The sequence below is a fragment of the Pholis gunnellus genome (genome assembly GCF_910591455.1).
Source record: "Pholis gunnellus genome assembly, chromosome: 8".
Lineage (NCBI taxonomy): Eukaryota > Metazoa > Chordata > Actinopteri > Perciformes > Pholidae > Pholis > Pholis gunnellus.
Window position 1 is genome coordinate 19,786,534 of NC_136534.1, and position 69,164 is coordinate 19,855,697.

The following is a 69,164-nucleotide window of genomic DNA, read 5'->3' on the forward strand; positions in this document are numbered from 1 at the left end:
AACACTGATCGAGAAATTCAGATTCAGATTATTTCACCCAGCAGTGTAGCCCACTTAATGAAAAGGCTAATAGTAAGCACAGTTAGTGTATCTATGTGTGCATACGTCTGTGTGCCTGTATGTCTGCCTGTCCCGTGGGATCCTGCAGGGCCTCCGCACAAACAGCCCTTATCTCCTGCGATCGAGTCTGATGCTCCAAAGCTGCTCCCATCAGCCACAAACTCATTAATTACTCTTTAGTATCAAACTGTAATTAGAGACACCAATCAGGCCCCCGTTCTGCTTCCCCTTTCCCACCAAACCCCCCCCCCCCCACCTCCCTATTAACACTCCACACTGCACTCTGTGTGCTAGCGAGCTAAGCTAGTTGCCGCACAGTATAGCCCAATGCTGAGATGAGCTCCCCCATGTGTGAGATTAGGCAGCGTGCGGTAAGATAGGAGCAGGAGAGGAGGGAGGGATGGGTGAGGCAGGCAGGCTGGATGTGTGTCGGGAGGAAATAAAGGAGGAATAGAAGAGGGGAAGACAGAGGTAGTGAGGTGAGGGCGGGGAGAAATACAAGAGGGAGGTGAGGCGATGTCAGTGCTCACGAGGAGCATTAATTTGACATTAATTGTGTCATCTCAGCTTTAGGTCACCCCCCTCCCCTTCCCTTCCCTCTACACACACCTCTCCTCTTCTCCCACTCCTGATGAGTGGATCATTGGCGGATGAGAAGAGAAATGATCTGATTAGATCTGTCTTGTCTGTCTGCACTGGAAGAGGGTGAAATGGGGACAAGAGGGAAGAGGTGGAGGAGGGTGGGGGTTTAGAGTCATTAAGGACAGTGATTGGTTTAATAACGCGCGAAGGAGAGCGATAGAGGATAGGCGGATTTCCTGGTAGGTCGTCTTCTTTTAATCAGGAAAAACTCAGTAGCCCTGGACACCCAAGGGACATTTGACTTGATTATATAATCTGTTTTATTTTGGGGGTTTGGATAAATTTAGAGAGAATATTATTTATTTTTTTAGGGCTTTGAGTCAAAATGTACAGCTTCCCTAGTATTTATTTTTGCCTGTTTAACTGTTTTTTTGTGATTAAACTTAGCTTAGTCTTCTGCAGCTAGCTAAAGACATTTACAATGAAAGTTGAAGAAAGAAGAGGTGGCCTTTGGAGTTTTTAGTGGCAGCAATTGTGAAACTGTGAAGATTGCATTAGTAGCAAATTCAATGACGGTGATTCCATAAACAAGAGTCAGACCAAAGTTAATGTAAAACTGAAATAGATATATAATACAGTAACAAGGAAACTGGATTAAAGAAACAAAGTATCACTGGTGAAAGAACAACTTTAAGTGCTCAATTAATTGAGTAAATAGAGTTCACTAGATTAAAGGCAAAAAGAGTAAAATACATAAGAGTTAGCCCTACAGTTAGGTTCAACAGGTTAGTCTACTTAAACTGTACCAACACATGAGCTCCAGAAAGTTAGTTAGTATTGTGGCTGGCTTGATGAGCAGCTGATTATAGAAAGAATGAATTCTACTAAATCGCAAATCATCAATCATAAAACACCACTTAACTGTTGAACACCTCTTGCGACTGATTTCTGTGTATCGATCACTGAACAGACCCACAGCCCATCCATACCCCACAACACCCCTGCAGAGCTGATAGGCTGACAGAGCTGATTCATTGTCATGTTCAGGGACAGTCCAGCAAGGTGGAGACTTGGGTCTTGCCTTCTGGTTTAATGTAGATTCACAGCTGTCTAGGCCACGGAGACTTGGACAAGCTGTGTCCACAATATATTTTTCTACACTCCTTCTGCGTTGCGTCAGTCTGCATCCTGGTTGGATTGAAACCAAACTACAGTTGATAGACTTCTTATACAAGCCTTGGAGCTACAACTACAAAGCATGCTGAAACAGATCTCAATGCACTGCCAAATCCAAAACAGGAAAGTCACAAGATTCTGTTTTCGAAAGATTAGATCTCGTTTCCCATTTGAGAAAAAATATTGTTATCAAGCACCATATGCACCACATTATTACCTCCACCAAGGAGGTTATGTTTTCAGTTTGTTTGTTAATCTGTCTATCAGCAGCATTATGGAAATAAATGCTGATGACGATTTTCAGGAGCTTTGATGGAAGGGTGTAGCATGGGCCATGGAAGAACCCACTAGATTTTGGAGTGGATCCAAATCTCAGGTCGGATACACAAATTTATTTTTCATTTGAATTAACTTTGCAAGATAGGAATATAGGGCATTGGGCCATAGTGGAGGTCTACGCTCTCGAGTTCTAGTTCGACTTGCGTCATGATAATTGGCTTTAGAAAGCTATTGAATCCATTTTCAGCCAGAGCTGACAAAGAAATAGTTGAGTGCATGATTGATGCACTGATACATCCCAAAACATCTATTATGAGAAAACTAGATGACTAGATGAGCCTCACTACCAAAAAGACGCAGAACTGAAACTCCTATCCCTCCCAAAAAGATTGACAGGTATTTTAATACAAGTTCTTACACTAGACAACGACTGAATCCAAGTTATTAATGTTTGCTGATGCTGTTAAGGTTTGTTTACATCAATGTGAGGAAAATCCAAGGTGTGTGAGGTGATAAAAAGACCTCTCTGTGGTGTAGTTTATATAGCCTTAAAGTTAAATTGTGCAATCTTTCATGATTTGTCTGAGTAACTGGAATAAATTATTTTAAAAATACATCCTAATATAGGATATTTTATCCGTCCGTGAGGCCAATTTTAACATGCTGTCGTCTTACTAATGTGTGTCTCTGTGCACCAGTCCCACAGCGTTTAACTCTGCTTTCTGGCCTTTCTGACAACCTCTTCTAACACTACGCCTGTGCCTCGCCTCAACCCCAAGGAGATTGTTTTCCTTTTTAACACGTCTTCTCTGACTACATTCTTGATGCTATCGCTGCTTTTGAGAGCAACAATGCAAAAAATATTACAATCACACAACGTAATATAACGATTAGGACAAATCTAAATCTCTAAATGATAATCTCTAATTTTCTGAAACGACTGATGCAGTAATTCTTCTCGAGAGAACAGATATTTTTTCATTCTAGTTGAACCCTCAATGGATCATCCCCTCGTTAAGAAAGCCCTTGGTCCTGTGAACGTCTCTTAAGTGCTTTTACAGTACTTAAGGTTCAGGCCAAATGATACATTTCGGTATAATCATAGGGATACAGAGCACAAAAACTGCTCTAGGCCTTAGTTAACCAGCAGATACAAGCACAATGCTACATTTTCATTCTTTTAAATCTCACTGTCCTTCAATAGTCCTCCTTCTTGAGTTAAACCTGGGGCAGATCATGATGCTGCTACAACTTGTTGGTGTTGGCTTTTAAAATACAACTTTTAATCCCCAAATTCAGCAGCTTCGCAACCCTTATCTGGTGGACTTTTGGTGTTCTCTCTGAGCTCTTTTACCATATGGAGGCCAACACCACAACATGTTACAGTAAAATAAATATGCAGCCTGATTACACCAACTTTTGTGCCTTTGGACTGGTTAGTCTATTCTTGAACTGAAAAAAAGATTAGTTCGGAAAGCATTACATCAAACCCCACGCTCCCATATTGGTGAATTAATCATACCCATGAACAATTAAACTTTGGAGTTTTTCACTTCGCAGCGTGGCCGGAAAATGAGAACTGCTGAATCCTCATAAGCAGTCAAGGACATCAGCGCTCTGGAGCCTTGCCTGGGTGGGTCTGTCTGTTAGCAGTTAGCCGTGTCCCCAGCCAGCCTTTAGCTCCAAGGGCGGTCTCTCGAACAATACCACTGGGCCAAGTAAGGAAAGACCTGATCCCAGATGTTTGACTGGATGAATAATGACACTATAACACAGCTTCTCTCTCTCTGATAATGAGGAACAGAAGAGCAGACCCTCCCCGAGGCTCAGCACCTGGACTGGACAGCCTTCCTGCCTACCTCATCCTCTATCTCCCTCAGGAGACGGGCAGGGAGGAGTGAGACTTTGGTCGTGCGCCAGGCTCTCAGTCTCAGTTACACTCAATCACACTGGTCTAATTGTGAAATTATAAAAAACATCTTAAATTAAAGCTACTGGACAAAGTTTGTGCTCATCCGAGTCCTAAAAATGTTGAAAAGAAATCTTTATAAATGTGTGTTTTTGTGTCAGGCATCTTTAGCTTTAAATATATGCCTCCTGGCTTCCTCCCTTCACACCTATATCATTCCCTTTCCCTCTACTTCTCACTCTTTTCCCTGTAGGGAGGCTTTGCCAAGTGGAGTCAATTAAAACTGCACATCTAAGTGAGAAATGCCTGTTTGAGTGTGCGTGTTGGTGCATATGGTTTCGTAACTGCGCTGTGTGCTTCTTTGTGTACTTGTGTGAATTTGTGGCATTTTCAAATGTATGCGTGTGAATGTGCATGTGTGTCTGTGTGTGTGCAAATGTGTAGAGGCGGGGGCTCCCCTGGGGCCTGGCAGTATGGCGCTGAATACGCCTCCTATGAAAACGCCTCCAATGGGACCGGGACAGCTGTGGCCAACCTATATCGCTTCATGGGCCATAACAAGCCTTATAACACACATGCACACACAGACGCACGCGCACACACCTATTACTCCAATCCTGCCAACTCTGTCTGGCTGTCTGTCTGTCCTCATTTTGTCTGTCTGACAGGAACTCTCGCTCTTTCTCTCTAACACATACACACACAAAATGAAAAATTCACACTATTTCTCTTTCTTTCTCATGCAGTCTCAAGCGCAAGTGATGGTTCCCAACATGTGTGAAGGTGCTTCCCCCCCATATTTCATTCATACATCCCACTCTTTCGCCTCCCACGCTGCGATTTGGTGTCCTGGTCAAACACAATAGTCAAGAGGGGTTGTCTACAAAATGAAGAAATAAATTAACAAGTAATGCACATGTATTCATGTTCACTCATGAGAGTTGACAAGCACAAGTACGCTCAGGAGAATCCATTTAAGACTGTGAATTGTAAGGAAAGGGTCTTTTTTTGTGTTACCATGAACAAAAACAAATCCATCTTCATGGTCAGATTCACAAAATTGCAACGACAAAGACTTTCTTTTAATTTCATTTATTTAACAGTCACCGGATGATGAGATACATTCTCTTAAAAAAGAAATAGACAACAAAACTGATATTATTTCGAGATTTTAAAAACTATTATACAATATTCTTAATATATAGATTTTGTACAAAATAAAAGTCAGTAAAAGGGGCAAAGGTAGAGTGACATCTTAGAAAACAGAGAAAAGAAGGGGATAGGAGTTGACTCAAACAACTACCACATTTAGGAGTGACAAAGACCAATCTCTTTCATAAATAAATATAGGAAAATTAGACATCATATATAGCTCTCTTTCCAATAGCAGGGCATTGCTAAATGTCTGTAGCATAGGTTATAACATAACTGCTTTGTGAGGCCCATTTGTTTAGAAAATTCCACGCATTTTCCTCACGGAGATTATCTGGAACCAGCGCGACTAAAAGCCCTGAAATAAAGGTATTTACTCCAATAATGGGTCTGATAGTCTGTGCTGTGCTTGACCTTTGGCTGTAAAAATCACCCCCACCCTACTGTCAACCCCCCCATCTTTTCCTTTGTGTGCCGTACTTGGTGCAGACCAAGCGCAAGGAGTCTCCTTAAGGGAACTGGAGAATAGGGGTCTTTTTTTTCCTCCCTCAAGGCCAGTGAGAAGCTTCAGAATCCCACACTCACAAACACAGAGACAATTGAGGAGAGCACGTGTGGGAGGGGTGCACGGTATTGGAACATAGGAAGGTCATACTGCACTACCAACATCATTTCAATCCTTACACTATGGATATTTCAGCGCTGTCCTCGTTGGTCCTTAGAATTTCAACAATACAACAACAACTACAAGACAACAGAATAAACACACAAAAAGTGGACGTGGATGGTTGTGGGGCATTACAACCCTGTTTGACATACTCATGCCACTCGGATTAGCTGATTGTTTTCTCCTCAATTACCTTCCATTGCACCTATTTGAGTATTTGAAGCTCAGGGTATTAGGACTGAAAACATGGGAACAGGGGAATACAAAATACAGACATTGGGGATGATTTACAATACGAATACACTACCTGTTTTCAGACACACACACCCAAAGAGTACGGAAACTGAGGCTTATGATTGATCCCACTGCAACAACAGACTTTTGTTCTCTCCTTGTCTCCATTTTTTCCTTTTTGTACCCTCTGTGAGCAGGCAAGCGGACAGTGACATTGGCCCTTCTCAGAGCAGGACAGCAGGCAGAGTGACTTGGCGTTAATCACAGTTTTGTCTTGCTTTCTTGGCACATTAAGTTGGAGAGGCGAGCGGCCGCCCGGGCGGCCGGGGTGAGAGATGGGAGGACAACGTGTTAGATTCTCAATAATGACGCATCGCTGCTGCATCACTTTGGAGATTAAAAGCAAGATGCTGAATTTCAATCAAGCCACGTTAATGGCTCGGTGTGAGGAATGGTCACTTTGTCGCCACTGGCAGGCAGGGAGAGAGGAAGAGAGAGAGAGGGAACTGGCACGAGGAGCGCAGGTGAGATAAGGTGATACAACATTTTAATCCACCAAATTGCATGCTAGCCAGTAATGATAAAATCTATTTAACGGTGTAGTGACAATATTCTCTAACCGAAGGCAAAAGGGCAGTGACAAAACGTTACATCCAAGAGAAAAGTCAAAGCCCCAAGGACTAAATGCATGTAGCTGTAAAAAACAGGACTGCCGGTGTGAGATAATTAACTGGATCTGATGAGCATGTGAATGTCATTATCATTAAAATGATGAACAGATCTCTATTTAAATATACTGTATGCTATGAAACCTGTGTCAAATCAGGGTTAAAATCAATTGTATTTATTCTATTTTTAAATTCGTGAGTTACGGCAGCTTATGAGAAAAGGAGTCCGAATTTAATTCAATGCCAAGACGTGAGACTTTATCAACGGAGCCTGTGATTTCCTCATTTGGTGCCGTCAAATTCTGTAGCCACCTTACAAAACATGCCAAGCTCTGCCTGAGCTGCTCTGTGAACGCGTTGCACTGCGAGATGTGACCCACTTGCAATAAAGTGCATTGAGAGTTCAGTTCTCATGGTAGATGAGAAGCGATGATGGGCAAGCACAGCTGAGAGATTGTCATCACAGTATAGCTGATATGAAGAAAAACCTAATGTGACGTGAACTACATCTCTCGGGGAGGGGGGGGGGGGGCAAAAGAGGAAAGGGTGACAGAAGAATTGTCAAGACAACAAAGCGGGACGGGAGTGTTGGTCCTAAAGTATCTGTGTCAAGTCAAGAATGTCACAGTTGAGCACAGTGCTTCATGGGTAGGGTAGTTCTTTTAGTTCAGAGGGTAGGATGTGTTGTCCCAGACTTCAGCCAGGCACCCAGCTCTGGTTGCTATGAGCTTGCTGTGGACCAGTCAGACCGCTCATTCCCATCCCCATGCCCATGGTCACACCCATGCCCATACCCATGCCGATGCCCACCCCCTGGGCTAGGGAGCAGTCAAAGTTAAAGTCCATCTCCTCCCCAGAGTCCATAATGTCATGGAGGAGGATGGACTCCACATCGCAGTCCAAGCTACCGTGGAACATGTCAATGTCCAGGTCAGCTGGTAGTCTCTCATGAGGGTGAATTTGGTGATAGCCATGGTAGTTGCTACCAATGCTACCATTCCCCATCCCCTGGCCATGGTGGTATGGTCCGTTTGTCATGCCTTGGTGTTGTGGATCGGGGAAGTGGTTGTGACGGGGGTGTGGAGCGGTGGCCACATGGCAAGAGTCCTGCGGCATGCCGAGCATACCTGCTGGGTTTGGGGGCAAGGTGGTGGAGGCGGGGAGGTGGGCATGTGACGGGGGGCTGTACAGGTAGGGAGCTTTGTGGTTGTAGGTCTGCAGCTGATTGCCGTTGCCACATGGGATGAGGGCCACAGCCCGGGGCGGTGTGTGGTTATGGCTCTGGCTGAGGGTGTGACCGTTGTGAGCGAGGCTGTGAGGTGAGTTGTGGTTGTGGTTGGTGACATTGTTGTGATTATGACTACTTGTATGGCTGTGAGTTCTGTTATGGCTGTGAGCTGAGCTGTGACTATGAGGTCCATTGTGACTGTGGCCATTAAGGTGGCCAGGGTGGTGGCTGTGATGGTTGGAGCCTACTCCGTTACTAGCTTGCCCCATCATAGGATGGCTTTCCCTCTCCTGTCCCAGCATCATGTCCTTGGAACAGTATTGCTGCCTAACTGGACCGCTTGTAAGCAGACTCTGCAGGGCATTGGTGCTCGAGTACGCCCGCATGGTTCCAGAGAAACTTGCTGGCTTGTTCTCCTGAATGGTCTGCATGGGTGAGTGGTGGCGCAGCATCCCCATGCCTGTTGCACCATAGACGCCTGCACCATAGGGACTCTGTCCCTTCACTCCAGAGCTGTAGTGGTAGACAGGGGTTTGGTGCTTATGTCTGCCAACAGCTGGATGCTGCTGGTGTTGCTGCTGCGGTGGGTGATGGTGATGATAACTATCCTCTATCAGCTGCTCATCCAGGCTGATAGCACCAGTCAGGTTAGCCAGCTGAGGCAGCTGCTCAAGGGGAGGACAGAGAGTCCCTGCCCCCCTGGAAGGAGAGTGGGCACTGGTCGGTGAGGGGTAGAGGTGGGGGGAGGTGGAACAGGACAGGCCACCTTCCTCTGGTTCCTCTGGCTCTCCCTCTGCAAGGATGGGGGACAGACGGCCACTAAGTGTGGAGGCTGATGAACTAGCCCTGGAATGGAGGTCTGTCCAAGCATCAAACTCTCCTTCTGTCCCAGATGCCCCTCCAGCTCCTGGGAGGCCTTTCTGTGGTGGGCTGCTTTGGTCGGGGGAACCCTGGAGCCCAACCACAACAGACCCTGCTCCTATCCCAGGACGGCCAACCCTCTTGCCTCTGACGCGGCCTTTGCTTTTTAGGTATTTGGTGCTGTTGTCCATGGAGACTGCTCGCCGGCGGGGGGACTTGCCCATCTTCCCTCCATCTGGGTTCAGCATCCACCAAGAACTCTTCCCTGTTCCCTCATTCTGCACCCTGATAAAGCGTGTGTGGAGGGATAGGTTGTGTCGGATGGAGTTCTGCAGAGAGATCAGAGAGACACACGGTGAGTGAGAGATCAAATTAAATTGTAATACATACATCACATCACTTCTAATTTGTACACAAACTGCTTTTCTAAGAAGACTGTAAATTAGAGAAATTTGCATAAGATTCATATAAAATGTTCCAAAAGAAAATGAGAATATTACATCAAACGTAAAAATCAACAATGCAGACAAACCTACCCATAAATCATTCAGTCTATACATGATCAGCCATAAAGAAACTGTGCCAAATTATAACATTGCTTCCACGTCTATTATTAGATATACAAAACACACAGAAGTAGAGGCACAACAGTCTGTGCAATCAGTGTCAACTGAATTCAAACAAATTTAGAGCACATTCAAAAACCCAAACATGTTCGAAGGACAGATACAGCTGGCACAGAGCACGACACTGTCAGCCTCGACCAACCTGAAACGACCTGAGACTCAGTCTCGAGACACTTTCCTTATGTACGTCAATCCTCCCACTTTCACTTCCATCAATCCATCTGTCCTCCTCTACTTCTGCTTTCAGCCGGGCTGATGTAAGCTGCTGTGGTTGGGCGTACTGTATGTTTGAAGTCGGTGCCAGTCTGGCTTTGCGCCAGCCCTGTCTCTTTCGCTCTCGTAGCTTGAATGGGAGGATGTATTGGAAGATTGAGCCGGGAGCAAGGGAGGCTAATGGATGTATCCCACCCTCCGACATCTACCTTCACTGCCTATCTCCCTCTCCCTCCCTTGTTCTGTCTTTATCACGCGCCCTCTCTCTCTTGTCACGGAGTGCTACATATTTTGTATTTTTCTTATTTCACACACACTTCTTTGCACACAACAGTCAATTTCCACTTCTCCTTTCAATCTCTGTGCCTTCAATTATACAGTGTGTCACCAATTACTTTCCCATTATCTTCTACACGGGCATGTACAGTCACTGACTCAGTAATTCATAGGATATAGGTTTTTTTTTAATCCTCATTTTACTATCATTTATCTCACGGGTTTGTGAATGCTGAAGGTTCCTGGTGTGCAACAGAGTCTGTCGTTGCTGTTCTGCTCTTTGTTGTGCGTGAGGCATTTTGACGTTGACGCAGGAGAATATCAAATCAAAAGCACCTCCTGTGGTTGAGGAATATACTGGGACAATAGATTGTTTCAGATTGAGGGGTACTCACACTTCCCCCATCTCCATTATGTTGTGGATTATTTGTATTCACACTGAATTGCACTGCAGGGAAACAAATAAATCAAATTGCGGCAGAGAACACATAAATGGGAGACGAACAGAATTCAGGTGATCTGTGAATGCCTCCTTGGGTTATCTCGCTGTGACACCCCTGGCATTGGGTAACCATGGCAACCGGGTAAACGTGCAACGGCAGAACTATATCATGTTGTGGTTAGAGTCTAGAGAGTGAGGGAGGGAGAGTGGGGGATGGGGGAAAGGATGCAAGAGGAGGCGGTTGTTTGATGCTGCTGCTCCAACACTAAACAGTCTTTCATCTCAGCAGTGCAGGTCCGCAGGGGATGCCCGCTCCCTGCTTCTGACGGCTTCTCTACGTGCCGCGCCAACTCCCCGTCTCACCCTGGCTGGATCATCCACCTATCATAGCACTCCAAATCATCCACATCAAGTCCCGCGCATTGCCTGAATTAAAACATATGTAAGCTTTCATGGCATTCCACCACGGCCGGTTGCAAATGGGGCATCTTTCAGAGAGCTGAACCACTTCATGCGGCAACTCTGTGTGACCTGTCAAATCGCAATTTATCCCCGTATGAGGGAAGAGCAGCCCCATTGAACTTGGAGGGATTTGTCATCATCCCAAACCCTCTTTATCTGATGAATCCACCTGCTAGAGAGATTTGAGAGATTTCGGACGGTGGCCAGCAATGGCATCATCATCATCATCATCACTGGCTGCTGGCTTCCTGTCGTGTAGTTTTCCACCACATGTTTTTCTCCGTCATCCTGTTTAGAATCTAAGAATAGCTCAGGTTGCAGGTGGTTCCACTGTGGGTGTGGTGCTGTCCGCCTGCTGTTCCCTGAGTCTGAGTCAGGGGCAATTTGGCCAGCCTATGGCCCTCACGCCCCCGAAACAAGCAGTCACTGCTAATCCCCCTCCATCCCCGAGTAATCCCAGACAATCCTGGGCTAATCCCAAGTTGATTCAGGGGCACTCCCAGCTGGGTGTCTCACACAGAGCCATGCCAGGTCACCACGAACACAGCAGGCAGCCCGGATATGCTATGATCCAATAGTAATACAGCATAAGGGAAGTTTGAGATGTGGGAAATAGGGACACTATAAACCCCTTATAGGATGTAGTGTTAAACTATTTCTGATGTTTGTGCATTTTACTACATTTTTGAGGCAGTGCAGCGATGTTGACCGCATTTTTGATGCCGCCATTGATTCAACTACCTTTACTCTGTGCTCTGTCCTTGAGGGTTGGCTTTGCCACATTTCTACCCCTACGGGTTGTATAGAATAAAATTGAAAACTTTATTATGTATTAAATATTCATAAAATGGAAATTCTCTTTCAGCCCCCCGGCTTGCTGGGGCAGATGGATGAAGCCCACAGAAACATACAATGACAGTGAGGAACACACACATCACACGCCTGGGTCCGGGAAGCTGCTTCCTATTCAAATCATACCCCTTTAATACAATGGGCCTAGTGGAGAGGGCTCTAAATAATGAATGAACCCGTGGCTGGGCTTATGCAGAGAGATGCACTGCCTGGTCCCATAATACTGAAAAGAACAGACAGTCATAAGTAGTGGCGTGACCTCTTTGTTTTGTTATCAGGGACATCTATCCTCATCCTCAGCCTACAAACACAACTCAATCAGGCTGAAAGGGGTTAATTTGGACATAAAGTAAAAGAGGATAAGGGTAAGAGTTTATGGACCAATCAAAGCAAATTAAGGTGAACAAGGTTCTATTGGATGCGGGGAAACAATCAGCTTGGGTTCAACACTCATTAAGACCTAAAAATCCTAATAGCTGATTTAGATATTTAGACAATAGGTAGCAAGCCGCAGAACAGCCCTCTTTGTCCTCAGATTAAAAGCTTTGGTTCTTTTTGAGCAAATCTGACATGTTAACACCAATTTCCAGAACACAGGTATGCAGTTAGAGGTTTTTTTAACTGGCTCAAGGAAGGAGATATAGAAATTGTCTTGTGTGAATCTGGTCAGACAGATGATTGCTAAATATTTGTTGATGAGCAGAAAGTTTCTTGAATTCATCCATCATATCTTGAAGAACCATTCATTTGGCTCTTGGAAAACTGAAAATACTGATCAATTGTTCTCCTGTTCTCTCTCCCTTCTTCAATGCAAGCTGGCTTTGATTCAGAGACTGGAGAGGCCCATTTAGTGTTGGGAATCAATAAAGTTTTATGGCTATCAGTGCTGAGGCTTAGCACACATCGAGTTCTGACTAACTATTCAATCCACCTGCATTATGAGGCCAATATCGGTGCTCAATATGCCATATGCCCACTGTTCACACAACAATGTCTAACTGCCACAGGCTTGTCAGTTAAGTGACTGTGCCCACTTGTGCAAATTGGCTTGGCGCCCAACGCATCCCTCTGTTGCCTCTCCCAAGAGATCAGTCAGGCGTTAGCATCGAGTATCTGAGTATGGGGGCAGGCGATGTTATGTTGGGCGAAATGGTTCATCTGGGTTAACCCAAATGACTGGCATTGGGCGCAGCTGTGCCGGGGGGTACAGCAGGAGTTGGAGGGGCCTGGGGGTAGAGGGTGGGAATACCGAGGTACCACAAGGGGCCCCTCCGCGTCACACAAAGGGATGCCCTCAAAATGCCCCCCCACTCGCCCCATCCCCCTCCATCGGAGCCCACTCAGGGGTTTTCCCGCTTACACACCAACACACATGCTCACACACAGAGGGGCGAGGAAACGGGTCAAACGGTTTATAGGACCCATCTTGTGGCGAATGTGCACTCATTCAAACAGAACTGAGTGACGAACTAAGGACTGTGAGTGGGGTCTGGGAACCAGCAAAAAGAAACCACTCACCCGATTCAAACAACCTTAAGGGTGAAGCAGCGTGGTGCGCTTGCCCAGCTAAGAACACAGCAGCTGTTCTTGTAGTGGCACCGAGCAAAGCCGTTTGCCACACTCGACTGGTATTACCAAACCATTTCATGCAGAATGGAGCCATTATGTATTGTCAAAGGGTATCCCTCTATGGTGCACATTCATTTGATAAGCCTGAATCAAGGGGGAGTTACAGAAGCACTAACTGTGTTTATTGTGATGCTGTTTTTGCCTGTGCAGAAGGCAGGAGGGATCAGGGGGAGGGGAGGTTTCAACACAAGCAGTTTTGTTCAGCACAGGAATGAGTTTTGTCAGCTAAGCCTGTCTCCAGGCTATTGGTGGAAATTAGCGCCGGCTAAATATTCGCTTTCCATGATTGATGTCACGGCTCGCGTTGTCCCTTTGAAGGGAAATAAAGAATTTAGAGCCATGTGGATTAATAGGGACAGGGTTGGGGGAATTTTATGTGTCTGAGGGGGACTTGAAGAGGGACTGAAGGGCCTAATGGCTGCACAGATATGGCACAATGCAGCTGAGACGATATGGTGTATCAGGGAGTGAGAGAAGACAAGTGAGACTATGACAGTGAGTACAAGAAAGAAAATTGGAAATAGTTTGTATGTGCGTATGTCTGTAAGAGAGAGAGAGAGCGTGTGCGAGAGAAAAAGAGAGAGATGGAGCTATTTGCCTGAGAAGCCCAGAGTCAGATGATTAAAATCCCTTTAGGAGGCTTCTTTAAGAGAGACAGATGGGCAGACAGGCCTGTTTTTGGAATGCAATCAAATTGAAAAGATTAAACAGGAGTCTCTTTTATTAGGAGGTGAGAAACAGTTACTTCTCTGCCACATGCCATCATCGCCTCCACAGCAGTGGTCACGACTACATTGGCATGCGAGGCACATTGCAGCCCTTGTTGGGGAAGAAATAAACATGGGATTAGGAAATGCATATCTCAGTGTATCACTGCGGTGTCCCTGAGGATTGGCAGCATTTTTTAATTTCTTGAATAAATACGATTTACAGGAACGAGTCGAAAACTTTCTTCTAGAATTATTATAGAAAAAGCTAATGGGAGTCAGAGTAACTCAAGGATTTTTCATCAATAGCTGTCCTATTAAATACAGAATTTTCACTTAATCCTAACGCCAAATCTGAACAGGTACAATTCGAATGTGCATTCCCTCGGCTGCCACTGTACTTGAAAAGACTGCGTTTGCACAGTAGAGTGATTCAAGCACTGTGAAAGGTGCTCGGTATTCGACCCTATTATTCCACAACACTGCAGGAGTGCCATTTATAAAAAGGCTTAAAATGGAAAGCAAGTGTGTGGTAGTGTCTGGTAGCCTCAGATCAGGAAGTGGCTGTGGAGAGGGGTGTAATGGAGTTGGTAGGGGATTCCTGCCTGACTGTGCACTAATTGCATCCAATCGCTGGCGAACCATCAGCCGTGCCCTGCCTGGCGCCAAGGGAAGGGTTGGCATCGGGGTGGCAGGGTGTGGGATAGAGAAGGGCTGCCGCAGCTTTGCTGGGTAAAAATAGACGCGGACAGATTAGTAGAGCATCTGAGACCCGGACAGGGGATCGGAAAATCCGCTTGCCTGATGCCAGGGACAGCTGAGTGTTTCCGGTGGGCGCAAAGGGGACACAATCTGGGCACCATGTCTGACGCCCACGCACAAAACGGGGGAGCCTCAGAGTGGGTGTGAGCACATGAAGGAGCACGTGCCATAGGGTAGCATGGGTGTGGTTTTTCCACAGGGACCTGCAAGGTAGGCAGACCTTGCACCCTCCCACTGAGGATTCACACAACAGGTGTTTGGGATGGGCCACCTGTGGGGCTGGCCGCCTGCTCGCACTTCACACCTCGACTAGGGAGCAAACTAACATTTTCCACTGGGCTTGCCATGCTTTTGTTAAAGACCAACACGTTTCTGGAGAGGCTTTTACAGCTCTTTTTACAAGATCTGCATGATATGCGTGCGTGCAAGTGTGCACAAGTCAATCTGCATTTATGTAAGCGCCTGTGTGTCTATATTTGTGCATCAGTCTGTTTAATAGCCAACAGGCACAGTGTGGATTTGATTATACTGAAACCTCCGTTTGCTATATACAAAAAAAAACTGTGGGCCAATGACGGCATCGATGCAGACCCAGGCTTTTTTCACAATCGGCCTCCACATAATCTCATTCATAACAATGAGAATCTCATTTCCCACATTCTAAAGGTCAGTGCACACCTCTGATCGCACTTTAATAAACATCATTCTCAGCGTTTAATTTAATTTCAGCAGAGCAGGAAACTCATAGGCAGCCATGCAAAATTCATTGGATCGTCCCTTTAATTGCTTCACTTTCACAGTACAGAGAAGAATGACCGCAATCACGGTGAAGGAAAAAAAATTATGCACAAATACACAGAAACAAAGGCACACATCTGCAACACACACACACACACACACACACACACACACACACACACACTGAGACAGAGAAGAGATAAGTGGAGTCAGTCAAGTGCCAGTTTTGGTTAAATTTTAATAAAATAAGCTTCACAATTTCTTTTGAACCAGCACCATGTAGTGGCTCCAAATCTCTTTGTCATCACACATTTTACCTCTCACCTAAATTGGCAAACTGTACCAAACAACCACACATACATGCTCAGACACACACACACACACACACAGTCAGTCACTCCGTCACACACGTACATTGCACACACATGCCAACATGACACAAAGCCTGGCACACCGGGCACACTCATTACCGCAATGCCAAGCTACCAGTTGCTAAGGAGACCTGTGGGAGAGGGAGGGTTCCTTGTTGTTGCCATAGCAGCCGGCTTGCTCCCTGCCAACTCTCTCCCTCGGGGGAGAAACAAGGCAAGAGGTGGGGGGTGAAGTGGGTAGAGGTAGGGGGCAGCGGTTTAATAGGGCTACGAGGTGCAGGGGAACTTCATTAGCCATCAGTGTGTGCCGCACCAACCACTGCTTCCCATGAATGCCTACCCACATGCAACACTTCAGCCTGCAGACTCCCACTTACTCACGCACAGCCCATAGACTCCCACTTATTCACACACCTTTACGGAGAAGATGGAAATGGCATGCTTGGAATGAAAAGCAGGGAGTTGGAGGATGGGGGGGGGGTGGAGTGCATCTGTCGGGGGAGGGGTAAAAAGGCCAGAGGTGGGTGAAGAACAAAAAGAGGTTGGGGGAACAAAGGACATGGGTCTTGAATGTGGGGGCCCGCTTGAAAGAGCGGTACACTCTTTGGTAGTTAAAAGCTGTATGAAAGCAGTCTTTAACTGTGCCTCCTCCTAACCAACCTTGACCTTCAGTTACAGCCACTATTCTTTAAACCACAGAATAGACCCGTTCAGCCAAACATACAGCTCATTGTTCATATGCTTTTTCTGTATACAATGCAACTGCACGACAAAGCACACAAGTACAACCATTCCTCCATATAGCACGTAAGGTTATTTAAGAACACACTGCAAGTTGTTTTACCAGTTGTGATCACAAATTTCTCTAATGCCACGTTAATTGTTTTTCACTAAATTTGCATTTCCTGATTGTTTTCTAAAAGTTTGCGATGCACATTGAAATTTAGGGCCATAGGTGTAAAATTAATACGAATTACAGAGCCGGGGAACAGGGGTTATATTCCGGAATTTTAAAAAATGTTTGTAGAGAAAAAACCCAGATAGGTTGGAGTGGAAAATTTACAAGAATCTTTTTTTTTTAAACTGCAATGGCCCTAATACACCATTGTAGATTTTTCAATGCATGAATACAAACATCAGATACACCGCCTAGTATCAGCAGAGTAACGCGCCGCTCAGCCACCTCTGACTCTGTGATCTTTTATTGTGTGTTTCCATGTAGCCAAACACACACTTTTAGTTTCGTAGTGACTTGATTGTGAATGATGGCTATAAACGCTTGCTGTTAACGAAGCTGTCGAAAACACTAATGTAAAATTGACAATTTATCAAGCTTCTGCAAACACAGCACAGGCGCCTCCTCTTCGCCTACAAATGTGTGATTAGAAGTTATATTATTGTGATTAAATCCTCAATGTGTGTAACTGGTTTTACAATTCAATTGTTTTCTATCATCTTAATGCGGCAGCCCAGAAATACCATTAGCCTTGGTTAATAGGTGGCATTTATCAGTATGCCTCACAGTTTTCAGATTTATCCAGTTGGAAGGAAAAGCTTCATCTTCAGGTGTATCTCACTTTGATTTGGGTGGCAGGAAGAACCAGACAAACAAATAAGAAAAAGAAATGAGGATGACATCAAGGAGAAGAAGGATTTCATCGAGCGCATCACTCAAGACTATCGTTTCAAACTTTTTTTTGAAATATGACTGTGTCAAAAGTTTTACTCCACAGTGCTATTTGGAGATCATTTATATGTACTGCAGTCAGAATAGCTAAAAACGTAAAAATGCTTAGATTTATTCCTTTAATGACATGACAACAACATGCATGGGAATGAATAAGAATATATAATTAAGCTCTGTCCATATTACAGAACCAGCATTTAAAACTTTCTTTTTTTTGAAACAGGATGCTTGTGAAATCAAGGAGAAGAGAGCTCGACTCCTGTCGGGTCAAAGTGAGTTCTGTATTCAGGAGCAGAGCTTCAAGTATTGACTGCCTGATAACCCATGATGCTCCTGGTTGCCTTAAATTCTGATACTTTCAAGTACCAGCGTACAATATGAACGAGGGAGAGTATCGATTTGGTCTGAATAGACTCCGATATACAGTAAAGAACACCACCCACCTAAACCTCTCCCACCCCGACCCAAGCTTGAACAACTTAATGTGAGCTCATAAAGAGAGAAAAGGAAGGACAGCTAGAGAAAGACACCCCTGTCCAACTGAGAGGAAAGAGGAGATGAGGGGGACAAGAGAAGAAGGATTTACCCCTCCTACCTCCCACCCTCCTTCCTTTTCCCTCCTCTCTCCGTTTCCTGAAACAAAAAGAGCCCAATTAAGTCAGTTTGAGTTAGGGTCTTGTGTGTGTGTGTGTGTGTGTGTGTGTGTGGGCAAAAATGTGTATCCAAATCATGAGTGTGTGTGCAATAAATGGAAATAGGGGGGCAACGTACTGTAAGTTGCAGAGACTGTCTGGGGTTTGTGGGGGAGAAAAGGGATGGGTGAAGCTCGCTCGCTCTCTCTCTCTCTCCCGCTCTCTCCCGCTCTCTCTCTCGCTCTCTCTCTCTCTCTCTCTCTCTCTCTCGCTCTCTCTAGCCTAAGAGGGCCAAACTTGCTCTCAGCTCCTCGACGGGAGATGCTGAAATATTAATCGCCACGCTCCAGCCGCAGACTAGTGAACACAATTGCTTCAAACTCCCACCCTAATGAGTGTGTTCATGAATGGCTAATGTGCACAGATGGGGGGCTGATGACTGGATAGATCGCAATGGGGAGGTGAGGGAGAGGAGGAATGGAGGGAATGGTGGTGGGGGGGGGGGCATGCCCTGACCTTTTAAGAGCCTACTGAAAACTTAATTAAGACTGGCCCGGCGCTACTCTTCCTTTCTTTTACGCCCTCTCCCACGCACACACACTGGCTCATACTCGCATGCCTGCACACGCACACATACAAAAAATCTCTACGATCCCTCACTCTCATCCTCTCTCCTCCTTGTGCATGCCGATTGTTTACCCCCTTTGCCCTTTGCACACACCCCGCTGAGCTGATGCACACTAGATTTCTGTGTATAAGACTTCAAAATGACTCACGCTGGCTTTTTATGAATATGTCAATGTCTTGGTCATGTTAACGCACACACACACAGATCCTGGGATAAACAAAAAAACACGAGCCTACATTAAAACTGCAGAGGCAGGTATGTCGCTCCTCGCCCCCTACGTGGATACATCTGAGAAAGAGGATGGAACAAATCCACAGGGCTCGGAAGAGCAAGGTGAAGAGCTCTTTTACCTGAAATGCCTCCACAGAGAAGTTAGAGTTACATGTCACTGATGGGTTGAACTGAATCTTAACCAGCTTGCATCGCAGGGCGTGTAAAGGCCAAAGTGCCCTCTCAACTGGAGCTTGTTCTCCGGGAATGTTAATGCTTCACATGCATCTTTTATAGTTGAATCTGACCTGCTCGTTCACCCCTGGGATACATTTTGCCTCAGCATCCTCCTCATAGACTACTCTCCTCATCGTCATTTCAAGTCCTGACGTCAAGACACAATTTGATAACATGTGGAGAGCAACAGAAATGCGGGTTAGCGTGTCTTCCCAGGACTCTCCATTACCATAGAGGCCACCTACGGATTAGAGAGCATCCAGCGTGCAGACGCATATACAGACACACAACGATATGCATACACTCACAGCATCTAATTAGAGTGAGATGCTGTGACCTAAATCCTTACCTCTCCTCGGCAGTCAGGATATTTTACTTAATTTGATGATCAGAAAGGTGTCCTTCTAGCCACTGCTGTAGTCAGGCATCACAGCAGTATTTCAGTTTTAAAAGTTAACCATGTCAATCTTTTGATTGTAGTAGTAGAGTCCTACTAAATAACAATTTCTTACCGACAAATGCCACCTCAATAGGATGCTCTCATACATCGGGGCCTCAGCCACAGACTGTGACTTAAAAACTTGCAGCACCACAAGCTGCTTTCCCTCCCCTTCTCCCCCGTTTCCTGCCTTGACTGCCAACACACTCTAGGCATGATGGAGGGAAACCAGTGGAGGTTCTGAGAGGGGTATTAACCTTTTAAAAGGGACTGCACTGGCAATGCTCACTGTGCTTTAAGAGGCTGAGTTCAAGATTTCACTCTGGTGTCAACAGGATACTTCAGTGCATTTATCACCCTTTGTCTAATTCCATCACATAAATTGCAAAATTATGTAGATTACATTTGCAGTATGTCGAGTGACTAATCTGCAACTTTGATGCCGTATCTGCAGAAACAACATGAAAAAGATCTATGTAGCCGACTATTTCTATGCAAACCATTGTGCATCTATAATAACTTCAAAATCGATTACCTTTTGTGTATTGTCTTCTCATTTTTTGTTGGCTTTTCTAAATTCATTTGTCATCAAGCCCACAGGCCAAAAGACAGACTGGTGGGATCATTATTGAACTCGCTGTACCCTGTGATTACCTCGATGGCCCACCTCAATCAATCACATACAAATTCCTGTAGACAGATGCAGCTGGACGGAAGCATATTTACAGTAAGTGTGTGACCGTGAGCAGGGTGATGGTCATATACCCCCACACACACACACACACACACACACATACATCTGTCAGCAGCTTTGCAAGAGCTGATACATGTATGTGAGAAAGTGCTACACCTTTGTATGTCTGTGTCTGTGTGTGTGTGTGTGTGTGTGTGTGTGTGTGTGTGTGTGTGTGTGTGTGTGTGTGTGTGTGTGTGTGTGTGTGTGTGTGTGTGTGTGTCACAGCACTCCTGTAAGGGGGGTGCAGCGTTTCCGCCTGAGTGCGACTGTCAGCGGGCATCACTCAGCCTGGCAGTGTGGCAGGACGCGAGGATCATTAGTGGACGCGGAGGGAGCGAGAGAGGGAGCAGAATGGAGGAGAGCAAAGGAGAAAAGGGGAGAGAGGGGCAGTGACTGTGTGAGTCGGGCATCACGTCTTAATATCCGTCTTGAGAGCATTACACACACAGCAGTGCACTTTCCTCTCAGTCACGCAATCGCCCCACCGCAAAGACCCCATCGTGGCCTCCTCCTCTGTCATTTTCTCCCCTCTGTCACCCTCCCTCCCTCCCTCCCTCCCTCCTTCCCTCCATCCATCTTACCCCCTTTCACCCTGCATCTCTGATTGACCCTCTCTGTCCCTCCCCATATCTCTCAAGCCGGGCCCTCACTTAAGCACGGTGCGTTGCAGCTTTTCATTTCCCCAGCTCCAGATTTATCCATCGTACTCCCCTTCTCCGCTCGCATCCTTCCATTTCAGCCCATTGCTCCCATTTTCGCCCACTCTGCATCGCACAGATGCTCCTCTCCTTGCAGTAAGCATCATTGCAAGTTGACCTACTCTTAACCGCAAGGTGAAACAACTGTTCTACACATGTGAGACATGGAGCTCTTTTCACATCTTTTGCCTTCCTTCCAAACTCCGTCTCAGCACTTCATCCCCTGCATGTTGTTCTTCAGCTTATTCATATGTACATTTACCCATCAATCCATCCATTTATCTGTGACTGTGTCAGTATGCTTCATGTCCATGCTTGTGCACCACTCGGCCATCAGCCTCTCTCTATTGTTCCCTTCACCAACTCCTTCTATTTAGTCAGAGTGATTGATCCCTCTGAGATCCTTCTATCCCTCAAGGGCTGTGACCTGCGCTGCTTAATACCCGAATCAACATGCCTGACATTTCACAAATGGAACAGCTTTGACAAAGCTAGCTTTGTTAGCACAAGTGCTAATTCTCCCGTAATTTGCTTACTCAGTAGGGTTCCAGGTTCAAGGATCCATCTGTTGGCTGTACGGTCGTAGCATGTATCACACACCGATTAGGTCCACTGCGTAATATATTTGTCCCAGTGAAACATTTAAGAGCTCGGTTTTGGCACCTGCCGAGAGTGTAGTTTAGTATTATAGCCCTGCTGATGACAACAGTACAGTCTGGCCAGATGCCAGCTCTGTTAAAAGATTTTTGGTTGGCGTGGAGTCAGAAATGAAACTAGCATGTGTCCATTTGCACACGTGACCGTCCCCGTGCAACAGAGGACAGTGGGACAGATACAAGGACGAAACAACTGAAGCCTCCGTCTCTCTGAGACTTTTCTTAAAAGTGACACATGGGCGCAAGATGACCCTTGGTCTTTGGATGCTTGCATTAGGCTTTTGTCCCTATATCATCTTAATTTTGTGCACTAAACAATTCACATCTGAATTAGAATAAGCCATAGATTAAGCAATAATGAAAACAATCCTTTGTTGCAGCCTTATTAAAGTCTGACTCATGCTTTTATCCCCACAAGGGGATTTGGCAATTTCGACCAAATTACTGATCTTCACGGTCAAACAAGATGTAAAGCTCCCAACCACGCCAATAAACACACATCTGACCACTAGTTTCCACTCTCTCATCATATCCAGGTAACGTTGTTTACCTTTACAACACATCCTCTGCCACTAGCTCGATGCTCTCACACACACACACACACACACACACACACACACTTCTCAAGAAGAAGATCAAAGTTTAGCCCTGTATCTCTTTCTCTCTCAAATTACCTTGCACGAATTACAACCTTTTCCTAATCACCATTCCAGATATCACAGCCCTGAAAATGCACAAAGACAGCGGCACAAACACACGCGGCCTTGAACCCAGCGGCATCCCCCTCGGCCGCCCCTTTCTGTGTCTCCTTGTCACTCATCTAGATCTCTCCCCGGCCGGTCTTCAGGCATGGATCACTTGTAAGGATTTGAGAAAAGACTTCGCTAAGCTGATTGCTAAAGAGGAGGGGGCAAATTACCCTTGCACAACTGCGTAAAAACCTTCTTGGGTCATGATTTGCCTTATGTAATAGATTGTGTGTACGTGTATATGTATGTGTGTGGGTGTTCCCGAAATACCACTCCTCCCCGTCCCCCGCAGCCCCTACCCCATGCCATTTACCCATTTTGCACTAATTGAGGGATCTTTTTTCGGAAGCTGTTATTGCACTCATTTAATTATTTATTTTGACGGGAAGCAATCTGGTGGCTAGCGAAGGGATCGGGAGTGTGCGTGTGTTTGAGAAAACGAGCGGGAGAGACATAGCAGGACTAGGTCAGTGTAGCTTTTTTGGGTAAATGTGTGTAAGGGCAGAGTTACTGTATGTCTGTGGGGCTTTGCACGTATGAACAGTATATAAGAAATGTACCGTTTGTGTGGCTATGTGTGCATGTGCTTGTGTGTTGCTTTCTGAGTGCAATGGGAGTGCACTAATGGACGCACACTTGAGCTGAAAAGTGCCGAGTGGAGCTGAAGTGCAGCCAAGTCTGGCTTCCAGTCCTGCTTGGATGCCCTATAATCTACTCTCTATTCTTTATCCTTCGTTTCTTTCCCTCTGCATTTTCCTCACTTGCTTCTCTCCTTGTCTTTCCATCTTTGTCTCTCTATCAATTTAATATTTTCATCCCCTCTTCATTGACTAAGCCGGCCGCCCCCGTCTCCCCCCAGTCTCCCTATTAAATCTCTTTATCCAGGTTCAGAGAATGAAGAGACGTGGATGAGCATCGTTGCTGGCTGGCCGCAGACTTTCCTTTTTCTTTTTTTTCTCGGTTCCCTTCTCCCTGCTGTGCAGTGAAGAGCATGAAATAAGGGAAGACGACATGCAACCACCAGTAGTCTTGACCTTTATCAAGCTCTAACGCCTGAGGCCGGATGAATGAGACATTAAGAAAATGACTGAGCATTATTAACCCCTACTTACTTACACACACACGGTACACTGTCGGCTCTGAACAATGGCTCTGATTCCTGTTTCCTTGGCCGTCACTTTTCTGACACTTAAGGATTTGCTAACGACAAACGATCAAACTGGGAACAACACTTATGCGTTCTGCGTCACGTCACTTTAGAAAGAAAAGAATGGCACGACCGGTCCTGCCTGCCTGCTCCGATTGTTTAACTGCGATTGAGCCCTTGTCGAGCTTCAGCTTCCCAGCACTCCCGTGAATGCCAACTCCTGTTGAGAATTGATGCTTCATTATAAACCAACCGCACAAGTTCTTCAAATGATGCATCAGCGGCTGAGAGAAAGCTGGACCTGTGAGGGCCAGATGTTAACCCTGACGGCTGCCGTTCCAGCCAAGCTGTACTTCTAATGATAGATCATTTCCCTGCTCTCTCTTCCTCTTCTTCTTCTTCTGTCTGTCTCTTTTGTGGCCGTGTGCACGGTTGCGCGACTGGCGCATGTGCGTGTGTGGCCATCATTCTACTCCAGTCAATCAATGAGCAGAGACAATTCCCCGAGTGACATTTACGGAGAAGAAAGAGAGCCATTTATCACTTTAGTTTTGGGATAATAAAGGAATGACTGAATGAGCCAGTGTGTGTGTGTGTGTGTGTGTGTGTGTGTGTGTGTGTGTGTGTGTGTGTGTGTGTGTGTGTGTGTGTGTGTGTGTGAGGGAGAGAACAGGCGAAAGGGAGAGAGAGCTAAAGATGAAAAGGGGATTTCAAAAGCACATGAAAGGAGCAGGAGAAATGAGCGAGGGAAGAGGGAAATGAGTGATAAAAAGGCTACTTTGCAGGGAGGACTGAGAGTGTGAAATAGAACAAGTGAGGAGAGAAGAGAAGGCCGTGAGTGACTGACAGTGAAAAAGAGAGCAGGAGAAAGAAGGGTACGAAGAAAAAAAAATAAAAAGCCTGGGGTGCGGAAAGAAAAAAGGCAGAGAGACAGAGGAGGGGATAGAAAAAGGCTCTCGGCACAGAGAGAAAAAACAAAGGAGAAAGAGGGGGAAGAGACGGAGATGAAAAAAAAAAAAGGTCCAAGAGAAAAGGGGGAGAGGAGACAGAGCGAGCCAGACATGCTGGGTTCATTCAGGGCTATGAGCAGACTCGGAGTTCAGACCTCACACGGTCAGCATACTAAACACCGGACCCAGTGTCCTGACCCAGATACAAGCCAGAGACATACAAATCCAATAGGGGGGGAAGAATTTCACCCCCCTGTCTGACCATACCTCCCCTCAAAAGCACAACCCCCCCCCCCCCCCCCCACCCCCACCCCCACAACTCCAGCTGGTCTCACAGTCACCTCATAACCCAACAACCTCACCCCAATCCTGTAGGCTCCCCACACATATGCTGGCTCCCACGCAGATTTGCTCACACATGGGTTGTTTTACACAGACAAATGTACACGCCCAAGCAGAACCACACAAGTGATTTATTTATTTTTCCCCAAGGTCAGTTTTCTCTTTTCAGCTCAGGTGAGCAAACATTACAGCTCAGCGGGGCGCTGCGCGAGTTCCTGACCAGCCGCTACCGGAGGTGACCTCCGAAGCGCCATCTATCAGACGCGGGCGCATGGCCCCACCGCAGCATATCCACCAGTATTAGAATAACAAGCATCTTTCTTGAGCATAACTCTTGCTGCTCCTCCTCTCCACTGCCCTCCTTTTCTTTCTTTTTTATATCCACCTGCTCCGATCGCTCAACGTTAACTACATTTCCCTTTGTGAGCCGGCTTCCTCCATCACTTGCCGGGACCGCCGAGCTCAGGTAAACTGATGGACGGCCCTCATACGCTCCCCTTTCCCCTTCCCACAATCCTTTGGCTCACGACAGGGGCTTGATGGACAGGCAGAGAGGAGCGAGGGACCCGGCACGTGGCTGTCAGGGAGGGTCCGGAGATGGAGGGTTGTGAAAGACACCGTTTAGCTCGGTATATATCATCTCTTTCTCAGGGACGGGCATTGGCAATACGCGTGCGCGTAAACACACACATTCACAACACGTGCACACGGCCATCAATCCCCTTGCATACAGGAAGAGATATCAGACGAAGAGAAAAATTGAATTAGGAAATATGGGCACCATGATTTGTGAGACGGGAGTTTTGAGGCCGGGAGAGAAATACAGCTTGGAGCGCACTCCATCTTACAGCGAGAGCAAAGAGGAAGAGGCATCTGTGTTGTTTATCTAAAGCCCCATCTAGTTACAATGGCTTGATTTGAAATATTCATATACATGTATGACAAGATCAGGCCCATTATGTTGCTCTCTCGGCAGGGATTCAGTGAATGGACTGAATGGAAACCCATCAGTCAGTGTAAATTATGAAGAAAAGATGCATTACATAAGCCTATAAATGGTCATGAAGAGGAGTGTTGTTGCAGCCGGATATCAATCATGGCAACACACGTTCTATAGTGTCATCAGTATGATAATATGCTATAGGCTATTTCAAGGATAAACTGGCCATTATAATATATCATAAACCATATAACCACAGCAAAACCCATTAGGCTTTGTGTAGTGTGCATCATAATACGACATTATGTTTCAGATTGATCTGCAAATACACAACCGGTACTTCAGTCATAATGAACCATAAATCAGAAAAACTACAAGGGCTGCAACTAATGATTCTTTTTTTATCAATAAAGTTTTTGTTTTTTTTATATATACAATTAATCGTTCAGTCCACAAAATGTCCAAAAAAAACCTGTGAAGGAGCAGCATTCATGTATATTCATACTATAATGATATTAGAACGTCACATCTGAACGCATTTATCTCTGGAAAATAACTGAAATGATTCATCAATTAACTAAATGGATCCCGGTTCATTCTCTGCTGATCAACTTATAATGAATCCACTTAATGTTTCAGCTCTGCAACCTACCAGATCCTCCTGCTGAGAGCGTCTCGGTTGGCCAACTAAACCAAACATTCCAGAGCGATGCCCAAACAGTGCCCAGGTCTGCATCTCATCAGAAATATATGAGGCACATCTTCAAGTATAAAGAAATAGCATGTTGGTACATTACGGCTATAACCGTTGTTCGCTAACATGGAGTAGGCTAGCCTGGGGCCGCCTTGCTGTGATAGGGGTGAGTATTGGAGACGGAGCAGAACAGAGCGGAGCAGAGCAGGGCCTGTAGTTGTAGAGAAAAAAAAAAGACGGAGAGAGCCGACCCAGCGTGACTACCGCCTGCCTGAGTGGAGCAGCCTGCCTGCAATTAAGGTGGAATCAGGGAGAAATCTGCGCTGCCTTGATAATGAGCCTCGTCTGAATTATTAACGAGAGCTGTTCCCCCGGGACCCGGGCTCCCACTGAGCCCATCAACCCCCCCAAACACACCCACATGCACACAGAGACACACACACACACTCACCCTCTAATGCAGGGAAAAGGGAGAGAAATGCAGTCATATACACTCTCTCACACACACACACACACACGACAATCACACATTATGCACATTGACACAGATGAGCAACAAGCATGCTGCTCCACACAGAGACCAAAATTTCAAGCACCACGAGGGCTAACACGTTTCATTCACACGCTGAAGTGAATATCCAAAGCCATTTACAACATTTGCAATACAAAACCACAGTTCTCTGGGACAAAATAACTTCACGCACTGCCATCGGATTGAAACTGACAGATTGTCTTCCCTGCATTAGAATAAGCTACATAACGCTTTACTGAATAAAGAAGCCAAATATCTAACACAAACCTTTTTTGATGAGTTAATCCCTGTTTCTTAACTGCATTACATTGAGAAACTGAGGTATTACATTTCTAAGAAGTAAGCCAGTCATTAGATGAGTCATTTACATTTTTGGTAAGTATTTATGGTCATGAATGAAAAATGCTTAATTCTGAGAAGTGTAGTCTGGGAGTAATATTACTATTAACTCAGCTGACAAAGATCTGCGAGCCCTCCCTCTAAACTAGCAGAATATGAGCAATACATAGACTGTTATTAGTTGGACGACAAGTCACAGAAGGTTCTGGTGGCAATAGGATCTGGCTGGAATGTGGGAATTGTGGCTGCATGCCGAAAGTCCACTGTGAGTCCAGACATATAGACCCCTCGACCGAAGAAGACCTCTTTCTGGTTCCCTCCCAAATGTCATAACCCTTTCCCTGGATGTAAAAAGAGATGTGTTCTAATCACCCAGCGCTAGTGGAACACTCAAGGCTGCTGCTGCCCCGCCCCCCTCCTCCCCATCACATCTCCATGACATCAAACCAACACAGCCTCAGACAGAAACACACACCACATTCTGTCCCTGCAGCTGTGAACGGTTTTGCCAAAAAAAATCCGCGGGCGCTCGCCAAACAGAGCCACACCTTCCATATGAGCCAATCGCCGCCAGCCTGACAGGTTTCACAACAAATCAGACGGCAAAACAGCACCACAGAAAGTCGCTTCCGCTCTCGGTCAGCCCCCTCCTCTCCCAAAAATGGTTCACCCCACCCAAGAACAGAGTGTTCCTCCATGGGTGGTTCGAGGAGGCACAAGTGTGTTGTGTGTCTCGTGCAAATTTGTGTTCGTGTGTGCATGAGCCAGAGGGAATAGTGGTGTAACCATCACCCTAAATAGTGCAATGGGAAAAGAATGACGATTTCCCTTTGCTTCACTGTACTTTACTTTTCAGTTAATTTAGTTTGCCTAAACTGAAAAGAGTATTTAATATTCGGAGAAATGTCACCAAACGGCTGTAAAAACAATGAAATAAATTGCGGCGCCATGGGTAATAGGCCAGAAATGCTTCAACAGCTGAAGTGCAGCTCAGCTGAGAAGAACATCCAAATTACTTCATCCCTGTCGAATTGCGAACTTGACGGTCTCATCCCCTTGTATTCTGCTCCAAAAGACCCAGTAGCTGAGAGGAGTCGAGCTGGGCAAAATCCAGCATTGTTATCCCATTATCTCTGAGATAATGTGAGATATGAGATTTCTTTTAGACGAGAGGAGGCACACACTGCTTAAGGCAGTCTGGATCACTGGCAGGAGACTGACGCCATAGCTCTCTTGAGAAAGACTCCTCACCTCAATTGGCCCTTGTACCAAAAACCACTAAGAGAGGGAAAAAAATGTATAGCACGTCTAATAGATGGATGGAGCGAAAGAGAAAGGCGGGGAGATAAAAGAGGAGATAACATGGGTGTCTGCTAGATGGAGTGATGGGGGAGAGAGAGTGAAGTAATATCTAAAGGTAAAATTATATTGTTTTTCATATTACTGTCTCCTGATTGCTGTCTCCCATATTTGAATGCGTGCCCATGCTTTGGTAATTTGCATGTACATTAATCATTTTCAGTGAGAAATGAACTGCCACACGGCTGCCTGACAGCTGCAGGGGAAAAGAAAGAAGGAGAAAAAAGGCAGCGAGAAAAGGCAGCATCCTTCTTGGCGTCAGATACCCAACTCAACCCGAATATACTGCGTGAACCCGACCCGGCACCGGCTGCATGGAGCCAAGGGGAGATGTAAGGTGCTCATAATCCTGCACCGTAAATCTGTCCAGCATGCATCATATGCTCTCATTTTCTGAGTGTGTAAATGTGTGTGCGCGCATGTGTATCTGTCGCACTCTCAAATTACTCTGCTCCCCTGAGCCAAGACGGAGGATAAAATATGAATCAGCTAAAGTCTAGGATAGTTTCCAGTCTCTCCAGACTCCCCAACCATCAACAGGCGACACAAGCATGCATTCCCACACACACAAGACACACACACACACACAACAGACATATGCAAGCTAATGCACACACACAGAAAGTTTCAAGTCTCTCCACTTCATGCTAAGCTTCTGGCAAACACACTCTCTGCTGCACATTTGACATTCATATCCCTCATATTTGACAAGTGTTTCTCTACTGCAGCTGCTGGAGCCCGTGCATAGTGACAGGATTACGAGAGCCTGTCTGTCTCTTTACCTATAAATCAATTAGATAAAGTGATATGATCGAGCACTGTTATAAATACTAATGCCTGTGGAGACAGGGGTTGTGTGCCTTTACAGAAGATAAGACGATACATATAGCTAGAGAGACATCTTTCTTTCTCTCCTCTTCCTTTCCTCGCATGCAATTTGTCTTTCCTCTTCTCTGCCCTACAGTCGCTGTCACATTTCTCTTCTATCTTTCTGGTCCGTCTAATTTCTGCCATTAAAAGGAAGCCCCGTGACCTTTTGCCCTGCTGGCCCTGCACAGACCGCTACCTAAAGACATTTTATAAATAATGGTCTAGTCTCTCTGGATTAAAGTGTCTGGGTGACTGCCTGGCACTCTAGCTGACCGGCTGCGCAAATGACTGCCCAAGCGCCGCAAAAAGCCCCGTAAACACACGCAGGGGAAACTATGTGTTGTCCATTAAAGCAGGCAGAAACAAATTCCGTAGATGCACTGTAGTTTGTAATTGCATACACCCAAAACATAATGTGATGATACTTTAGAGGCATGCATCACCCATAACCTTCCACACTGACATATACAAAAAAGAAAACCCCCCCGACTCCACCCTCAGCACAACAATGGCAGTATCTAACCCCTTTGGAGTTAATGAACTTCTCGGCGCCTGCAGGGCAATCCCCACACCAAGTTGCCTGTAAACCCCACCATTAGAGGCATTATGAAGTCAAGTGCGAGACTACGCAGCATCCTCTGTAGTGACATGCTGTCAGACCAATCAGCGGGCCCAAACACACACGCCTATAGAAGTAGACAGCCCCTCCCCCCTTCACTAGCCCCCACAAAAGACACACACACACACACACACACTATACCAACCCTGACGCTTTGTTCAAATTGACATGTGCTTCTCCCCCGCACAAATGCAGTATACATCCATATGCAGCCGTGGACATATAGATATAATTAGCCATAAAGACATAAAACACAACCATAAATACAGGGCTTCAGAAATGATCGCTAACTTTACAGCATCTTGCACGTTTCCACGTTGGATCAGCTTAGTTAGTAACAGAACACTGGAAAATAAAGGCCACTGAGGTTGCCATTATTTGTCACTGCAGTAGTGGCGGCGGAAAGTGTAATCAGGTTCACAAGTGCACAATTCTGCGTAACCTCCCCTCAGTAAGGAGGCGATTAGGAAGCCATGACCTCAGAATACTGCAGCTTTCCAAGAAGTCAGAAGCCATTAGGTATTTATAGAAGCTTAATGGCACTGTCCAGGTGTACTGGCTGTCTAGCACCCATCATCCAGCCATCAACTACAACGCCCCCGCCCGCTAGCCTCCTACGCAAACTGACAAGCTATATCACTTCATTTCATTTCATTTCATCAGCAGCTTATCAAAAATTCTTTTGTTTAAACCCCCCCCCCCAAAAAAAAATAAATAAACTGTTTTGCATCAAATGTTTTCGTGCGTGATACTTTTGAATGAGATTAAAATGTTGTGGATGATACAAGTAATGTTTTCCAATGCACAAATGCGGCTGTCAAGTATAATTGCCGGATATGATTGTAAAAATACATGTATGAGAGAGCACCTGTGTCGAGGGAGGAGGTAGCGTGATTTGGGTTCATGGACTGAATCTGAACATGTGACCTAATATTAACCGTGTCAAACTTGGTCTTTTGAGCTGCCTTTACGCTCTCTCTTAAAAAACATTACAAAGCTTGTTTTATTCTATAACTACCTTAATGAAATCATTTGCATGTAAATTTCTATCACACTCCCAACAAAAAAAAAAAAAAAGAATTCTACAGGGCCTCATTATGTCTTCATAATCCTGCAAATAAAAATAAAAATTGGGATGCTCATTTGATGAGCCAGGTTCACTTAAAAGTTGAACACATGTATTGCAAGAGCCAGGGTAGGCAGTTGCATCAGAAATTAGGGTTTTACTGTACATGCACACATGCTGCTGAGTGAATACTTCCATATGCTGTAGGTTTGGTTCCTGTAAGTGAGCTACACATGTGACTCCTAAGTGTATGTTTACAATAACGTTCTGTCTCTGACAAAAAAACAGGTCAGCCCTGTTACTGACATTATGGCGGCCTGCTTTAAACGACTTACCTAATGCCCGGTCATTACCTGGAATGGGCCCCATGTCTCGCCTGTGGCCTGAATTAGCCCCGGACCTCAGACTGCCACTGTCCCCCCCCCCCCCCCCTCCCTCCTAATTTGCAGTTTCATAAATAGCAGACTAGGACTTTAGCGCTAAAGATAAAGAGGCCCCGTGGTTGCAGACTCTTGGTGCTAATGAGACAAAGTTTACCTGGAGACACACCTTATCAGAGTTCACTTTAAATGGGACAGGCTTTAGGTGTCAGTCTGGTGCTCATGATTAAGGCTTAACTCTGAGCGGTAACAGAGTTTGTGTTACGCAACAGCAGTACAGCAAGTTTTTACAACGGACTGGAAGGCAAAACTATGAATGCATGTTGTTGGACACATGCCATCATTTTGGTTTTTGACTGTACTTAATGATATGAATGACACGCCTTCGTAGTTCTCGGCGGGTAGAAATCAGGTAATGCTGCCAACTCAATAATTCTTCCTGTAAATATTTAATGGGATATCTTAGCAATCAGCATTAACAGCCTATTCAATAACGGGTTTATGCTGGAAAACGGGTTTGGCTAAATGTGAAGTCCTGTTTAGTGGTCTTGATTTAGTAAAAGAAAAAAAAAACTGCAGGATTCCTATGACTGAAAATGCCTTTCGCAAAGAGCCATCATCATCGTACAGCCTCTAACTTCTCACACATTGGAAATAAGTATTTTTAGATTCAACTTAAGGTCTCAGCTCAGCACAGGTGCACCATGAGGACAAGCACTGCTGCCCTGCTGATCTCCCTGTCCTCAGTTGGCCATAATGAATAGCAACATGAAGAGGCTGATAACATGGGCAGATGTCCAGGGGGTTTCTCCAGGCGCTCAGCCAGACAGGCAGCGGTGGTGGACTGTGGTCAGGAGTGAACACCCGTCTGAATATTTACATCGTGGACAGCTGACCTGTGATCTCCAACTACAAGTGTCCCCCCTGCTGATGTGTTTTTTAAACTGATAAGTAGAAAGTGTGTGTGTGGAGCTATTTGCATGAAAATAGATTGAATAGTTGATTCTATTTAACCGACTCATTTACTCGCAGCAGATATAGAAATAAATCATTAACCATTGTGGTGCTGCTCCTGGTGAAAGGATTTCATGCTCCACTACGGACCCTGTTGCCCATCATGATCTGCTCTGGGATGAGCAAAGCCGTGTTACACACACACACACACACACACACACACACACACACACACAGCAAGTGACTACACTCCAGTCTATTACATTCTGCCATCAATGATCTATTAGAATGACTGACGGCTGTAATGAACTAAGACAAGATAACGCATGGCACCATTCATGCGTAACCGATACGGAATCCCATAGTGACATGTGTATGCCACGAGGGGTGAAAAAAACATGGTATAATGGGTTAGCGAATAGGAATAATACTCGCTATTATCACTCTGTGATTAACACGTCAAACGCCCAACATGCGTTTTATCCCTTACCTTCCAGCCAGCTGAGCTGTTACTGTCGCCCTTATCCTTGAAATAGGGCACATAGCGGACCATCCAGTCGTATATCTGTGACAGCGTGAGTCTCTTTTCTGCGGTGCTCTCAATGGCGCGGGTAATGAGATCCGCGTAGGACTGGTTCCCCCACGCGTTCCGCCGCGAGGATTTGGCTTTGCGCAGCGGTCCGGTCACATCGAGCGCCGCGCCAGCCAGGCATGGGTGCGTCGCGCCCGTGGGTGCCGGGGCGCCGGCTGGATGCTTCAGCTCTCCCGGCGTTCCGCCCACGAGCCCCGCTATGCAAGCCGGGACGTCCTCTGGTTCCACCTTGATGTTGGCCAGTGAAAGACCCCCGCTGACCTCGTGTACACCGGGGAAATCCTCCGGGCATGGCAGCGGCCAGGTGCACGAGCGAGGCCGGCTCTGCGGCTCGAAATCCGAATCAACCTGATGAGCGTCCAATTCGTCGTCCTCCATCATCAACATGTACCCTTCCGTCGAAAAGGGAATTAATCAAACGAAGAGCAAGGGAGGGGAATACCTCCACGACCCCAATATCCAACTGTCCTCAGTGTCACTTCACGTTGAAATTCGCCTCGTAATATTGCTGTTAAGCTTCCAGTCTGAATCAATAAGAAGCAATTCAACGGAGTAAAAGGATCATGGTGAATACGAGCAAAAATCACAGCCTCGCGTGTAGAGATAAGAGAAGTAATAAAAGTAACAATAATTTTTCGTCCATTTTACCTGGAGTAAAATAATCAAACGGAGATAAAAAGGCTTCTCATTCAACAGTCCACATCACCTCAAGGCAGTCAATCTCAAGCGCGTGTCAGAGCCAGTCATTGGGGGCTCTTCTCAATCCAGTTGCAGCAACAGATGATAATTCAGATAAGGAGCATATTTGCAAAGCAGTCGTCGATAAATCCTCCAGAAGACAAGAGGAAAGGAACGAGGAAAGAAGGGGGAGAAATCATCAGAGCTGCGTTGAGAGCATCCACTGAGGCGATAATGCGTGATTACCGTGAATTATTAAATCTTCCAGTCTGCACGGATTAAGCTGGCAGCGGCACATTCAAGTCCATTCAGCCTGAACAGCACCCAACTGTCTGCAATTATAATGAAGAGGCGTGCGCATGTGACGAATCGATAAATTCCCAGTCTGAAAAATATAAAGAAAGAAAGAAAGAAAGAAAAAAAAAAAAAAAAGAATATAGTCCAGCGATTCAATTTCGTATCCACTTGTCAGGTTGATAAAATAGTCTTTTATCAGACCTTCCTCTTGCTCCCCTCTATCCCCCCTTGCCTTCTCTCACTCTCTCAGATCCCACACATGTTCTCATTTGCTTACAACTCGTTCCGTCGATGTGAACCGAGGATGACGCGCCGGCGCTGTAGTGGAGATGCTGCCAATTGGAGTGCGCTCACGAAATCAATACTCTCCGAACATGATTACAGCGAAACCCCGAACTCCCTCTTTCTCCCTCTCTCTGTCTCCACCTATCTCACCACCATCTCTGATACGAACGGAGGGAGCAAACCCCAAATTCTTAATGGAAACTCTGCATAACGATCTCTCTGGCAGAGCGTCACACGGCGCTTTGTGTGCCAGCCTCCTCGTCCGGCGGGGATAAAACAAGACAATGTGTAAATTACACAGGGGGATTGTCCGGCTATATATATATTTGTTTTGTCTTTTTAAAAATACAGTGCCCGGTCTGTCTTTGTGCGTAGCAAATTGTCCAGAGCAACGTGTGCAGCGTCCAATTGCCCTTCAGGGAGAACTCGCGGTGCGCAGGAGGTTTCACCTCTGATGATTATTTGCGGGCTATACCTCAGCCAGTGTAATTTTATATGCCGATTAGACCGATTTAGTCCAGATTAGGAGAGATTAGGAAACCCTTGATTTTAATCCGGGAGTAGTGAGGTGAAATGTTTTTTGTTTTTGCTTTTTTTCAGAGGCCAGATTGAAAGATCATCTCTGCTCCGCATTCCATCCAAAGTCAGGAGGCATACAACACTTTCACATTATCATCTCAAATCGCATTTCCCAAGACTGGACGCCAAAGACGCGCTGCTGTGGCAGACACAGCCCCGGTCAGACCCGAGTGCGTAATTCTGCTACACTGACTGAGGGAGGGAGATTCCGCCCCTCCATCCCACCACCCGCCTCCCCAAATCTGACAGCAGGGCGGGCACACAGTCACAGGTGCACGAATCCCATTGGCTGTTTATTTCCCCCATAAACGCCATTAACAATGACTTTTTTTGTAGGTAAAAAAAGGTGGGATGGTAGCCCCACACAGCACTTCACCTTTCACCTTTTTCCAAACGGTTTGCTGAGTTTACAAGCTATTCTACAGCAACAATCTGATTCGCAGTTTTATGCACATTCGCACCTGTTATGTTGATGGTTGCTGTATATAATTTATGGATGGACTTTTATAGGCATTCCTACTTCTACACACTCACGCACGCTGCACACTCAGCTACAATTTCTGATAATATTTGGAAGTTAAGAAGCCGTTCAACGCAAGCCTTTTTTTTAACCATAGGGGAGATTCTACTCAACATATTCTACTCATAGCTGTAACAAAACACCCTCAAATTTCAGGGTGAGACATGCGCAGCTCACAGGCCCCAGTAAAATAAGCACCTGTGCAGCAAAGGCTGTAAGTTGCCTGAGGACCCCGCCCTCTTCGTGCAAAGCGTGCACGGATGAAAGCTATACTTAAGACGTTTCACAATATGGCCACACTGTGTGCACTCAGACATGACTAATGTTGAGAAATGTGTGTCAAAAATAGCACACTTTTAAATGCGGGAGGATGTGTCATAGTGTGTCATAGAAATGACTTGATGCTAAACATCATTGGGATCAGATGGCTAAAAAGTCATGTTGCTTAGTTTGTGTAAGAAGTCTGCAAGCCCTACTGCATCTATACATTTGATTAATGGGAAATGATCTATTCATTGTCATTTGGCCACTTAAATATGTGCCAACAGCAAAAATCAAAATCAACGCTGGAGAATGATCCTCTAGTCTGTAATACAAGGCGCTACTTATGACGCGTGTTCACAAGTAAAACCCCTGGGTGCCAGAGTGTTGGTGACACAAGAGAACACAATGCCTCTTGATTGCACGTAAAGTTAAAGAAAAGTAATTGGGAAGACAAATGACGGAAGCTCACAGCTGGACCGAATCTCCAGAGCAACAAGAAGAGTTGACTGAGACAAACAAAGAAGAGGGAGGCCCAGGCAGCACGACTTTAAAAACTACATATGTGTTCGGTCGCCTCGAGGCCGACTGCTACGCTGTCCCCCATACCAGACATTCCAGAGGCAGCGTGGCTGGCTTCAGGCTCTGAGTAGCTGATCCTGGAACAGCATGTTCTGCACAGCAGTAATCACAGTCAGCCACAAGCGATGCAGAGCTTTGGACCTGTCAATTTCTCCCCCCGAAAAAGTTCCCTGGAATTCCATTCACATTGGGAAAAGGGACAATCCTCATTTCCTTGGCACTGCCAGTAGACGGCCATCAAGGACCTCACGATGTTGTGCAATGTGTTCCCGTCAACCATTCCGCCCGGCGGGATTAGGATGAGAGGAAGCTGGAGAAGCCTCAACAACACCCTTGGGAGATCGATGCCTGTTTGGGAAAACACTTCCCCCCCCCTGGTTCTCCTCCCCTCTCAGCCATCCACCCACACTCTCTAACAAGCATATGTGTCTTCAATGACACATGAAGGAGAGGGCTCAAATCCAAGTGCTGGGAACGTTCCCGAGTAGACGAAGCTGGATTTCACCCCTCCGTGGCACCGGGCCCAAAGAAGGTTGACTTAAAGACTTCCTGCCCCGAGCAAGAGCCAGCTTTTTGTGGCATCTTGGTGTGTGCGCTGCCAACTATGAACATGATGCTCAGAGGCAGCAAAGACAATTGATGCCAAGAGTTTTAATTAAAGCTATGTTGTGGAATGGAAAGTAAAGGCACGTTCAGGTGACGGTGTCTCTCCCCGTTTCAGAGGTCGAACCAGAGGTCCATCTATTCTATTTGATCTATTGAAAGGTACTATAATGGACTCTTGACAGGTTATCAGACAGTTTGAGTCCAACACCGATGACTCCACATGACCCACATCGGCAAAGAGACCATCAGTCAGAATATTGGCTATTTCTCTAGTCGTCATCGGATTCCCTGTGAACTCAGACTAAATGGTTCACCACAAACCCCTTCAGCTCAGACTCCAGACTCCCGCAGGGTGCAGACCCAGATCCAAAAATCACAACCTCACAGTGAAAAGTAATCAATTTGATGATCAGTTACGTTCTCTTACCGTATTCATAGACTTATCGGGATTTTTGTGTGCATGCATTGGAATCGGTGTCACTCCAGTCTGTTTCTTATAATAAACCACGCAGAATATCATATGGCCTCCGGCAACAAGTTCAAATCCCCCCCCCACTCGTCCAAGTTAAGTTAGTTGGCTACATCTACAATAGCCGAGCAGGCCCGATGCCAAGACACCGATTAGCCTAGCTATGCCCCTGTTCTCCAGGCAATGTGGAGTGGAGGTGCAGTGGGAGTCCAGCTCATCACCAAAGAGCACCGTGCTTAACACAAGTTTATGTGGAAGAAAGCCAGCAGACTGTAGTGTATCCATGCTGCACATATAAAGCCTTGGGCTGGGAGGAATCTGCCTCTTTAATACATAATTCACTCAGAGCTGAAACATCACGCTTTCGTCCTAAGGGCCAGTAGTCTGCTCATGGTTGCTGGAACATAAAACTGTCTCCATCAGATAATCCGGGCTCTCATTGACTGGCAACGTTTGTGTACCAAACTATGACGTTGGGTTCAATTTGAGCACAGAACAGCCCTCAAAATAGACGAATATAAAGAATCCTATAGCAACAGAATGCACAGCATGTTTAAGTGTTCATCGGGTGGTTTTTCGAGGTGCATTTTCTGTATGTGGAAGCAATGTCATCTCACCTTTCCACCTCAGCGAGCTCGTCCTCGTCAGCCTTGATATGCAGGTAGGTCAACATGTAGAGACAGCCATCTGCCCTCGAGCTCTCCCTTCAGACACGCTCGCTTTACATTGCAACCCCTGCAAACGCATCTTCCTGTGTGTGTATGTGTGTGTGTGTGTGTGTGTGTGGGGGGGGGGGGGGGGTATTATTAGAAGCACTCCTGTCTTATTGCCCACATTATTATCCTAACTGACAGGATGTGCATTAGTTACTTCAGTCTCGGCTGCAGATTGGCCATAATGTTGACACACTAGTGTACAAGCCATTTTGGAAAATTCGGCATGAAGAGGGAGGGATCCTGAGGCAGCGTTAGTGCTTTCATGTGTAATAGTCCCAGCTCAAGTTCCCATGAAAGAGGCACTAATGGGTTAACAGTAGAAATGAGAGGGGAAGAGAGGGGAAATCAATGCTTTTGTTGAGGGGGGAAGAAAGAACGGCTTTCACAGGTCTATGTATCATTAAGCAATTGAGAAAGGTAATTAGAGTTGGAGGGGGGGGGGGAGATGTGCAGATCTCACAGCTAATTATTTCCATGGCAACCACAGCTCCTGTGGATGGTCTGAGGTAGAGTTCAGCTGCCAGTCAAACAAAGAGCAAGAGAGACCCCTAGTGGGGTAAAATGTGTTGAACATAGAACACAAATCATATTAAATTAGTCAAAAAACAGGTCTTTGAGCAACATACTGGAGGAAACAGCTGCTACAATGTAGTGATGTGTATAAACTGGTATAAAACCGTATGTTTTTAGGTGTTAAACCTGCCACACAGAATCAAATCTAGGTATTTTTTAATAAAAGATCATAATCGAGAACTTAAACCACTTAAAGAAATAAATAGGCCAGCAGCCATGAGAACTATATTTTTACTCTTATTCTTGCCTGGAAGTTGTTTTTTTAGCAATACTTATTTTATTTTACTGCTTTACACTTTTACATTTCTTCTATTTATACTTAGATACATCACTATCGTTTCTTTTGTAAACAGTGTACAATTAATTATTAAAGACGTAAATGAATTAGCAAGGAGAATTAAACAAAACTGTACAGTATGAATTGACGAAAAAGTGATAATTGTTGTCAAAACGTCACACGTGACCACGCGTTGGTTAGAAATTATGGAATGCAAGAATATTTTGTATGACTGTAGACATGTCCAGCTCACATAACAAATGAACCAGAGGTGTAGCCGTTAAGTCAAAGTTGAATTGCATTTAATTTCAGTAACAAATGTAAACATTATTAAAATCTCGTTTGTCCATGGTGGCCGGAGATGACTCGACCCTCTAAATGATGTCAATGTCTCTGTTTGCTGGGGTCTATCTTCTCCAGGTGAACCAGGGGCTTAAGCTGCTCAGCAAAGCTGCGCATGTCCTCCGACATGTTGTCCTGGCCAGCGGGAGCCAACACACTCAGCTCCACCAGGTACGAAAGCGATAGGCGTTCTGTGTTGTCCGTGTTCCCCGGTACCAGGATGCGCGACAGCTTGCTAACCACAATTTTCATAGCACCTTTGCGGAATATGTGCCCGTTGGCCACAAACTCGTGGTCCATGCGGAAGCCCATCTCGTTGAGGAACTCCGGCAGGCTGTGAGAGGCGGCCACGTCAACACAGTTGCGCACCAGGGCGTGCCGGCTCTTGTCTCCCACTTCGGGTTGGCCGAGGTAGCGTAGGTGCCACGGCGACGTGGGGTGGGAGAGGGACCGCCGGGCACGCAGAATGAAAGGGTTCCCCTGCTGGCCTTTCAGAAGATAAACCAGTTCATGATCCGTAAACGTCTCCGGTTCCATGTTGTCACACAGACCTCGAAGGCGATGCAAGAGGCTTTCCAGTGCCTGGTCAAACACACTGCCTGCGTTGATAAGAGGTAGAGAAACATGCATAAATATATAAAACATGTAAACAATGTGGTGTGAGGTCTGCACAATACGTTGCACCTACATTTTTTACATCTACACAAAAAAACACTCCAACATTACATCAGCTGATATTACTAAAGCCACAGAGAGGTGAGACAAAAAGGAAAGAGACCTTTGTCACAAACACGGCAGATGTTTAAGGTTAAAAGTAGTTATCTTTGCTATGCTGGCAGTATTGCAGTCTCATACAACACTGTAACACATCAGTCCTGCAACAATTTACTCCTACGGGCCATGTAGCTTCCTAACACGTATGAAGAGGTGTTTCATTGTCTGTCTTCAGCTGTGGATGTTTCTTACCTTGCAGCAGATATTCCATCATATTGATTGCGCCTCCGGTGACGGGCATCGCTGTAACAGGCGGGGCTTCCATATTTACCCAGGCACCACGTTGTTTTTGACTGTAGGAGTAACGTATCAATAACAGTTAGCGTTAGTTAGCTATATCTGCACCCTCACCATTAGACAGTTAACTGAGTTCACGCCAATTCACTCTCAAAAGTAGCTCGATTCATTACCTGACAAAATGACAAAATGCAGCTCTTCACTTGATGGGGAACACCGGCTAAAAGTTGGGAGTGTCCGTCTTCTGTCTCCACAGTAAAGACCGAGGATCCGTAGGCGTCACTGTGATTGTTCAATTGACACACGGCTAGCTAGTAGATACCCAGCTAGCTAAAGCAGCTAGCATCTGTTAGCTACAATAGCGTGTTAACCAACTTACCGTGCTGCGCGTTTCAACGTTAGCTACGGTACTTGAATTGAATGACCAATATTTATTATTGGAAACAAAGAGGCGATTAAAATAAAACAAAAATATTCCAACTGCTTGGACAGCAAAAGAATGAACACAGCCGACAACAGTGTATGAAAATCAAGCTTACTTTTCTTCTTCTGTTGCTTTTTCTGCTGCTGTTGCGTCCAACTTTGAGGCGCATCACAGCCACCTACTGGAGTTGTGTATGTAGGGTTCTTCTTCTACAGTTGTATTTGTGGCAGAGCAGACGCAGAAGTGGGTTCAACATGTTCTTTAACTCCACAGTTACCACACTTGTCACTGATCCTTTCGCCCAGCACAAACATGGTGCTGTGTTAACCACTCTTAAGTCTTGCTGTGATTATTTCCTTTCTTCTGTTACTTTAAAGTACTACTACATTCTGACTAAGATGTTTGTATTTTGTGATACCTCTTTCGGTTTCTTCGCCTTCATCTTCATTCCACTTTTTCTGCCACCTCTCCATTTCTTTTCTTTTAATCACTGATTTCCTTCTGCAGTTATTTCATTTTGTTATGCCCTTTTTTTGCACACTCATCGGCATACTCATTCCCTTTAAGAACTGCACTCCACCTCTGTGTAGTCTTAGCAAACATTGACAGTTCAATGAGTAAATATTCAAGTATAGACTACGTGCTTTTAACAACAACTGCTTAATTTGAACTGACTGTCAGGTCCGACCTCTTCCACCCACTGCAAACCAATAATGTCTGCCACTGTCTCTGCTGTATACACTGATAACTGGTCAGACAGCCTTTTGGAAATAGATACTTGGAAGATTCCCACACTCTTGTTTGTTCTCAACCGTGTCTGTGAAGATTTTAAGATAACTGGGATACCTTTTCCTAAGGCACTTGTTTCAAATCTCACTTCATTCTTTCTCCATTTCCTATTCTTTCCCAGAATAGTTATCCACGTTTACATCTGTACTGGAGTAGACTATAGTTATTTTCCTATAAGTGACAAAGGAAGTGAAGTAATGCTAGTTTAAAATACCTAATTCAAAGTAAAAAACCCTGCATACAAAAAAAATGCAAGTAGTAAACTAAAATGACTATCACTAAACTGTCCTTCAGTATTAAAAATACACATTCTCATTATTCACTTGTGCACCAGGGCCCCTTTCAGTGTATAGGCATATCTTTGGATTCTCATTAAGATGCAATAACATGTAAGCAATGATGGAAGAACTCCTCAGATTCTTAAGTAAACGCATCAATATCATGTTGCAAAAGCACTTTATTACTATTCCAAACAAAAACATTTCCCAAAAGTTCAGAATTAGATACAAAATGTGCAATTATGTTCTGCAAGTTAACTATAGCTGTCAAATAAATTTAGCAAATAAAATGGGACACTATCTCAAGTAAAATACAGTACAATACCCCAAACATGTACTTGCATACGGTACATGCATAATTGTATTAGTATAGTTTCCACTGAATGCCCTGTTGCTACAGTTTCTAAAGACACAAGTAATATAAACATATTCGGGCTTGAAACACCTAAATTGTAAGTCATGCTGGCACAAGGAATTATGGAAAGGGTGTTTCTGTGTTGAAAAAAAAGAGTAAATAAATAGCTTTTTTACATGGAGTAGTAGAGAATTTGCTTTGATCATTTCACTCAGTTAGGAAACTTCTCAATGGAAAAAGATCACCCAATGCTTCAAAAGTTCCCCTCAGAACCGCGTGACGGAAGTCATAAACACTTTTTGTTCATGAATTACTATCGTTTAAACCAGGGGTGTCAAACTCATTGTTGCTCTGGGGCCGCATCGGCATCATGGTTGCCCCCAAAGGGCCGGTTGTCGGCGGGGGGGGCGGGGGGGGTGCTGCTGCTCCTTCGTCGTCGTCGTCGTCGGCGGGGGTGGGGGGCTGCTGCTGCCACATACGCTGGTGGAGGTGTGTGCGCGCGGATCGGGGAGGAGCTCCGCCGTGCGCGATTTCCATTTTTTTTTTTTTTGCTGGTAGATTCGCGGGCCACATAAAATGACGTGGCGGGCCGGATCCGGCCCGCGGGCCGTATGTTTGACACCCCTGGTTTAAACAGTGGCATTTATGGAACAACTTAATTCGGGACTTTTTCTCTTTACTTTTATTTTACTATACACACAACCACTGTCCGTATAAGTCATATGGTTGTTTGTTGGTGTCCTTAAGACAATTGATGAATAAACCACTGAAGTCTCCTCTTCCACCTGCAGTAAGAAGTAAGAAATGTATTTTCATTTAAGGTTATGCCATCATCATCATCATCATCACTTACTCACTTACTTACTCTGCCTCTCCAGCCACAGCAACAAAAGTGAACAGGAAACGCTGTGAGGAGATAGAAACAGAAACAGAATCCGGGGGTATGTCAAAAGTCTTACCACTATAATGAGGAAAATTCAATATGACAAAAAGCTGCACACTTTACCTGCCAGCAATTTTTGTCTGTAGCAAATTAAAAGTGACATTAAAATAAGAGATGTAAGGGCTGCTGATGTTCCATAAATAACTGCCATCAGATATCCAGGCTTTGTAGGTAAGTCTGTAAAACCAAAACAAATAAGAAATGAAATTCCTTTGATTCGAGCCCACGAACTCCTTGAAGAGCGAAACAGAAAAAGCACCCACCTGTAGAGTTGTTGGAAGCATTTGATGGCCCGTGAGTGCTGTTAACTGTAGTGTGTCCATAAAACATCTGCTTTGCACTGCAATTTAAAGACCCATTTGGATCTACAGGCACGGATATCGTCCTTGTGCGTGTCTCCACATTTAGTGTGCCGTTTGCTTTGATGTTACTGAATTCCATGTCACACGTCACAGCACAAGAAACAGATGAAACCTCACTGTTCTGGACTGTAATACAGCAAAAAAAAACAACATTTAATTTTGAGTTGACATAAGACATTGTCTGTGTGTGTGTGTTATTTTCTCACCTGTGATTACACACAAGTTGATAGTAAGTAGCCTCTGCTTGTGTCCATCACATCCACTTTTCCAGCAGGTGTATTTCCCAGCATCTGCTCTTTTGACATTTACAATGTGTAGCGACTTGTGAGTCACAAAGTCTGGTTCTGGTTCTGGTTCGGAGTTCCTGAGTGCGGTCGTGTTACTTGCTTCAAATGTCCATTTTAAGTTAATGGAATCGCCTGGACATGCATGAGTAAAACTGATGCCTGCAATAACGTAGAATGTCTTAAGAGTTTCTATCAGAGTTTCTGAAAATAAATAAAGGTTTTGTTTATTTGAATAAAGGATGAATTTAGGCAAATGTAGGTGCTTTTATTCATGTTGTAAAAGAACAAATTATGACAATCACAACAGTTCTGACCTTTCTTCACGCTGAGGATGACGGTGGGTGGTTTATTCCAACAATTGTCTTGAAAACAATTGTCACACCAGTAAAGGCCTTGATCCTCCTCTGTGAAATTATCGATGACCAAGGAACCATTGCTTGGCACCTTTATTCTGGAGCGAAGGAGCGGCTGGTGGTACTCTACTCCTGTCTTATCTTTAAAATATATCCGGCTTGAGTGGCTGTGTTCATCTTTCTTGTAAGACCATTCGAAAGAGTTCGAATCACTTCTGTAAAGTTTACAAGGTATCACAGCTCGACATCCCAGCGAGAACAGAAGGTGATTCGTGGCTGCCAAAATAGAAGTTTCCGGTTACACGCTACTAGTAGCTTGAATAGCTTAAAATATAAACAATGTATTGACAACACTAACTTCCCAAATTGCATTCTAAATACAGTGTAATATGAAAGATTTAGTACAGTTACTTACTGTTTCCTGAGGTAAAGGGGGATGAGTTACAAATAAGAAGTAGAAAAACAAAGCCTTTTTGCATTGTGCTTGAGGCACTCAATCCTCCTTAGAGATAAAGACAACACTGAAGTAATGAAACACCCCCTCAGTGGTTACACTATTGCTGCTCATCAAAACACAGATCAGAGAAGCTGCATCGCACCAGAAGGTTTTTAGATTGAGCATAACGACTAAATTCACAGTGACACATCGGAAGCGGTCTAACAGCCAATTCACAGGAACTTTTGTCGTGGCTTTCACCCACACCTTCTTTCTCATGCTGTGACATTTATTCACTTTTTTTTCCGCATTAGCATAGGTGTTGAGATACAGCATTTGTACTCACTGCTGTTTATACATCTGCGCTCATTCGGTATATATTTGAGGAAAAACACTAACTGATGCTGTGCTGTCGATACAATATAATTAACTCCCAAGCTTAAATTAAGATTTGCTTGCGGTGATTTTTTACCTCAAGAAAATATATGCTCTGCAGTAACAGTGCTAGGGGTTAATTAGAGTAAGGTTTTTTTTAGGTTAACATAATGCAGACACCGTGTCTAGAAAGTGTAACAGTGGAAACGTTTACATTCATGAGCATTATGACTCAGATGTGGGCAAAACAAGCTCATCGGGCTCATAGAATATTCTGGCACCATTCAGTCATGAGCTCTTTAAAGTTAATGTATTGACGTGGAGACATCTTAAGCTTTGCTCAACAGCACTGCAAGCATGAAAAAAGAAAATGTGTCTTTAAAACACTTCCATACTCAAAACTCCTATATTTCCGCCAGCACGTGAAGTCACCATTTGGGAGTCGGTCTGAGCGCGTTCTTCTCCACTACCGATGGTTACGTCACACTACCGTAGCCTACTTTAAAGTTCGATGCGCGCAACTCTGTCATCTTGAAGGCCACCTTCAGTGCGTTCAGAGAGTTTGTTGTTTTTGTTTTGCTTCAGCGAGGCTCGTGCTCAACCGCAATGGACTCAGTTGCGGCTTTCGTGAAACTTCATTTGGGCTGGCCACAAATGCATCACTTGTTCGCCCTACTTTGTCTTGTTGCCGTCGTCTATAAATTAACGATCTTGCTCGCCCAAAGAAGATTCTTGCTTCGAAACGTTGAAGCTTTTCCGGGACCACCTGCACACTGGCTCTTTGGAAACCTGAAGGAGGTAATTCGGTTCCGTTATAACTGCAACTGCAACTGCGTGTATCTGTTAAATATTATTACTGTAATCATAAAGTATGGGCCGTTTAGCACCTTTCAAAACAAAGTTACAAAGTGCTTTACAGTAAACACAAATAATGCAAGTAAATAAGTGCAAAAAAACAGTTTTGCTACCAGTATTTATATTTACACTGTTAAATATTAAAGGGTACATTATATATATTTTTGTTTTAAGTTTCTTTGCAGATAAATAGTTTACATAATTACTAGCCTTTTGGCTTCATCAGACACATGTACATGTTTTTCATTGTTAATGTGTGTTGTCCCTGATTTTAAGAAATGAGTAAAGTACATGCAACCTGTAAAATAATCATGCATTTTTGAATACACAGCATTTAAGAAATAGCTCAAATTAACGTCACCTGGATCTAGTCTCTATTATCCTCTTGAGCCCGAGAGCCCCCTTTTAAAGGGGGCGAAGAGTACACACATGTAGTACAAATCACTTTTGAGAACGAATGAAATGATATTTTAAAATATTTAAAAAACGTACATGATGAAGAGATTCTGATAAAATTAACCATGTAACCTATTTTAATCACTCAAAAATATATATATACACAAAGTACTTCAAGGTACTACAAGTACTACCACAGTTTCACCTATTTCTCACCATGAGAAGGCGAGCAATGTTCTCTGTTATCGATCCCAGCCGCAATCTACGGCACTTTTCAGACAAAGAGAATATCCACATGGACCAGCAGAACAAACTACATCGAACTATAGCTTCAGAATATTTCTACTTTTCACCGTTAAAAAGTTATAATTATTCTACCTCGGATCAAAACACAGCCTAACAGCATTAATATTGAAACGCTTCGTACCTTTTAGATGTTTTTCTGGAAGAAAATGGCCCGAAAAAAATGTGATCAATTTCCTGCATTCGCAGCTGCTCTCTCTCCTTCCTCTTTCCAAACAACTGAGTCTCTACGAGCTTCTATGACGAATGAATAATAATTTCAGTTTTGGCCAATGGGTTTGACCTATGGGGGCGGATCACAGTTTTCGATTATTTTATTGGCTTAAAATTCGGTCAAACAACTCAAAGAACGAATGACTACAATGCCCAGAGTTTTCCGGGTTCAGAACTGAGAATTGCGCAAATCGGCCAATCACAGGCTGTGTTAGGTTCAAATACATCCCGTAAAACTGAAATTCTGACGAAAATTAGCCATATTTTACAGGGTTTTATATAGCACAGGCTCTCAAAATGATGCCAAACTGCTGTATTAGATAGATTGAACACTATTAGTGTTAAAAAAGTGAAATAAATAGTTATATAGTATTTAAAAGAGCTATATTGGCTGCTTCCAAAATCAGAATTGACATTGGCTGACCTCAGCTGACCTGTACACCGGCATTGATTTCTCAGGCATACTTCACTCTATCAAAGCCAATTTTTTTTAAAAGGACTGCTGACGTGTTGTGATTTGATTTGAGAGCGTTTAAACCTTGGTCTGCATCATTTCAAATCAATAAAAGTGCTTTTTCTTTCAGGCGAACCTGACATTTTTTTATTTGAGCTGTGTGTTATATTCATTCAGCATTAATTAGTAACATATACACTGATATGTACATATATTAAAAAACTATCACAAGTGTTTATTTATGTTAAATTATTAAAATAGACCTTGTAGTTAGCGAGATAAGCCCCTTTCAGTACGGGTATGACATTTTCGAGCAGAGGTCTCAAAATAGGCTTAGGGTATCCAACATTTTAAAGAACTATTCACAAAGAGTACTTTCACTTTGTGATACTGAAATAAATGTTTTGATAATGTATTATTGATTTGTATTTAAGTACAATTTTGAAGGCAAGACTTAAACTTGTAATTGAGTATATTTTGATATTGTGGTTTTGCTACTTTTACTTATATTCTGCACATTAGAGTTCAGGCGAACCAACTGTTCTCATTCAGCTACAGGATGGACAGTGTTGGTTAAGCTTCCTATATGTGTGCATTTTGTTTCAGTTCAAACAAGATGGGAAAGACTTGTACAGGGTTGTGAAATGGGCACAGCACTACCCATATGCTTTCCCAATGTGGTTTGGTCCCTTTGTTTGTTACTTCAACATTCACCATCCGGATTATGTGAAAACGGTATTAAAATCAACAGGTGAGTTGAGTTATTATTATTATTATTATTATTATTATTATTTGTATCTTTACTGATATCACATACAACATTGGCTACATGTTTTTTATAACCAAAGGTCAATGTAACAGAATTTTAATTTGTTTGTCTCCCAACAGAGCCTAAAGATAATTTTGCATACAGATTCTTTGAGCCTTGGATTGGTAAGACCGCTTTGCCCTTCTCCTACTGCCTATTTCGGCAGCGACAGAGTTGTTTGTTAAGGCGCGTTACTCATTGACCTACTTTCCGTCTCTGTCTTTAGGTGACGGTTTATTGCTGTCAAACGGTCAGGAGTGGTTTAGACACAGAAGGCTCTTGACCCCAGGTTTCCATTATGATGTTCTGAAACCATACATAAATCTGATGTCAGACTCTACTAACATTATGCTGGTATGTAAATGCCGGTTTAGTTGTGTCAATCACAATTCATAATAAGTCTACACGGACTATAATGGCTTAGCAATGTTGAGAAAATCCAGGGGACAAACTTGTGTGTCAAAGTCGGTTGAGCCAAAGGGTGTGTTGGAGTTTTGTTCTGTCTCCTGCAGAGATGTCACATCTGTTCTCTCACTGTTGCCAGGACAAATGGGAAAGATATGCAAACAGCAATGAGTCCTTTGAATTGTTTGAACACGTGAGCCTCATGACACTAGACAACATCTTGAAGTGTGCCTTCAGCGACAACAGCAACTGTCAGACGGAGAGGTGAATCCATAACGAACCTTTTTCACAAGTTCTGGTCTTGGTTCTCAAATGTTTGCTGCTTCAGCTGTCTGAATCGTTCATCATTGAGACTTCTAACGATTGCCTACGTTCTCATTTCAGTGGAATAAATGCGTACATCAAAGCAGTGTATGACCTACGTAACCTCATTAACCTGAGGATGCGGACATTTCCTTACCACAATGACCTCATTTTCTACCTCAGCCCACATGGCTTCAGATTTAGAAAAGCATGCAGGGTGACCCACAGACATACAGGTAAGAACTTCAAACATTTGCCAAACAATTGCCAAATATCAATCACACTGGATTTGGTCAATTTGCAATCTAGCATACCCACACTAAGCTTTCGTTATATAATCAATTATTTTACACGTTGCTGCATTTTATGAGTTAGTCTGCAAATACTCATTCAGTGTCTTGTCCTTTTTGAAGAGGAAGTCATAAGAAAGAGGAGAGAAGAACTAAAGGAGGACAATAAGCTGGATCGCATACAGACCAAGAGAAACTTGGACTTTCTGGACATCCTTCTCTTAGCAAGAGTATGTGTGATATCAGCTCCCATCCACTGAATCCAGAAATGTACACATGCTCACTTTGTAATAAACCACAAACCTGTAAACGGCCCTAACATACCAACTGCTACTACACCCTCTATAGAGAAAATAGTTTGAATAACAGTATTGAGTCATTTAAAGCATAAACAGCCTTAGAGTAGCAGCAAACAATATTCAGCAGCGGCATGAAGTCAAATAAATATTTTTTTTTAAATAAATAAGGCAATGTTGGCCATACAAAGCTTCCGCTTGCTCTAACCACCCATGACCTTCCAGTGTCTGACTTGCCTTACGGCTTAACTAGTGCTCCACCCGCTTGATTTTCTGACCGTAGATATCGGTTGCTGTAGAGGCACAACAACACATTTTTAGGTCAAAGATGATATTGTCCTTCGGTGTAACGTTTCACTAGATAAATAGCTTTCACACCACGACTTGAAGTCATTCCAACCCGTTCAGAAGGCGGATCATAGGCCTCTTTCAATCAAAATGTTGGGTACATTTTGGAAAATATGAAATCATTTCTGTTAAGATACAATACACTTCCCACTGACACCACTATAACTCCGGTATCATTGCTGTTTCCCCACCCCAAAATTACCACATTGAATCTCCTCCCTCTAAACCCACTCAAGTGCTCTACATTTGACCCGGTGAGGTTTCTGTTGTCACCTGTCTCTGTGACTTCAACAACTCAGCACTCACCTGACTGCCATTGTTCTTTATCTTTGTATTTTATTTGTTCTTTTACAATGGTTTCATTGTCAAGTACAGGACTTGTTTTAAAAAGTTCTAGTAGTAGTAGTAGTAGTAGTAGTAGTAGTAGTAGTAGTAGTGGCACATTCACAAACAGCGTGTTTATTTTGTCTTTTTTTTACATTTCTATTTTCTCACCTTCAGGATGAGAATCAGCAGGGTCTGTTAGATGAAGATATACGAGCAGAGGTGGACACCTTCATGTTTGCGGGCCATGACACCACAGCCAGTGGAGTGTCTTTCATCCTCTACTCTCTGGCCTGCAACCCGGAACACCAGAAGCTTTGCAGGGAAGAGATCATTCAAGCTCTGGATGGCAAGGACACCTTTGCGTGGTGGGTTTACAATGTTGACGACCTTGCCACGTGCAATGCAAGTCAGTGCCAGTCAGAATCACAACAGCTGGATTAGGTGAGCTTTAGGCTGTCACTGTTTTTGTTTAGAATATTGACAACCAATGCCTGTCTGTCTGTGTTTTAAAGGGAGCATCTCAGTAAAATTCCATACACTACGATGTGCATAAAAGAATCCCTCCGCCTTTACCCTCCTGTGCCAGGAATATCCAGAATCACCACCAAACCCATGACCTTCTTTGATGGAAGGTCTTTGCCAAAAGGTTTGTTGTTTCCGTTTTTGGAAAGCTCACATAGTCACACAAGAGTATGTTGCCTGAAGCAGCATACTCTTGATTATATAATAACTTTGACCTCACTGGAAGAATATATTATTAACTTGTATTGGTCACCTAAGTCTCAGATTGGTTTTCGATAATGGACCTTTGGCGTAAGTCATGCTTGCACAACATACAGCATACATTAATAACCCTTTGACCCACATGCTTAAAATAGTTTTAGCAGGTTCCAAAAAAATATATGAAAATGCCAGTCTATTTGCTTTAGTACACCTTGTTTTACAGTCTCTGCACAATCCAAAACCTACTTTATTTTTTCTCATTTGCAGGTTGTCTTATTGGAACAAGTGTGTTTGGGATTCACAGGAATGCAGTTGTCTGGGAAAACCCTGATGTAAGTCGAGAAGATCACCCTGAGAAGTCTCTGTGAAGCGAAAGCTCACCTGTGCCGACTCACTACATGGTGTACATAGAATCAATGATAAAAGTAAAACTTATGGTCCCGCGTTGCTGTGGTGGCCCAACACCCTATATCTACATAAAGAGTGACGTCAAATTGGGCGCACAATTAATGCGAAGCCTATAGTGACCTGGTTCTAGAAGATCCGCCACTGTGTGTTCTCTCACAGCATTAGGGGTGTGAGTGGGCATAGACTTGAAAGAGGGGACAAATTGTGTGATTTATGCCCTTTCTTTTTATCTTGTGTCGAAACAGGAGTTTGACCCACTGCGTTTTCTTCCGGAGAATGTTTCCAGGAGGTCCCCACATGCATTCGTGCCCTTCTCAGCGGGGCCAAGGTATGTCCTCACCTGATCATTTGGACTGGCTCACTATGAACTAGGGCTACAACTACTCTCTTTCTAATCATTTTTCCATCTGATCAGTCTGCACAGTATGTGAATGTGTAACCCCTTTTCACCAACACAATACAAACTGTTACAGGAAACAAGAGAGCTCAGTGTAACTTTGGATCGATCCAATTCAAAACAACGCACAAACCCCAATAAGAAATACCTTATGCAAACCTTTGGATTTTAGTAAACAACTCTTGCTACCAGCAGAAAAAAAATGCAATCATTGACTGAACATGGATTTATGGTCAACATAAAAGTTCAACTTTACAATACAATTGCCCTGCAGTAAGAACTATAAAAGTATTTCTCATATTGTTTGTTTTCCCCACTCAGAAACTGCATTGGTCAGAACTTTGCCATGAATGAGCTGAAAGTAGCGACGGCCCTGATACTGAAGAGATACCAGCTGATAGAGGACCCCACTCAGAAACCCAAGTTAATTGCTAGAGTGGTGCTTCGCTCAATCAATGGCATCCACATCAAGATCAAACCTGTAGAAAACCTGCAAAAAGGGTAAATGCTCAACCTGAATGGAGAACTGATATAGAATCACTAACGGATAATAATGAAATAGATAACTCTATAAAGTATTTTATTTAGTGATTGAACATTTTGGGTTAGAAATGACTTGCTGAAAAAGAAGTTGTTTCTATTTTAGAATCATTGTCTCACACTGGAACGGTTTAACATGTGGAAAAAGGAATAAGACCTCTATTGTGGCAGGACCTTTGCACCAAATCAGTTTGAAATAATTTCCTCATTTGTAAATACACCATAATATAGTTTGTGGTTCTGTTTTTGATGGGTATTAGGAACAGGTCAAAGCACAAAAGGTTTAGCTGATTTGTTTTCTTGTGTTCATGAGAATGTAACATGCACTTTCACACTACTGATCAAAGAATAAAGTTCATAAAACTTTAAAGGGTGCTGCCTCTGTGTAAACATTAATTTTTGTCCGTGCAACATTAACTCATTTTAATCAGGTCCAAAGTACTCCTGAGGTATCTGGTAAATGAATATCTCCAGAATTAAGCGTGAGCAAGTCTTTGTTTCCGGTCTGTTTGCTTAGAGGCCATTGAATCCCATACCTTCATAAGACCTTTCAGGGAATACAGACGCAATTCAACATTTAATCACAGCTGAAAACACTGCAGAGAGTTTTGAGTCAAAAGTAATTCATTTTTTATTTACAGTCATATGATTACAAAATCCACAAGGACAAAAAGTCACCAGCACAGTTTGTAAAAGTGAAACACCTCGTCTTTTGTTGATTTCGGATCCTTTCCAACCTTTCACTTATAAGATCCCACGAAAACGGCTCGTCTTTAGTGCTGACTTAGTGCAGTCCAACCGTTACCATCCGATCTTTCTGCATGTTCCATCAACTCGACCTTCCTCTTACAACTACTTGCCTCTTTGTTTAAAATAAGATTGACAGCTTGCAGTCTGATACCTCTCTCAAAAGGGTGAACACCAATTAAGTGAGAATACCACTTCATGGGACCTTTACACTTGGGAATTACAATCAGTTACATGTTGCAAATGTGTGACATGAATAACTGATATTCTGTTACTGTGCAAAGATGGTTCCTATGTCTCAAGTCAATTCGGGGCAAACTGAATATGAAAAGTTCACTGTGTAAACGGCACTGTAGTCTTCTGCAAGAGAAAGTTATTAACACGCTACATGACCATCAAAACATACTAAATCCAAACCTTTTGTTTTGAGGAGCATTTCTTAAATTTTTGCAGCCGAGTTGGTATTTGTTACTGTGCTGCCGTTCCAATTTAAAACTATATTCTGTTCCTACATAATAGTCCAATTAACTGCCGACATAGAAAACTGTAAAATTCTTATATTTACAGTATACTACAAACCATTTAAAACTCAATATACATTAGAACAAGATGTGATCGACATACTGTTTGGACAGGGCGAGTGGCTTTTATCTGCAGAAGAATCCAAATCAGTAACGACAAGTTTGCATCATCACTTTCACGAGATGCCGTGTGGATTTTGAAATGTTGAGGTTGGTGCAACAAGCCATAAACAATAGTAACTGCAAGTCTGCAGCAAGAGCTCACTGACAACGTTGACCATTGTGCACAAGTCACCATCTAGTGGCTTGTTGGACAAATACAACAAACTTGAGTTGATGTCCTATCGGTCTAACCCATGTAATGGAAAGGCTTCACATTATATTAAGAGGTTTTTTCAAAGCAGCCCTGTGTTTTGATAGAAACGGACTTCATGTCTGGATTCTGTGACTTTCCTCACGGTAAAATATTTCGTATAAAAGTTTGTTTTGCCATTTGTTTGACAGCATTATCAAAACACTGACGGAGTGAAAAAAAATGTTGAAAAAGTGATTAGTAAAAAAAAATACAACTCAACAACCAAAACAACCAGCCCGTCACTCACAGACAAACCGCACCTCTGAGGCTCAAATGCTAACTGCCAAGTGTAAATGTATGTTAATTGTGTTTGCAATCAAACTTCTGCTTTATTCCTGCAAACTTATCAACTGCTGACAATAGCAATGTTGGTGATATCTCGTGACAGACCCCACTGTGTGGTGACTTTTTTTTTTTTTAACACGACAAATAAAAAAATAAAAAAAACTAGATTGAGATGTGAATGACTCCCCCTCTGCCAGGTCACAGTCCCTGCTGTATCTGCTGGTAACCTGAGAGTCAGCAGCTTAGACAAACTGTTAGATGAGTAGTGAAGGGGTGGGTTTCTTCCCCGGCCAAGCTTCTTTGGCATACTTCTTTTTGCGTGGCTCGTTGTGTGTCTCTGGTAGGTAGGGGGCTGTGACGGGGGTGGGGTTGAGTGTGACGGGGGGCTGGGGAGCCTCTGGGGCCAGGTCCACCTCGGGCGCCGGATTGGGGAAGGGCAGAGGAAGCCCTCCCTGCATAGCAGCACCTCCCGGAGCTCCTGTTGGCTGGTTCTCGTGACTGGTGGGGGGCAAGTCCCCATAGAGACCACCACCCAAGTTGTAGCCGTGGATGCGCTTTGAAGTCAGGTCGTCGAGACCAAGAGTGTTGTGACCCTCTGATCTGCGTTTCTGCAGCAGAGAGGACAGTGTATTAACATCACCGGTTATACATACTCCAAGTCATATTTTTGCTGAAACATAGCACTGGTATCGTGCTGTGTGACATAAAACAAAGCTTACCTTGATGGGGATGACCGCAGTCTGCACCATGTTTCTAAACCGTCCCACCGAGGGGTCTATATCCTCTGTAAGTATTAAAAATAACAAGTGTTAAAATGTATCGAGAAATGTTTTTGTTTCCTAAAAGAAGAATAGTAGACATGCACCTATCTTATCACATATCTTTAACACATATGACATAGCTTGGTTGTATATTTACAGCATCATGGGAGGCCCCTCACTGCAAAAACCCATTCAAAATACTTAAACAAATGACTTAGTGGTGCTAAATTTGATATTCAGAGCATTAATATAGCTGCAAACAAGTAGTGGAGTAATGTCTACCGGATTAGAGAATGCCAACTAGCAAGTTCACGGCCGCCGTGCTGCCCTGCAGAGTCGTCGCAAAAGTGTAGCACCCACCCTCCAGTTCCCTCTCAGCTAAATACTGTTAGCTCTGTCTGCACTTCAGTTGGAGTTTGCACTCTTAGCTGCAAGCCGCCGGCTCAGCTATATTAATGTTAAGAGCCGTTGCAAAGCAATAGAAATGCTCCAAACCTCGTATAAAGCACCCTTATATATGTTTACTGCCTGTAAAAACAACTTGGATGACGTCCAAGGTAAAATCTCATTACGGTCCTTTTTCAGTTACATGCTGTAAAACCTCCACACAAGAATCTTGAATTCGTCATACCTGGGTTAATGATGGAGTCGTCTTCGTTGAAGGTAACTCTGGAGTTCCTCCGCTTCCTCTTAGGCCTCTGGATTTCCAGATTACCCTCCTCAATAGTCAGTAAGGAGATGCGCTTGTTGTGAGCCGTGTTGAACTCCGTCAGGTTCTGGCAGGATGCAGACAGGCATTGATAAACATATTACTCATGTTACACTTCATAAAGCCCATTAGCAGTCTACCGTGTGGGCAACAAATGTGATGATTAAGGTGCAGCCATTTTCTTTCTCCCTTTATGCAATTCATATTTGAGAGCACGAGAATATCGTCGTTATCGAGAAACGTTATGTACCTCCAGCTCCGTCTCTTCCTCTGGAAGCCCGAGCAGTCCTTTCAGCTCCTCATCCTCTCCCGTCTTGCTGTCCCCGGTGCCGGCGGTGCCTTGGGTCTGGGGTTTCTCTCTGATGGTGTAGGTCCTTGTTGAGGCCCCAAAAGATACCGTAGAGTCTATGGGAACTTGCTGAGGCTTGTGTGCCTCCAGACGGATGTGTCCCAGGTAAGTACCGTGGGCTAAAATGGCGAAAATCAAATAAAGTGGTTTGCAAATGTTAAGACAGAATGTTACATTACCGTGGAGAGACACTGTTTCTATGTACAACACGAGTATACAGGTGTGATTGTGAGTGATGTCTTACTGCTGTTCAGGTCTATGAGAAAGAGCCTTTTCAGGTGTTTGTGGTAGATCAGGGCGGCGTGTACACGTGAGCATGACTGATGGTCGATGGTGAAGTCACACCAGTCCGGGTTCCTTCCAAACAAGTAGTACTTCTTTTCATCTATGATCAGTTTCTACGGGAGGAGACAGTTTCGGTGAATCGAGGTCTTTCAAACAACCGGTTAACAGGTGATGTAAAATGTCCTTGTGCCTCTGAGCCATAACCGAACAGTGTTCCTTCTCACTGAAAGGCATAAATATCAGGGCTTATTCTGCTCTCGCACCGTTTGAAGCCATGAAGCCAAAGAAAGTCCCAGTGTGCAACACATCTGGGACAGAGTGGAACGTCAGGCTCGTATCTGGTGCATTCAAGTCATTTGCATAGTCAAATAGCCAAGTTACCTCCATCAGCTTGTCTCCCTTCATCACGTCTAGATGGAGCCCCTGAGGCGGCTTGCCTGCCCTGAAAGATAACACTTGGTGAACGTTTTGAACATTTACAAAGTCTACAACCTGAGCATTTGTGCAACTTTGATCGTTACAACAAATCAATAGCTTAGCTTTGTTTCTTTTGACACGCATGAAGGTTTATTCATAATAAACGAGTGCTTGTACGGTGGACCTGTACGATAGTCCTCTCATGACAACGTTTGTAGCGTTAGCGGTCGTCATCTATTGCAATGCTATTAAAGACCAAATAAATATTCAAACAACGCACTATCAATACCACATAACCCATTCTGCTTATAACAGACACCCTTAACCTTAACACGTGAAGCATTTCCTTGTAGAAACGACAGTAAAACCTAACGCCATTTGTAAATGAATACCAACGTGAACGAGTTAGCTTGCTAGCTTGCTTAGTTGCTAACGCTAGCAACAGTTACTACAAGCTTATCTCTGCGTAAAAGATCAGTTATATGAATGAGTGAACGCTGCTTTGCTCATTTGCATATGGTATTGCATTAGAAACAGACAGCTACAACTTCAGCATGTGGATTTGCTCACCATGATGGACAATCAAAAGGAGGAGCACTTTCTTTGCTTATTTTAGTCGCCATCTTGCCTCATCTTCTCATAGCCGGAGTGCATGCTGGGTAAACGTCACTTTGGCTTACTGGGAGTTGCTGTCTTCCAAATTCTAACTATCACATCCGAGGTAGAACACCGAATATATTTACTAAAATACATTATGTGCACACAATTCAGACTGAAATTGGGTCAAATTATCACTGTGCTAACATCAAGTGGGGGCAATTAAAGTGAGCAAGAACAACTTTGAATTCCCTCAACAACCACTAGGGGTTCTCAGAGCCCAGATATATGACTCTAAAGAGGCATGCTGCAATAAATGTGTCCGATTCGTGTGGTTGTGGGGAGATACTGGTTTGAGAGTGAGGGGCTGCCTTGCCATGTCACAAAAGTGGGAGGATGCCTAGTTTATTCTACAGGAAGTGAGGGGGTTGTCTTTTTCTACTATAAGTGGCTTAACTAGTTTGAGAGGGTATATTCCCTGCATGAAAGATGGGTCATGGCACACTCTGTAAGAGAGGAGCACTGGAAAGTTTTATTTGGAAAGAGGTGTGGTACACTTCCCTAAAAGCTCAGGGAATCCCTTTTGTGGCTCGGCTGGGATAAACATGTCAAGTATCGACCATTATTGTTGTGTTTTGTTACACAGCCCTGACACAAAAACTCAACAATATCAGTTTGTGTTTGGCCAATTTATCTCTCTTGATATTCAAAAACAAGATTAGTTTTTGGGCATCTTTTAGACGTCGAAACAATCTTCATAGAGAACAATTAAATGTGTCCATTTGAGAGTGGAGTATGTTATCCCTCAATCAGAATCAGAACTGTTTATTGCCAAGTACGTTACACAAGGGATTTGACTTGGTGAATGGTGCATAACAAAGAGTTGTTGTGTGTTATGTGTGCACATAACACACACACGCACACAAACACAAACATGACACATTTCCTAATAATGGTATATATCCTGGAGTATCTTGGTCTATGTGCTTTGGGTAATTATTGGGTGTTAATGCTGCAATCAAATGAATAACAGAATAATAACTTTGACATCTTCTTTCCAAACTCAAAGTCATGTCACTTGTCCTCCGCCTGTAAAAATGCAAGCATTGTGCAACCACCTCCTGTGACTTCCTCATTCACATCTGTGGTTTTTGAATGAGAAAGCAACCTCCTTTTATGCTTCACTTGACATTTGCTGTCTGCCTTCACTTTTGATCGCAGCACACTGAGGCAACAGTGATGGCAGGCTCGACTGCTTTGCCACTTCAACAACTGATTGCTTCATTTGACAACTCTTGTCTGCCAAAAATCCTACAAGTTTGCTCTGGAGTGTATTTCCAAGGTAGGCATTTGATTGCATTGTTGGTTGTGAACGAAAACTGTGAGGACAAAAGAGATTAGAGATTATCTGAAGAGATTAGATCACTAACCTGTCTGGATATCTGTTTTGTGTCATTGTATCTATTGCATAGTACGCTTCCTTCTTTTCTCAACCACAAATCAGACGTTATTGTTGCCAAATAAGACGCATTTGTTTGAGTTGAAAGGTTTTTATTGCTCATGAAAGTATTTATAAATATTTCGTATTAGCTTAGAATTGTCATCTAACCCTGATATACCTGCTCATTACTGATCTTGTTATTTTGTTCCTTCTTTGGTCAAATTCTCAATCTCCGCTTCAGGGTCTATATATGAACTTTCTGGGAGTGAAGTGAGCTTTTCTACTGGGGATCTAATAAAGGTCATTGGCATTGAGCTCCAATCAGTTTGCTGCGAAGACCTCGGCAACAATGAGACGTTTGAGCTGCCTATCAACCACACAGGTTGGTCTTTAGACACGATTCTTGTGAAAACGGCTAGTATTGCTCCACATAGCTGCCCGCTGACCCTTGCATGCTGTTCCTCAGGTTTGTTCAAGGTTGTTCCAGATGAGATGCCGTACGGTACCATCGAGGAGCTGTTGAGCCTGAGGCCCGTGGGCCTGGAATCCTGCCTTCCCTTCTCGTTCACCAGCAGCTCCAAGATCAGCGTTGGCGATTTCACGCTGGGGGCCGACAGAGCTTTGACGGTGCTGTCCATTGAGCGACATGAGGGCGAGGAGGATCGGGTGCGGTGCCACGTTCGAGGACAACAGGAATCCTCCGCAGAAGTGTGTATCCCAATGTCTTCCCAAGGGGAGTTCAGAGAGTGCGAAAACGAGGAGCGCTTCACTCTGCGGGAGATCATGTCCTCGCCCAGCCTGCGCAGTCGACAGTTTCGCTTCGTCAACACCACCAAGTGTGAACGGGCCCTTGCCCTCAGCCCAATATACCAGGTCCACGCCATCATGAGCAGTGAGAATAACTTATTTTCATTTTTCCTATCTGTATCTTGCAAACAGACTATTTTCACATTGTTTATCTGATCAAAATGTGTTAACATTTTTTGTGTGTAAATTACCTTTACACCCTTTTTTTGTGTACGTTGTTGTTTGCCTGCTTACACATGTGTGTCCTCGACTAGCCTACTCCTGAATGCGTGTCTGTTGCCTGTTTGTTTGTTCATATGCCGTCAAGGTGTCCGGCTTATTTGCCCGTTCTTTCATCTCTTTCCTCTCTACTTAAAAAAAATATATATATATTTTCAAATTATCTTTTTTAATAACATTATTATCCTTATGACGATTTTTATTATAATTGTTCTTCTTTCTCATTGTGTGTCAATCACAGTGGAATGTGGTTTTGGTTTACTCAAGGATAATATCTTATTCCAATCATTATTCATTAATCAGTATCATTAAAAGTGTTACACTGTATACTTTTACCAGTTATTTTGCTTACAGTAAAGGTTCTGAAAATATCCTCCGTCACTGAAGAAGCACACTGTACTTCATCAAGTTCCTCTTCTACATTTCTTAACATCATTTCTCTCATTTTTTTTGTACAGTGAGGAAAAACATCTTCAAGTTTCCGTCCAGCTTAGAGGTGGATGTGGTCGATGTCACCGAGATGTCCAATGATGTGAATTTTGTGACCCCGCTCAGTCTGTCGGAGGTCCTTTCCCAGCCGAAGGAATCCTTCCCGACAGTAGTACAGATATTGGAGGGCCCAGAAACCCGCTCCCTGTTCAGGTGCAGCTGGCTGCCAGAACTTAGCAAGAACAGCCACCTGGTTTTCCACAAGACAGGAACATCTGCCATGGTTTTATTATCCAGCTTGAAGAGCCGGAAGACACAGCAGTACTTCCTGGTATCTCAGCAATATGGTGGACGATTACGGAGGCGGCCAAGAGAGTTTAATTCAGTGTACGAGCTGTACGTCGCTTCAATCCAGGCACCGGGTCTGAAGGTGGGTGTAACAAGGAGCTGTGAGGAAGATGAGGAGGAAGGCCTGCCTGCCCTCAGTGTGGGCGAACAGCTGGAGGTTGTTCGCTGCGAAACAATGGAGTTGCCTTGTGACAGCAGCCATGGACAGAAGCAGGCCGTCGAGGCTCTTTTGTGTCAGCGTCTCCAAGAGCCAGATGATGATGATGATGACGATGATGATGAAAAGGAGGTCAAGCAGGGGGATGAGAGAGAGGAGATCTTTCTGCCTCTGTACATGCAGGGTCACTTTGTGGAGGTGATCGCCGATAACAAGAAGTACAGTCTCAAAGACTTGGGTAAGCAGTTTAGTTTGCCGCAGGATGTGAAAGTGGTGAGCCGGGATACCGAACTCGAGACTGATCCCCTGTTTGGGTTTGCATGTCTCAGAATAGAGGAGGCCCTGTTAGAGCCCACCATACAGGCAAGCTTTCTGCACAGGCCAGACCACTGTTTCGAGATCCCAACCCAGTGGCTCTCCATGTCCGTCTCTTTTACCCAGGACGCCCTGCCGTGGCCCAGCGGTCAGCCACCTAAGTGTCATGTGGATCGGGTCACTGAGGTGACAGACACGTTCCTTTATGAATTTCGCAAACAGGGGAACTCAGATGCAGCTCCTCCGCCTCGACCACCAAAGCGAATTCCGTCATCCAAAAAATCCTTAAAGAAAACATCCAAGGCAGGCAAGTCCAAGCAAGGACCGGACAAAAGCGTCCCAACCAAGGAGTTAGCCAATTTGACTTTGAATAGCAAAAGAAGGCCCCCAGCTCCACCACCTCCAGTAAGTATGGCTTTTCATACATGTATGACAGTCCGGCAATCTATTTAGAATCTATTGTGGTTGAGATGAGGTTGCGTGTCTCACCTCGCTCTGTAAAACACATTTTTTCACAATGTGACATTGAGGAAATCTTAATCCGGCCAGAAACGGCAGGCTATGCAAATACACGATGCTTCCACTTTTTGCTGTGAAAGAAGGCGTGCCTGTAATAAAGCTGAATGTCTCTGACTTCCTCTTATCGTGCAGGCTATCTTGGACGATCAACCTCCGCCACTTGTACGCCGAAAGCACGCATCAGCTGAAGGGACAACAGGCAAGGCTCTGCCAAACACTTATGTGGAAAGGGAGGAGTCGAAGAAAAAAGGTGAAGCTCTTACTGCAGACTCTTATCGCATAGATTACAGCCATACTGGCAACATTTAAAGGACAATTCTGACATTATTCTATCCTTTTTATTAAGACCAAACCAACAATTCTTTAAAAAATGCTACGTTACTAATTATTACAAAGGGACACTGTAGTTTGTAGCAAATGTTACTCCATTCGTTTGGGACGACCTTTGGATACAGATTAATACACATTTGATGCTCTAGTAGGTATTTATGGCACCACTGATTGATTAACTGTAACCCCTCTTCTTCTTCTTCTTCTTCTTCTTCAGTAAAGCTGCGTGCAATCGAAGCTGATGTGGACAGCGACCATGATTATGAAACTGTGGATGAGTCCTTCGTAACGGTAGTGCAGAAAGCAAAAGAGAATGTCTTGTATTACTAAAGTTTTGCAAAACCCCAGCAGCAGAATATCTCATATGGGTGGCTGAAGTTAAGAATGACGAAGTTTTTAAGCTCTCTTATCTTGAATAATTGTATTTTATTGTACCAATGTGGCATAGACTTGTATTGTGAGTCTTTATAGTCAGACAAAGCAACCTGTCCATGAAATCCTAAATATTGTTTGCATAAAATACCATTATACTGTGCAATTCTTAGCAGTTTTTTAGTCCATCCTGGAGCATCAGCAACACCTTCCAGTATAATAGTCAAATCACAACACCACAAACTGCCTTAAAAATGACCAGAGTTGAATCATTACCTTGCTGCCTCAAGAGTAATGCATATTTATAAGCTTCCCAGAGTATTATATTTTATTGTACAGGCATTTGATGATGTATGTGGAAACCTCCTATAGTATCAGCGTATAAATGCAAACTCTAAAGAGAAAAGAGTGAAACCAGTCTGGGCGCCACGGGTCTCAGTTAAATGTGCAGCTTCTCACATGCATGGCCATGTAATGGTCATACAAAAGCAGAAGCTCTACCAGTTGTCACAGCAAATTAATGATCTGAGAGTACAAAAAGGTGCAACACATAGTATCAAATCCTATTTTTACCTATTGTTTTAGGTTATGAAATGATGGTTTTGACTCACTCAAATATCGAAAGGACAAATTAAGTTTATGTACTCTCCATTTCTTTCAAGGTTGGAACCATTTATTTCAAGACCATACTGTAGATTCATTTGTCTGGTGTTTTATTTTGTATTTAAGAGATGTATCATCACTATTAAAGTGGCTTCAGAATCAACTCAGACCTATGTGGTTTATTCAAATTTGATTGGAAGCTGTGAACCGGTGCATCCTTGTTGACAGATGTGTTGGTCTACATTTCTGCATCCTGCCCGACCTGAATTTGCCACAGGTGGACTTAATAAAGACAGACATCTAAAGTGGGACCCTAAGATACAGGATGTGGAAAGTGGAATGTGGAAAGGTGAAAGGGCCGTAACAATTTCTAAGTTCCTGGTAGACGATCCAACTGTATATTGTATAATCCTTTTAATTTTGGCAAAAGTAAAGTTACATAGACAAAAACACATTGAGTACTGACGTTCCAAATATTAAAAATTACAAAATGCTTTAACAATGGAGGAGGGAACAACAGAACAACAGTATTAACAACGGCTTCCTCAACAGCAACACGTTTGGGACTTGCAAAATAGCAGAAGCGACCTCAGGATGACAGGATGTGTGCGTGAAAGGGTCTCGCCAAACCTAAACCATGTGTTCTTCAACTAACGCCGACCACAGAACTTGAACAGAGAACGGATGCTCGGGATGTCGCTCAGGGCCGAGAGGTTGTTACTCAGTTGTTCTAATACGTATCGACTAGCATCACATTAAACTCAGATAACTGGTGACAGAACACGAAGGAGTCTATTCGTCGTTGTCTGTGGATTTGTAGTGATCTTCGTCGATGGTGGAGAAGATGTGACCTTCGTTGCTTAGGAATTCCACTGCTTGCCTGTTCAAGCACAAAGGGAGATACGAATAACATGTATTATCTTTTTATATAAACACAGTGAAAATCATGAATTCAGTGTCAATCAGCCATCTCCCAAAAGTCACCCGATAATATCATTAATTCAATGCTCTGCCCATCATCTCAGGGTGAAGTCGTTAATAGTAACTGACTTTACTTTCCAAATTCTCCACGGTGTAAATATTATTTTACGGGTTATCCCTTTACGACTTAAAGCGGAACTTTGCTTACTTTATGACGTTCATGCTCATGATTCCGAGTCTCTGCTTCAGCTCCTGAATGCTGATGCCCTTTGCGTCGGGGCAGCCTCTTATCAAACTCAGCACCTTGTGAGATAAACGACATATTAGAGAACATGCACACAGCCTCAAACTGCAAATTTTCACATCATTCATTGCTATAATAAGGAGGGACAGGAAGTGAGAGATACTGAGCATTGTGTGTGCAACTTCTCTCTCTGTGCATTATGTGAAAAGGGAAAATTCAAAATGAAATATTGATTTGTAGATATTGTTTTTGTCCACATTGTTTTCATAATGAAGGAACTTGATTATGACCTATTTATCACCAAGTCTAACTTCTCTCTAATGGTCAAAAGTCCATAAATTAGCTTTAACAGTCAAATTCATTCATGACAATGTAAAAGTAGTGTATTGTAAAATCTTAACATTAACACATCATTTAGGCTCACCTGGTTCTGGTTTGCACTTAACCCATTGTTAACCATGTCGTTGGCGCCTTCATAGCTCCCTCCCTTGCTCTCCATGGCCGGTCGAGAGATCGGCGTGACGTCACTGCCCGTTCCTCCTCCGGCACTCAACTGAAAGAGAAACAAAACAAAGCTGCGGTCACTGTTTCTTGTTAACAAAACAAAGAACATCCCCAAAGATAGAAGAGGCATACTTAGAAATGTGAAACGAGCTAAATCCAGTCCTGCGAAAGAAGGCCTGTGAAAAGCAAATGTACTACATAACAGTGTTTTACTGTATACTCTCCTCACAGAAGAGTTGTACAACAAACATCATGTTTGTTCTTTTCAGCTTCACATTGATGTGTGTGGGTGTTTTTGCCAGCTCATCAGTATATTTAAAGTGATGGGATGTTCATGCTTGATGATTTTCTCAATGCTAACGTAAACAAGGCACGATAGACTGTTAGCTCAGGTTTACGTTGAAGATGTCTCACCATGGCTTGAGGTTTGCCAAGCGCCAAGTGCGCTTGAACAACCTCCAGCATGTGCGAGGTGATTTCATTCATGTCCTCCAGGGGCCTGACACCGAACGCCACGACAGATCTGTGGTTCTGAGGAAGACAAAGGTTCACACACTCAGTCAATTTAGAAAACTGGCTCGGATTCACAGAGAAGCTGTTTGCTAAAAGTTACAACATCACAAGAGCACAACCGCTCATGAAAATAGCTTATCTGCCAAAATGTCAAGTGGGGACATGGCTTCACAAGAGATCACAAAGCTGTGGTTCCTCTTTGTTTCTAGGTACTGTGAAGAGGATTTATAAAAAACAGGAAACTCACCTGAAAGGAGCGCAGGTTGCCAGAGACTTTGACATATGTGCCCGGAGGAAGGACAGTGCTGTCCACACCGGGGTCCTATAGACACACCAAAACAACAGCGTTGCTAAGAGGCTTGATTCCAGTAGTTTACCAAACAAAAATATGCTTCAGTTTCTGAACAGGAAATAAAACAACGTTCTGCTTTTTACTGTGTTTACAGTGTGATATTGTTGGTCTGTGTGTTGGTCTTCCAGTCTGCTGGTATGACTGTCTCTATCCTTGCGTAATCCACTCATTCTATGTCTTTCATGTATATATTGTACATTTTACAAAACGTGACCTCATGCACATTGATGTTGGCTTGTCACCACTTTTGTATCTGTGATGTTATGTTTTTAAATTCCTGCCAAAAGTCCTTCAGGTTAATAATAAAATTGAGAAGTGAAACTCATTCTTTAACCAGAAATGAACAGTAATGATCTCTATTGTTAAACTACCAGGCAAGCGATCATACGATCTCATGTCCAAAAATAAACTAGTTCTCCTTCTATGCGCCAACAACCTCAGTCGAACAGGAAACCACCAAGATTGTGTCATTGTGCCAAGTGTTTATATTTTACAGTCATTGAGATTGAATACAGCAGCGTTGCTTAAATAGTTTGTGCGACAATCAAAGCTCCGTCACTGACCTCCGTGTCCACCCACTGCTTCACGTCCATGGGAGCACCGGTCATGTCGTCGACCTTGTACTGGATGTTGGTCATGGATTTGTCCGTGCTCCTGATGATACCCACGATGGTGACCTAAAAACACAGTGAGATCAACAAAAAGTGCCTTACAGATGATGCCCTTTTGAATGCTGAAATAAGCAGTTGATCATTAATCTGACAACTAGGGATGCTACTAACAACTATTTTAATAATAGGTTGATCTGATGATTATTTTCTTGATTAGTCATTGTTCTCTGTGAAATGTCAGCAGCCCAAACCCTCTAAATATTCAGATTACTATAATATGACACCAAACCATCACCATTTGAGAAACTATAACTTGTAAATGTTTGGCTTTTTAGCTTGAAAAATGACTGAAACAATGGAATTAAATATCAAAATAATTGCAGATAGTTTGTCTGTCGCTCAAATCTTTCCAGCTTTCTGTTGTTGAATATCTTTGAGCTTTGGACTGTTGTTGTTGATGTCATGTTGTGCCACTTTGCAGTCTCTGCTTTGCTTCATCTCACCTGGGCAACTTCAACGTCTCCTACTTTGAAGGCCTCGTCATCCTGGGAGGCAGACATCAGCTGAGAAACTGTGCAGGGGATTATCTGTGAGGCCCGGGTTCTCTGCAAAACACGTCAGTAGTCCATCAGTACACGAAGAGATGGCAACAAAAGCTTTTGATAGGCTGATAAACGTCATCTATTCTGAATATGAATGTGCAATTTAAGGGATGATGTTGATTTTATTTTGTTGCTCTATATCTGTTTTAAGTTTCCAATTTGTTATGAAGAAATTGTTGTGCAACGTCAGACTTCAGTCACGTCACGAACCCCTTTCTTCTCTCCTCCCTGGGATGGGGCAGGTGATGCAAAGCCCCCTGGAGACTGAGTGTAGCCTCCGACCGTACTCGACTCATTGTATCCTCCTGAAGAAGGAGAAGAAGAAGGCAGAGACAGCTGAGATAAATGGCAGTTTGTTCTATAAACGTCACAACCTACCACAACAACAAAGTAGCTAGTGAGCTAACGAACAGGTACTTAAGTAACTGTTAGTCAAGCTAACGTTGGCCGTAACCAGACAACGTCAACACGCTGACTTCACCATTTTATGAACACAATAGTGTGGTAATTAAACTCACCCTGGTTCCACATCATGTTTCCTTGTAATTAAGCTGATAAAGTCAGTTCTGAATGTTATGAACACTGTGGAGTAGGAACAGTCACACGCTGTTCAGTAGACTTCCTTGTAGTCCCGCGCGCCAAACTCAATATACGGCGCATGCGCGTAGCAAAAGTCCCGCGAACCCACGGTAAAGCAATGGCGTTATAGCCCTGAGTTTAGTTGGTCAGACAGTAGTTCTTCCATTTGTGTGTACAAATACTATCTTTGCGGGTAATTAAACTCGCAACTATGGCCATAAACATACATGCAGCCTCGAATTACAAATGTGTGGTTGATATAGCTTGTTGGAGCTGTATACAGCCCTGGAGAAAGGAGTGCCTGAAAGGCAACACGCGGGGCTAGAAACAAAGTCTTCTTAAATCCAGGCCTGTGCTGCCTTCAGGTTATGTTGGACATATTGCTTTTACTACGAAGAGGTTATTGCTGCATCCGTGGCAATTGGGCAATTGCTGTGTAAACAATACCAATAGTTTCAAAGTCTCATTTACTTGATAATATAAATCTGTCAGTTAGGAATCGCAAGGCGTCATATAATATGTATAAAATAAGGATTGGCTTTATTTTATCAAGCTTTTAACAACTCCAAAATTCTAAAATATCTAAATATTCACATTCTAAATGTTCAGGTGAGATATTTGCTTCCTGTGACAATTTATAGGAATTATATTATCTACAGTTGCGACCACATCTCCGGGAAGTACGAGCATCACCTGAAGGCAGCATACCCACTTTACTTGTTCTGCTTTTTTAATATGAAATGTTACATTTACAGTAATTTAAACATTTACACACGGATTAAAGAAAACACATGCACCCCTTGTGCTGTGAAGACATACAGATATTGTACTACTCTGCCTAAAAGGTACATGCCAAAGAGGTCAACTGTAAAAAATAAGCCGACTAATTTTATCTTCAGCCCACATAAAAATAGTTTGCATGGAGCACGGAAGGTATGACTCAAAGTTATAAAGAGAACGGTATGAAGTGATCAGTGTAGTATATGAAGCCTATAAATATATTGTCTAATCATTACACTGTTCAAACAATTAATCGTTTGAGTGGACATCGTTTTTGACTCATTGACCACTGGTTTATAGCTTAAATATACTGTTGATGTGTTTTGGTCCTGCTTTCTAAGATCTGTTTACGTGCAGCTAGCCAACTTCTCCTTTTAATCTAGAAAAAAATGCACACTTGCGTTTGAACGTCTAGGCTGACAGGTGTAGGGGTAGATAAGATTAGATAAAATAAGAGAATCCTTTATTAGTCCCGCAGTGGGGAAATTCAGTTTGATAATCTTAGTTTTAATTACATTGAAACAGTAGATGGAACAAATATAGAGTATATGTTTTGCAGATAAATCCGTAATGCACCACCTTCGGGCTAGAGACGCGTCATGAATAGCTGCATCTTATCTTTATTTGGCCTTTATAGACTTACCTCTCAAACCTGGACTTGACTTTTGTTGGACTTTTGATTTCTTCGACGAGTTCAACATGTCCACAGTAAGGCTGCTTCTGTCTTGGCTGCTTTTTAAAGAGGTTGCTGCACTGTCAGGTAAGTTATATTGTTGTACGTTAAAATGTTTCTCGAAAACCTCCAATCATAGCGCGGGCACGACTTCATATGCGCAATTACGCATCGTTTTTATCCAGGAAACTTCTGGCACATCACGGATCAGCACTGGGACCCAACATACAAACTGACTGATAATCCTGAACTTGTGTGCGCATCGAGTGGCAAACGACCGGCAGCCAATGCGGGGAAATTTGGAGACTATGCTTGTGATTCGCCATGGCTCCTTATAAACTCCTCTGTGTATGCCATGAAGCATATTCTACCTGACCCGGACTTCATCGTATGGACAGGGTATGTATCCACTTTAGGTGGCATTTTAACATGTTTCACGAATCTTGCTGGCTTGTTGAGTCCCAAAAGAAATAATCACTTTCCCCTCTCAGGATTTAATCCTTAAACTATCTACTATCTATTTTTGTTGCTGCTCAGAGATGACACACCACATGTACCCAACGAGGATCTGGGAGAAGAAGCAGTGCTCCACATTATCAGCAACC

At 43.8% G+C, this 69,164-nt stretch overlaps 7 protein-coding genes and 1 long non-coding RNA gene across 9 annotated transcripts in view; 3 read left to right on the forward strand and 5 right to left on the reverse strand.

Annotated features, from left to right (window-relative positions):
• Positions 1-5,236: 5,236 nt before the first annotated feature.
• On the reverse strand, positions 5,237-34,351 carry LOC306700290 (forkhead box protein O6-like). The gene is made up of 2 exons (XM_079165274.1): positions 33,249-34,351; positions 5,237-9,145 (listed from the first exon to the last, which is right to left on the reverse strand). Exons 1-2 carry the CDS (start codon positions 33,735-33,737, stop codon positions 7,424-7,426), a joined length of 2,211 nt encoding a protein of 736 aa, XP_079021400.1. The 5' UTR covers positions 33,738-34,351; the 3' UTR covers positions 5,237-7,423.
• A 4,799-nt stretch (positions 34,352-39,150) lies between these two features.
• med18 (mediator of RNA polymerase II transcription, subunit 18 homolog (yeast)) lies at positions 39,151-41,084 on the reverse strand. The gene is made up of 3 exons (XM_079165081.1): positions 40,720-41,084; positions 40,502-40,602; positions 39,151-40,134 (listed from the first exon to the last, which is right to left on the reverse strand). Exons 2-3 carry the CDS (start codon positions 40,572-40,574, stop codon positions 39,578-39,580), a joined length of 630 nt encoding a protein of 209 aa, XP_079021207.1. The 5' UTR covers positions 40,575-40,602; positions 40,720-41,084; the 3' UTR covers positions 39,151-39,577.
• A 1,191-nt stretch (positions 41,085-42,275) lies between these two features.
• Positions 42,276-45,028, reverse strand: LOC306700336. Its single transcript, XR_013767204.1, has 6 exons — positions 44,299-45,028; positions 43,904-44,185; positions 43,599-43,823; positions 43,399-43,512; positions 43,258-43,298; positions 42,276-43,177 (listed from the first exon to the last, which is right to left on the reverse strand). It is a non-coding gene; the product is annotated as an uncharacterized lncRNA (long non-coding RNA).
• Positions 45,029-45,705: 677 nt separating this feature from the next.
• On the forward strand, positions 45,706-52,568 carry cyp4t8 (cytochrome P450, family 4, subfamily T, polypeptide 8). Its single transcript, XM_079165329.1, has 12 exons — positions 45,706-45,946; positions 47,976-48,120; positions 48,258-48,302; positions 48,404-48,531; positions 48,722-48,846; positions 48,967-49,121; positions 49,299-49,405; positions 50,321-50,511; positions 50,659-50,792; positions 51,137-51,201; positions 51,523-51,605; positions 51,996-52,568. The coding sequence occupies exons 1-12, from the start codon at positions 45,755-45,757 to the stop codon at positions 52,177-52,179; spliced, it is 1,554 nt and encodes a 517-aa protein (XP_079021455.1). The 5' UTR covers positions 45,706-45,754; the 3' UTR covers positions 52,180-52,568.
• A 264-nt stretch (positions 52,569-52,832) lies between these two features.
• ppp1r8b (protein phosphatase 1, regulatory subunit 8b) lies at positions 52,833-57,284 on the reverse strand. The gene is made up of 7 exons (XM_079163981.1): positions 57,214-57,284; positions 56,608-56,668; positions 56,186-56,339; positions 55,843-56,060; positions 55,515-55,659; positions 54,842-54,906; positions 52,833-54,730 (listed from the first exon to the last, which is right to left on the reverse strand). Exons 1-7 carry the CDS (start codon positions 57,264-57,266, stop codon positions 54,377-54,379), a joined length of 1,050 nt encoding a protein of 349 aa, XP_079020107.1. The 5' UTR covers positions 57,267-57,284; the 3' UTR covers positions 52,833-54,376.
• Positions 57,285-58,469: 1,185 nt separating this feature from the next.
• Positions 58,470-62,160, forward strand: themis2 (thymocyte selection associated family member 2). Its single transcript, XM_079164607.1, has 6 exons — positions 58,470-58,582; positions 58,923-59,063; positions 59,148-59,573; positions 60,166-61,361; positions 61,608-61,725; positions 62,023-62,160. The coding sequence occupies exons 1-6, from the start codon at positions 58,480-58,482 to the stop codon at positions 62,133-62,135; spliced, it is 2,097 nt and encodes a 698-aa protein (XP_079020733.1). The 5' UTR covers positions 58,470-58,479; the 3' UTR covers positions 62,136-62,160.
• A 14-nt stretch (positions 62,161-62,174) lies between these two features.
• On the reverse strand, positions 62,175-68,647 carry rpa2 (replication protein A2). Of its 2 annotated transcripts, none has more exons than XM_079164605.1 (9): positions 68,530-68,647; positions 66,738-66,832; positions 66,429-66,530; positions 65,878-65,991; positions 65,210-65,284; positions 64,864-64,980; positions 64,370-64,498; positions 63,910-64,004; positions 62,175-63,660 (listed from the first exon to the last, which is right to left on the reverse strand). In XM_079164605.1, the coding sequence occupies exons 1-9, from the start codon at positions 68,585-68,587 to the stop codon at positions 63,573-63,575; spliced, it is 873 nt and encodes a 290-aa protein (XP_079020731.1). In that variant the 5' UTR covers positions 68,588-68,647; the 3' UTR covers positions 62,175-63,572. The 2 variants fall into 2 exon arrangements, with proteins under 2 accessions (XP_079020731.1, XP_079020732.1); XM_079164606.1 differs by lacking the exon at positions 68,530-68,647 and adding an exon at positions 67,046-67,165 and having other exon boundaries at positions 62,178-63,660.
• Positions 68,515-69,164, forward strand: part of smpdl3b (sphingomyelin phosphodiesterase acid like 3B) — a gene marked incomplete at its 3' end in the record, with an annotated part of 2,677 nt that continues 2,027 nt past the window's right edge. The window contains exons 1-3 of the mRNA XM_079164601.1: positions 68,515-68,646; positions 68,745-68,958; positions 69,097-69,164. The exon at positions 69,097-69,164 is cut by the window's right edge and continues 30 nt beyond it. Of these exons, the coding sequence (XP_079020727.1) occupies positions 68,586-68,646; positions 68,745-68,958; positions 69,097-69,164 (343 nt within the window). The 5' untranslated portion in view covers positions 68,515-68,585. The remainder of the gene's footprint in view (positions 68,647-68,744; positions 68,959-69,096) is intronic.

Excerpts from the sequence above, each read along its gene's own strand:
- cyp4t8 (XM_079165329.1), top strand. The coding sequence starts at position 45,755 with ATGGACTCAGTTGCGGCTTTCGTGAAACTTCATTTGGGCTGGCCACAA. Across the intron at positions 45,947-47,975 it reads TCTTTGGAAACCTGAAGGAG|TTCAAACAAGATGGGAAAGA; the intron begins GTAATTCGGTTC and ends ATTTTGTTTCAG. Across the intron at positions 48,532-48,721 it reads ACTCTACTAACATTATGCTG|GACAAATGGGAAAGATATGC; the intron begins GTATGTAAATGC and ends CACTGTTGCCAG.
- med18 (XM_079165081.1), bottom strand. The coding sequence starts at position 40,574 with ATGGAAGCCCCGCCTGTTACAGCGATGCCCGTCACCGGAGGCGCAATC. Across the intron at positions 40,135-40,501 it reads GATGGAATATCTGCTGCAAG|GCAGTGTGTTTGACCAGGCA; the intron begins GTAAGAAACATC and ends TTATCAACGCAG.
- LOC306700290 (XM_079165274.1), bottom strand. The coding sequence starts at position 33,737 with ATGTTGATGATGGAGGACGACGAATTGGACGCTCATCAGGTTGATTCG. Across the intron at positions 9,146-33,248 it reads ACAGCTCAGCTGGCTGGAAG|AACTCCATCCGACACAACCT; the intron begins GTAAGGGATAAA and ends ATCTCTCTGCAG.
- ppp1r8b (XM_079163981.1), bottom strand. The coding sequence starts at position 57,266 with ATGGCGACTAAAATAAGCAAAGAAAGTGCTCCTCCTTTTGATTGTCCA. Across the intron at positions 56,669-57,213 it reads CCTTTTGATTGTCCATCATG|GGCAGGCAAGCCGCCTCAGG; the intron begins GTGAGCAAATCC and ends GTTATCTTTCAG. Across the intron at positions 54,907-55,514 it reads CGACTCCATCATTAACCCAG|AGGATATAGACCCCTCGGTG; the intron begins GTATGACGAATT and ends TAATACTTACAG.
- rpa2 (XM_079164605.1), bottom strand. The coding sequence starts at position 68,587 with ATGTTGAACTCGTCGAAGAAATCAAAAGTCCAACAAAAGTCAAGTCCA. Across the intron at positions 65,285-65,877 it reads AGCAGTGGGTGGACACGGAG|GACCCCGGTGTGGACAGCAC; the intron begins GTCAGTGACGGA and ends GTGTGTCTATAG. Across the intron at positions 63,661-63,909 it reads ATGAGCATGAACGTCATAAA|GCAAGCAGTGGAATTCCTAA; the intron begins GTAAGCAAAGTT and ends GTGCTTGAACAG.
- themis2 (XM_079164607.1), top strand. The coding sequence starts at position 58,480 with ATGGCAGGCTCGACTGCTTTGCCACTTCAACAACTGATTGCTTCATTT. Across the intron at positions 58,583-58,922 it reads CTCTGGAGTGTATTTCCAAG|GGTCTATATATGAACTTTCT; the intron begins GTAGGCATTTGA and ends TCTCCGCTTCAG. Across the intron at positions 61,362-61,607 it reads CCCCAGCTCCACCACCTCCA|GCTATCTTGGACGATCAACC; the intron begins GTAAGTATGGCT and ends CTTATCGTGCAG.